Source organism: Hippocampus zosterae, chromosome 2, assembly GCF_025434085.1.
Source record: "Hippocampus zosterae strain Florida chromosome 2, ASM2543408v3, whole genome shotgun sequence".
NCBI classification, from domain to species: Eukaryota; Metazoa; Chordata; class Actinopteri; order Syngnathiformes; family Syngnathidae; genus Hippocampus; species Hippocampus zosterae.
Genome location: NC_067452.1, coordinates 33,757,789 through 33,829,877, shown reverse-complemented (window position 1 = coordinate 33,829,877; position 72,089 = coordinate 33,757,789). Strand labels below are relative to the sequence as shown.

The 72,089-nt window shown below is 42.4% G+C and overlaps 1 protein-coding gene across 2 annotated transcripts; it reads right to left on the bottom strand.

Moving 5' to 3' along the window:
* Nucleotides 1-25,060: 25,060 nt before the first annotated feature.
* On the bottom strand, nt 25,061-68,390 carry ajap1 (adherens junctions associated protein 1). Of its 2 annotated transcripts, none has more exons than XM_052057386.1 (6): nt 67,557-68,390; nt 47,700-48,457; nt 37,888-37,975; nt 37,506-37,748; nt 35,491-35,623; nt 25,061-33,153 (listed from the first exon to the last, which is right to left on the bottom strand). In XM_052057386.1, exons 1-5 carry the CDS (start codon nt 67,583-67,585, stop codon nt 35,551-35,553), a joined length of 1,191 nt encoding a protein of 396 aa, XP_051913346.1. In that variant the 5' UTR covers nt 67,586-68,390; the 3' UTR covers nt 25,061-33,153; nt 35,491-35,550. The 2 variants fall into 2 exon arrangements, with proteins under 2 accessions (XP_051913346.1, XP_051913345.1); XM_052057385.1 differs by having other exon boundaries at nt 47,700-48,460; nt 67,557-68,387.
* Between the last annotated feature and the right edge of the window lie 3,699 nt (nt 68,391-72,089).

Genomic DNA, 72,089 nt, shown 5'->3' with positions numbered 1-72,089 from the left:
TAATGTGGTACAATGGTACCTTGCAAGTTCCACCTGGCTGTCATCCGCGGCACTCATCATTTCAAAACCAAATTCCCCATATTTCGGCCGAGATTTGGAAAACCTTTGTCAACTGTGCATGTCAAATTTTAAAGGACACATATTAAATAAGTGGAAGAATTATATCACCGTATTCTTGTTTCGCCTATTTTAGGGACCAGCGCCATCTCAAAACACATGCAGAGTTCATCTTTGGTGTGGTCAAGTCAAGTCAACAGTATAGTATGGTCAGAAATTAGATCTTATGAGGTGCACTGTAAATCGTACAACTTTTGAGGTGATCCACATCAAGATATGAACTGTAAAGTACTGTCTTGCGATATTTCAAGAAAGTCTGTCTGCCATCCTTCTGGGAGGGATGCATATCATAACAGTCATGACAGTGAGTTTCCTTTGATGGCACAGTGAGGAACACGGGGCATATTCAAACGCAGACCATAAAGGCTTCATTGAGCCTCCTGGCAAACACTCTCCATTGCCTCCCAAAGTGCACCTGCCACGGCCAATTGGACCCGTGGAGAACCAGAGACGGAGCCATATAGAGGAAAAGGAGAATTGCTGAAAGGGTGAGTCATTGTGGATGGAGAGGAGCTTCATGTGTGACTGCCTTTGCCAGCTAATAGGCCCGTGCTATGACTTCCCGGGCAGCTGTTAAAGTGAGAGGGCAGTCATTCGGTCATTATGTTACTGAATGGAGGACTGCTTATACAAACATATGAGTAGAGAAAGAATACAAAAAAATGTTTCAAGGGATACAATGGGCTGCTTAGCAACAATCTCCAACTACGGACATGGATCGTTTGGTACCAGGCAACACAGACAGAACAGCACACAGCAGGGTATAAACCTCCATCTTGGCCAATACAATATTGCTATAAGAGTGAGAGGTGACTTGTTTTGTTTATTTTTTCTTTAATTAAAGTGTACCTCCGGCAGCCCATTTTGAGGTATTGATCAGTAATGCTGAATAAATATCCGGTGTTTCGTTTTTTTTTTTTTTTTTTTTCGTGACTAGTCCTCTGGTTAATTTTAATGCAAGACATCATCTTATGAACCACTGTTGACTGGGCCAGAACAATTTGCACGATGAGCGGTAAGAAATGTGTACAGTATACAGTATGTTAATATGAAGGTCAACCTAAAGAATCCTTCTCAAAATGACCAGATGATTAATAGGAAGGCACAGTTGAGTTGAGTCGAATCACACCACCCGGATTACTTTGTGTGGGCTCAAAGCCCCCCTGCTGTGGATGGATGAGTGCCCAGCTTCTGACACAAACACTAATGCCACTACACTTACTCACACACACACACAAACACAAAAACACACACGTTCTCATCCATCCCATTTGCATTACCTGGTGCTGGCTCCTAAAAGTATCTCGCTATTCTACGACTAAGGTAACAATCAACATGGCCGACATCGTTAGCCTCACTTTTCCCTGAGGGTCAGGCACAGAAAATAACGTTCCCTTTTCTCTGGCATCTGCAGATCCGGGGCTAAATGAAGACATACAGCCCACAGGTCCGGCGGTCTGCTCAAGGTAACCTCTGCTGTCAGTGAACATTTGCCAGTGCCGCCGCCTGTCGAGGGGAGTGGGCACGGAAGAGTGGAAAATAATATGCCAGGGAGATAATATCCCATGCCTGCTATATTATGAGTCATACTTCCTTCTTGATCCGGGTTCACCTACAGTACAAGTGTACAGGTACAATCCAAAAACGGAGGGCATGATATCGTGACATAAAAGATGACCGTACATTCACTTTTTGGCACTGACAAATGCCTGCATTTTATTTTACGACGGTTAAATTAAACTTCCTCAAACCCAAGTGTTGATAAGAAACTTTTGTGTGCGGGAGCTTCGGTTGGCGGGTATTGTGCCATTGCTACGGCGGCCCAATGGTGCCAAAATTAAATCGATATATCATTGATTCATGTACTTTGTCGTCATTTGTTGCAACATTTTTGTTTAATTTATTATGCAGAAAATTAAGTCGGTGTGGATTGGCTATCACTGCACTAGTTGAAACAGTACTGCTCTTGTTTTCATTTTGGCCTACTTATTTGCCTGTGGCCTCGTGAAATAATGTGATCAGTCATTCTCTCTCATCAAACTCAGTGGGCAGGCACAGGGTGCGTCTAGCCCTGTTCCAGCGCCAAACAAATTGCTTGTTCCTGCACAAGCTCCCTGTGAGTTAACCACGGATATTTGAGGAAAAGCCATGCCTGTATGTTACATTGCGCTTCATGCCCGAGTTCATGACCGGCATTTTAGACCTTGCAGAAAATGCGGTCGAAGGAATATTGGACTCTCAGCGTGTGGCTTGCAAAGCGGAAGTTCTTGTGAGTTATTTGTGCTTTTACCGACCGAAGAATTTATGAAAAAATATAGGAAGTTCCGCAACGTACTAGACCACAACACACACAGGATAGAACGCTCGCCACTTTTGACTTTCGCCACATCTATTGTCGGGCACGTGAAGATGCTGAGTGTTTTGGAAGATTTCAGTCAGAAAGAGCATAAAACATAATGGCTGAAGTATTCATTATCCAATCCATGGCGTTTACCTGAAATATCTGTGCTTCTGTGAGTACTCATGCAAGAAGAAGCAATTTAATTGAGGCTGGAAAAATGCTAGTCCCGCCCAGGGCTCGCCCACTGAGTTTGACTAGAGCGAGCGTACGATGGATAAAATTATTTTCTGACGCCACAAGGGAATAAGAGGACCTAAATGAAATAAATATCTGTACTGCATGAACGAGCGGAAGCTGATATGCAATGATACCCAGTGCGCACATACTAAATTTTCAGCATGCACTGAGACAAGCCTAAAAAAAAGCAGTGATCCTATCAAGCTGACTAGGTTTGGAATTAAACTAACGAACTTTAAAAAAAAAAAAAAAAAAATAGACAATATTGCACAATGTATTCCAAACATGCTAAAGTTAAAAGGCAGGCATTTAATGTGTATATTATTTCCCCACCGTTTTATTCATGACCCAGACCTTGTTTTTCACAGATTCTTATGTGCATGATTCTTAATATTTGATTAAAATTGAAAAACAATACAGAATGCAGGGTGGTATCAAGCGATCAATGAACGCATTTACACTGATTACAATTTTATTGCTTTTTCCAACTATAATTGTTCTGTGAAGCGGTCAGCCACCTGTTGAATACTTAATCAGTCGCTCAATAGCCTGATGTGAGAAGCGCTGATTCATTTACGTTTGCATAGTCAGGTAGCGTAGATGTTATTGACGTTTTTCTGATCAATGAACAGACAGTACATTAGGAGAATTGACTCAAGTGCATGTCTTCAGTTCGTGTGGACAGTCTGTACTATATCCATCAATTATCTGATCCACTGATTCCCAAGAGTGTTGTGGTCGCTGGAGCCTATCCCAGGTGTCTTCCGGCAGTAGGCGGGGTACCTCTGAACAGCTTGCCAGGCAATCACAGGGCACACATAGACGAACAAGCATTCACACACCCAGTGAAAACATGCGCACTCCACACAGGAAGGCCGGAGCCCGGAATCGAAACTTGCACTTCTGCTCTGTGAGGTGGACGGGCTCATGAGTCGACCATATACGACCGCGTATTGAATATAAGAAAAAAAAATGAAAGTAGATTGAAAGGAACAATAGATCTTGATCTTTTTTTTCCAATGATGCAAAATGGGGAAATATGAAATAATATCTATCTAAGCCAAACATTTTTTGATCGATGTGAGACTAGCATTTGAATTGACGGTCCTTGTGTAATTCTGCAAAATAAGTCATTCTAACTACTTTTAACACTTGGCATGAGCTGAAATAGCCATGTTTTTGAAGATATGTCCATCCCTATATGTGGCAATTTGTTCAAATTCAGTGAACACATCTAGGCACTTATATGCTGAACATAGACTCCATTAGAGAGTGTTTTTTTTTCTTTTTTCTTTTTGCTGGTGCCCACTTGAGATAGAGATGACAAGAACACGTCTACATATACTTTTTCCTTCTTTTGGATTCCGTTGGGACTCATCGAAAGGTAGCAAAGGTCGGTATATCGAATGCAATAAGCTTGGCAGGCAGGTGAAATACGGTATCTTAGGGCCAATACGGTCAAGTACTTTCGATCAATTAGAACACTTTTCCCTTCACAGTGTGACGGCTAACCATTGCACTCCCCACCCCCATCCCCCAAGAGGAAATAGTCCATCAATATCATTTGTTTTGTTTAAATCATTCTTTTTGTCATTTAACTATCAGCGGTGAAGTGGCCAATTCACATGCAGCTGTGTACAGAGACTATTGAGAGCAACATCTAAATTCCTATTGCGGGTCTCAGTCTATCATCTCGTGTGTCTTCTTTGTCAGCCTCATTTCAAATGACAGTGAGCTACATTCTTGACCTGCTTCCTCTAGTAACCTGGTTTTTGTTGAATGCATCAAAAAATAACTGGGTTACAATGAGGCTGACTTTCTGATGGTGAGCAAGATTGTTCCGCCGCTGTTCATTTTCCCCTAATTCCCAATTCTCAAAACAAATCACAATGCAATGATTAGCAAATTCTTTTCAATCTATTTTCAGTTGAATACATGACAAAGACAAGAAACGGTATTTAATGCTCAAATTGATGGTCTAGTTTTTGCAAATGTGAATTCATTTTGAATTCCTGCAACATGTTTTCAAAAAGCTGGGTCAGGGGTTACAAAAGACTGGGAAAACTAATGCTCAAAAACATTGTGCGTGCATGTGTTTGTGCGTGTGCATGTGTGTGTGTTTATATATACACACACATTTACATACATACCGTATTTTCCGCACGATAAGACGCACCTTAAAGCATTTAATTTTCTCAAAAGCTCACAGTGTGCCTTATAAATCTATGGATCAATACGGTATTCAGATTTCTTGGACATAGTATTTTAAATGTTCTGTCAAGCGCTTTGTTACAGCTGCAGTGGTTGTAAAAGCGCAGTTAAGCTGTAGTGTATGCATTGTGTTGTGTTCCCTTCAGCACAGCTCCATCTAGTGGATGCATGAGGCAACAGCAGCCATTATAGCTTCGATTCTATGCGCCTTATAATACGGTGCGCCCAACACATGAAAACAGTTTTAAAATAGGCCATTCATTGTAGGTGTGCCTTCTGAAGCACCTCGCGTGCATAAAATACAACATTTATACATTATGTACATATAAATGGGCAGGCATACTGGTGTAAGAAACAATTAAACAGGCCAGTCAGAGCTGCTTCTTCAATATAGGCTCTTGACTCTCAGCGCCTTTCTTACCAACAGTTCACTCAGAAGCGAGTCTACCTTATCTACACCCAACAAAATGAAATATTGACTGGAGTTATTTTCCTTCTCTGCTGGTTCCACACAATTGGACAACAATGGTGCCTTTTTAAACCCTCTGGATGGCGGATTTACGGATTAAGTGCACGTTAAGTCCGTCTTCATTTCGGAATACCGACATCTTCTTTAAAGTAACCAAAATTGTTGTTTTCCTTGGTTACTTTTGTGGGGTTTTTCATAGTACAGTTTTAGATGTATGTTTCTGGACGAGAAACAGAATATCTATCCCAAGCTGAGCGTATGCTGCACTCAACTAGGTCACACAACAATGGCTTGTTAAAAGCAGATTTAACTCAAGAGAATAATTGAAAGTGAAGAACAATTCAACGTGCTTGTGATACTCACAAAATGTGTTTTGTATGCGTGCTTGCTGTAAATCGCATATGAAAGGGCACCGTTCAAAAGAAGACAGAGCTCCTGAAGCACCATTTACCAGTTCACCTGCGTTAAATGTAGTACAACCAGAATTAGCCCAGTTCACAAGTGTCAAAATCTGGTCCTTGAGGGCCACTCTCCTGCATATTTTTGATGTTTCCTTCCTCAAACAGGCCTGACTCAAATAACTCATTGGCTCATCAACAAGCTCTGCAGGAGCCTGATCATTTGTCTCAGGTGTGTTGGCAGCCCTCGAGGACCCGAGTTTGACACCTGTGGCCCTCGTTGACGGTATCATTTTTGACTTGCATCACACCACCGTCGCCTGCAAACTATGCCAAGATAACGATTACTCCGCGTTTATGTTGAAAACCATTAGCTCAGGTGTTTGGGCCCAGGATGGCGGTGGCTTCATGCATTTTTAAAAGCTTCGTTGGAGCCAGGCACGCTGCCTGTTTTCCCGAGTTGAAGTGACAGTCGACATTGTGGAGCGAGCCTAAATGGAAAATTACACGCCGAGACTCTGCTTTCTGACGATACTTGCTTTCCTCTCTTTCGCTCTATAGCAGCATTCCTATCACGAGCCTACATTTTATCTGTTTCCCCCTGTATACCATTGCCTAAATGATTTCCCCTACTTCCACCTCACCCCCTCGAAGCATCTTCTTTTCGTATGACAGCAGTATACGTAGCTCCTTTGGGAGGTAATTAGGGTGAAAAAAACTCAACACATACACACCTGCCTGCTGAGAACAAGGCATTCAATACTCTTGCTTGGTGTCTTACAATCTCAACAATGCTAGCAGTCGGGGATGAGGAGAGGTGGCATGCACAGAAAGCACTCAGGGCATCCTTGGGGATTATTGGGCAGAAGAAATGTTGCTTTGGTAAGCCCAAACATAAATGCAGAAAAGGTCCCAGGTGCCAGTTTAAAATGAACTTGGCTTTTGTCTCTCAGAGGCCATGTGGCTTGTCTGCTCTCTCGTCTCGCAAATGGCACACTCAGTGCAAAAGTAGCCGGCGAAATAAAGACAACATAAAACCGAAGAATGAGGCTACTCAAAGGAGACATATTTCAGCAATCTGGCGAGAACTTGAAGTTAGTTTCCATTCCTTAAACCAAAGGTGTCAAACTCAAGGCCCGGGGGGTGGATCTGGCCCGTCCTATCATTTTATCTGGCCCGCATAAGCAAATCACGTGTGTTAACCTCAATGACCCTTGCTAAAATCTCTACCGAAATGTCAAATTGTCATGTGCAATAATGTTGAGATTTTGCAAGAAATGTGTTGCCTTGTTTACACTCACATGAACAATAATTGAACAAACTAGTACACAGCATCAATTTGTTGTGTACAAGTAATCATACGATTTGATGATTGATCGATGATATTTGTGATTTGATTGTTGATTGATATTTGGTTTCACTGTTGTAACGGCCTTCCGAGGTAAGACGTACTCCAAAGTGGCCTGCGACAAAAATGAGTTTGACACCCCTGCATTAAACACTTGAAAGACCTGCATATATTTGCACTTTCTGCAAGTTATTCTGCAGGCTCGTGAATCCTCAGCAAATGCTCCCAGTGGTTATTTTTGTTAGGAAGAACTCATCAGACTGTTTATCTCATTGTGTTCTTAATCAAGCTGACTGGCCATTCTGCATGCACTCTGCACACAACGAGTGACCCTGTGAAACTAAAGCTAATTTATTTCAGGCCTTTTTTTTTTTTAAACTTAACACTTCTGTCCTCAGTGCTGTTGACCCTAAATCAAATTTTAATTGCACTTGCACTCCCACACTGAATTAGTACCAACTCGATTCACCTTAGTTTGGGGAAGTCAGTTTTCCACTTATAAACAAATATTGCCACGGGAAAGAGCAAAACAAAACTACAACAAACCTAAAGTTTGGACTTACTTGGTCATACTTGGTACTTTGATTTCGCAAATATAGACTGTGAGCAGATTGTGCTATTTGTTATTTTATATTGGAAAGGCTTTCGGATTGAATGTCCGAATTAACTTAAATTGCTGAATGGCAAAATTTACAAAAGGTCTTTGATCCATGGTTGCCTTTCTGTGACTCTTCCAGTTCCTCTGTAGCACTATTTCAGTCTGCTGATGACAACCTGACGCTTACATGCTCAGTGGCCATTTACCTGTGAGGACATCCGGTTTGAAGCCTCGAGATGGTGAGATACTGTTGATCAATTGAGGTGAAGTCCTGTTCTAATGATGTCAAAATGCAAACAGTGCGATTAAAGGATAGTTTGTAAACCAATTTAATTGGAGCCAGGGAATGTATTGGTGGGTTAAATACCTGTGGTGAACACCCGGGGTGATTTTTGCTGCTCGCTCCTTGTTGGGGAACTTAAAGTTGTGCAAAAACTACTGAACAGTCTACACACATTTAAAGGTTAACAGAAAGTTGCTTTAAGTCAATCTTTAAAGGTTATAGTGCATTTTAAGTTCAGACTGAAATTTAAACCAAAAAGTCAAATATACAAAATAACCTTTCATGAGTAGGGCACACTGAGAACTTTCCGACTCACCATTAAGGTTAAGCCAGTATGCCTTCATTGTTTAATTGATTCAGCTTTCCATTGTTTGTGTTTTGAAATCCAACCAGAAAGAATGGAAAGAACCTCCCGCCGCCATCATCGGACATTTGTAATGGCTCAAAATTGTATTGCGATACATCTCATGAACCCGTGACCATGTTCTTGGGCATTATTTTTGAAACGATAGCAACTCCCATTGATCTTGTGACTGCATGTCCGCCCTACAGTTCATAATAATCTGGATATGCAGTGACTTAATCGGCCGGGCCCTTTGTTGCTGTGCACATGCAAATGATGTTATTAGGGAAGGAGAGGGTGAGATGACACAGCTGCAAGTTTGCATTTGTCAACCCAACGCATATATACGTGCCGACAGCCTCTGTGAGGATGTAAACCAACTCCAATTCTCTGAACCTCCACCCAGCTTCGGTTTACTCTATGTTTCAACGTCATGATACTCAGAGATGAGCGGAAGCAGTCACATGAATTCTGGTTTTATGTCAATCTTGTTCACAAGAAATACACTAAATTAAAAAAAAAACTAATTCTAAAATAAATTATTTTATTTTATTTAATTATTCTGGTAAAAACTGAGACATCTGCTCCATAAAATAATTAAAACCAACATTTTTTTTTTTAAAAGAGAAAAAAAGAAAAACTAACTACAGTATAGAGAATAATTGAAAACTATTTTACCTGATCCTTTGACTTGGTCTTGTATATGAAGCTTGTTGTTCATCCAAATTTTGAACCACAACAAAAAAAACACAATTTGAATGGCTAGTAACTTGAAAAATTCAAAAGTTGGGCCACTGATAAGTCAAGTCGCCACAGTATTTTCATTATTACTACGGTATATGCAAATATAAAGTGACATGGTAGGTGAAATGCATCGTGCCTTCTTCAGAAACCTCTGAAAGCATTGTCTTCCTCCTTTTCCAAACGCAAGACGAATAGCCCAATGATGCTAATGTGTTGTTGAAAACCACTAAAGATGGATGGACGGTCACACCGAGGCAGGGTGAGGAAAAAATGCGATAGCTCCTCTCGCAGTTCTGAGCGAAGGGACGGATGATCAAACTGTGCCAGAGCATCAAGGAGGCGGCTGAGGATAGATGACTCACATTTGTCTTTGTGGACTTAAAAAACAGCGAGGACAAACATATTTGGATGGGTTCCAAAGGACAGTGCCTTTGCGAGCAAAGTCAAATGACGGCAACAAAGTTAAACCAAGCTTAGGAAACAGCAGAATTTATACTTTTATAAATCCCCCCTAAGGGTAAATTAAACTCGATCCTGCTGGTTTTTAGTGGCGCATACAATATCTTAATCCAGAACATAAATACAAACATGATCCACACAGTACAAGACAAGTCGATGTGACTTTAGTGCCTTGCTCAAAGGTACACCGATGGTGCACTGGAGGACAGCCGGCTCCATTGTTTGCCATGCAGCACACCTGAAAATCTGACTTTTTCCACCCTAGTAATATCACGTGAAAACAATTTTAAAAATCGTCCGTTCTTCGACGGTGTGTCTTATACTCCAAAGCACCTTATAGTACAGAAAATACGGTATTCCTTTTTCCCTTATGTACAAATGGCCGAGCCGAGCTATCCATAAAACAAATAAATTAAGACGATGCTGGGCGGCTCGGTGATTGAGTAGTTGGCGTGTTGACCTCACAGTGCAGGTTCGATCTCTGGCATTCATGTGTGGAGTTTGCATATTCTCCTTGTGCCTGCGCGGGTTTTCTCCGGGTACTCCGGTTTCCTCCCACATTCCAAAAACATGCATGGCAGGCTGATTGAACACTCTCAATTGTCCCTAGGTTTGAGTGTGAGCGTGGATGGTTGTTCATCTCTGAGGGCCCTGCGATTGGCTGACAACTGGTTCAGGGTGTCCCCTGCCTAATGCCTGAAGACAGCTGGGATGGCTCCGGCATGCTCCATGACCCTTGTGAGCATAAAGCGGATCATAAAATGGATGGATGGATGAATACTATGCTGCCCTTGAGCAGAACATGTTTGGTTATCCCCAGTCTAATTAAATACAGTAAGTACACAGGAGAGCTTCAATACAGTAAGTACACAGGAGAGCTTCTAAAACGGAGTTGAATGTCCATTTGCACAAACTCTACAAAGACCAAACCACCTTCTGTTCCCAGTCCATGCAGACAAATTTTGAGTTCAAACTTGACAGAACGAGCATGATCAGAGAACATGCAGCTTTATTTGACTCAACAGAATAAAATGTGTAAACATATAACGTCTATCTACGTGCTTCTGGAAATAACTTACTGAAATATGAGAACGTTTAATAGGAAATCCACATATTGAGTCCTGTATATGTGATTGATTCAACGAACATTAAAATCTAACATTCAGTTTGTCTTATTTGAGCAACTTTGCAAAGCATGCCCCCTGTCACCTCCCTCCCAAAAACGGGTTGAATTCGGACTGTAGACCTTCAGAGGCGTTAATCTCCAGAGATTCCAATTTATATGTAAATCACCCACAAAAAAAATCGGAATTATGTTGAAAAATGTTCAGAATCAATGTCATTAATCATAATTTGTTGATTAATAGGTTAAAGCAAATGAAAAAGAGCCGGGGTGGCTCTTCAATACTTCCGCGCGTTCTCACTTCTGTTTCACTGCTGGCAAAGATCAAAGGGATATTTTAATGATTTATGATAAGATGTCCATGAATTTGCATTCTGGGAAAGGAGAGATGTGTCGGGCAGGTCTGATGGTCGACTCCGCAGCACTGTGAGCTCTCCGAGTTCTAAGCTGATTAAGAAGTTAAAAAAAAAAAAGATGAAAGCTGGTCGAGCTTCTGAGATGAAAGCTGATGGCCACCGGGTGGATCGTGTGGACACCTCTCTTCCAGCATCAATTTATGACAATTGTCTTCGGTAATCCGCAACTTTTTTTTCACGCGAATCGGCTGACAGAGCCGGTGACGTCTGGTCATCTGACCTCCCTCTTCGATTGTGCGACACAGCCCGTTCTGAGAGGCGACCGGCCTGCTTTATGATTGTGTGTTCGGTCTCGCAGTTTGGGCGTATTGCACATGATCGACGAAGCAATCCAAGATTGCAGTCTTTTACGAAGATCACATACAGTTGGCTCACTTACTCACTCGTTCGTGTTGAGGGCAACAAAGTTGCGGAGACCACCATGTTAGCAAAGGGTTCGCGTTGTAGATAGCTGTGGTAGGTTTCACAACGGAACATTTGAAAAGAGCACCGAAAGCTCAAATTCATTTTGGAGATGGTGGAATTTGGAAGTGCTAGTCGAAGAGCCGAACATACTGGTTTACTTATTGATTTACAGAAACGATATTCATTGCTCAGATAACTTCAAGGAAGCCAGGAGCGGTGTGAAAGTCATATTTTATTATGCTAAATGTTATTCAACTCATTCCAGGCGGCCCGGTGGTCGACTGCTTCACAAGTTGGCCTCACAGTGCAAAGGTGCAGGGTTCGATTCCGGCGCCAGCCTGCCTGTGTGGAGTTTGCACAATGTCTGGGTTCCTGCATGGGTTTTCTGCGGGTGATCCAGTTTCCTCCCACATTCCAAAAAAATGTGTGTCAGGTTAAGACTCTAAATTGTCCCTAGGTGTGATTGTGAGCACGAATGGTTGTTCGTCTCTGTGTGCCCTGCGATTGACTGGCAACCAGTTCTAGGTAGCCCCCGCCTACTTCTAGATGACGGCTGGGATATGGTCCAGCACGTCCTAACCCTCGTGAGGGTAAGCAGATTGGAAAATGAAGTGAAGAATGGAACTCATTCCTAGTGTGTGTATTCCAACTGGATGTATGTGCCCATCTCGCTTAACATTGCATTTAAAACTTGGAATAGCACACCCCGAAAACTACTCTAGTAGAGAAGCCAGCACCAAACAATAGTCGTAACACAATGAAAGTCAAGAGCAATTTTGTCTTTAATGATTTGGCTCGTTCTTGTGACTGACTTCAAATCATACAGAAGGTTAAAAATCGGATTGCTGAATAGACAAGATGTCGCAATCACGTTTCTGGCATTCCATAAGATGTTTACTGGAGCAGAAAGGTTCTCCGTGCCACCTTTCAAGTTGCCTACTCTACGTTGGCACTGCAAAGAAGAAAAGTCAAACGTTGTGGTTGGTCTCAAGTGTTGATAAAATCACATTGGCCGCACTCAGCTATTCTACTTGGAGATATTCCTGCAGAATACGGAAAATGAATTGTGGCAATTTTGACGTTTAAGGCTAGTACACCCCAGCAGTGTCATTTGTGAACGGGAGACTCCCTCCCACCGAAGCTTCAATGGCTCCAAGCAATCTGGTGCTGAAAGTACCAAAACACTCTATTATTTAAAAGTTCATTGAGTCTCTACAGTTGAGTGTCCATTAAACAACAGTCCATCAATGGAAGGCGGGAAAGGCAATGGACGGCATTAAGTGTATGATTGGTAATTAACGTTCTCACCAACTGCCGCTGGAGGAGTGACTTTGCAGAGGAATTGAGCCGCTAAGTCCCAAAGGGTTCGTTGTAAGAAAACAGCCTACATCCGGAACACTTCATCAAGAAAATAAGGTCGAAATTAAAGTGACATGGGCAACTTAGTTCAGGTATTTACTTCTAGTGCTCTTCCCCAAAGTTAGTTGTCTTATATAATCAAACTAATTGTCTCAAATTTAGGGCATGAGGTAATGTTTTATTTTTGTGGCCAACGGAATTATTAACCATGTATCCATTTTCTGATCCGCTTGATCCTCACAACGGTCACGGGGCGTGCTGGAGCCTATCCCGGCTGTCTTCGGGCAGTAGGCGGTGGACACCCTGAACTGGTTGCCTGCCAATCGCACGGCACACACAGACAAACAATCCTTAACTCTCACAATCACACCCAGGGACAATTATTTAGTCATTTTATGTTAACGTTTCTTTTGATGGCGGCGCGGACACCGTGAGGAAAGAAATTTCATCTGTACTCCATGTTGCACATACAGCACATTTGACAATAAAGTTGTACTTGAACTTGAACTTGAATTTGGAGTGTTACATTTACCTACCATGCAGGTTTTTGGAATGTGGGAGGAAATCAAAGTACCCAAAGAAAAACCACACTGGCACGGGGAGAACATGCAAACTCCACACAGGAAGGCCGGAGTCGGAATCGAATCACCTCTGACCTCTGAGGCGGACGTGCTGACCAGTCGTACGCCACAGAATTAAAAAAACAAACAAACAATGAAACGGATACTGTTGAGGAAATCAGAGCTTCGGAGTGCAGGGCTCACACCTCAGCAGAACAGATGCTGCATTGATCACAAACACAATGGTGCCATGAAAACAGCCGAAAGGTCAAGGCGGCGGGAACACCGTCTGCAAAATATGAAAATCGCAAACTTCTGTGATCATAACGACCGCGTGCCACCTCCTCCGTTGCCTGCCGGCAATTAGCATCTGGAGGGGAATATGTCAAGACAGCTAAAATTAATTTCGCACCGTGACATGCAGTCGACTTCAAGGGGGAAATGGTGCAAGCATTATGCTCTATTAACAGCATACACAATACAGCCGTAGGTTTTCCAGTTTGATATAACAGGAGGCTACTTTAGAGCTCAGCGGGCACTGAGATGGAATGCTTTATTTTATTTGCTGACACGATGGCATGAACATTTGCACGTTTTCTTGCACAAGTTCAGTTTGTGTCGTTTTAGCATTGCCACTTGCTGTGTTTCTTGTCTGAAGCAAATACTCGCACAGGATTAAATCCGAGTGCTTAGCTCAAAGCACAAGTGCAGTTTCTCATCCCTCGCTTTCGTCTGGTTCGGCACCCTCAAGTTGAAAGTGGGGTCATCTGTGTTTGCGTCCACATGGAGAAATGCACAAATTTCCTTTTCAAACCATGGATTTAAAGAAAATACAACATGAGGAAAACGCTGGGCGATAGAAATAAAAATGTTTCAATCACTCTTGCTTGATGTTTAACTGAACGTTCCTTAAGTAGTTATGACATCTCAAGTGCCGAGAGGTCATCACACAGATTTCATTAATTTCCTCACCTGTTCTCATGGGCCGATGATTGTATACAAAATCAAATATACAATCCAAAAAGGAAATTCTCCCAGCTTGTTTAAAAAAAAAGAAAAAAAAAAAACACTAGTTGGAGAGAAAAGTATAAAAGCCCGAGATGGCAAAGGGAATCTCGCAGCAGCTCACCCTTATTTAACTCGGTTCTTTTATCACTGGACTTTTGATCCCCTCGACCGACCGACCATTCTGAGAGAAAGTAATCAAAGTTATGTGTGGACGAGAGAAGCGCATCATTGTGACAAAGAGAGTCGAGCGGGCCCCACAAGAGAGAGGTGGGGAGGCAAATCTAGCCTGTCATAAAGTCAATGCGTTCTCTTCAAAGTGGAGACAGGAGCAGGTGGAGGGCAGCGGGGGTTTTGGTGGGTGGACGTTTCCTTTGTGAGAGGAGACGGAAAAAACCTTCGGGCGGCAGCTCACGAAACAAATTTAACATTCAGAGGGTGGAAATCGATAGCTGCAACAGGTGAATTCTCTGCGTGTCCATTGTGTTGCTGCTCAGTGAGATCAGGTCGAGGTTTCGACGGAATTTTCACTGCGCTAGATGGAAAAAAAAAACCTTTTCATTCATCATCCTTATGTAGCCGGGTCTTTGGAAAGACTGGACTGGACACAAAATAATTTTTAGGGGGGCTTTATTCCCGACTGCACAATGAAAAATTGTTCAGCATTAAGATGAAAGACTGAGATGTTAACTGAATTTTAAAAGAGGTCGAAAAGGGATCTAAGAGATCAAAGAAAATCATTTAACAGATTACAGACAATTACGCCACAATAGACAACAGCAGTGGCTTGCTTAATAGGAAAACAGAAATAAAAATACATTATTTACAAGCCGCAATACTTCTTAGTGCAGAACAAATAATCATTACAACCCAATGTTTTGAGATGCAGCCACACTTCCTCGATATGTTCCGGTGTGTTGGGTGTGTACAAAGCACGTGGTCAAACATAAATGATCTCCCCTCTAAAGAACAGATAACACAGTTCATATAATTTACAGTAAAAAAACATATTTACATCTTATAACATTGCGAACACTTACGCTGTACAGCTGTTCACACGACTCACTAGTGGTAGATGTCAAACTCCAACCCAAACCACTCCAGATATTGTGCTCTACAAATACCATTCAACTAATTAATCATCTGTCCAAAATTAACACCTAACATGCGTCATGGTAAACTAGTTACCAATTACCTGAATATCGCCAGGGTTACGAGGATGATCATGGGTGTATCCAGTTGGGACAAGCAGTGGGCACAGTTCAGCGACTACCCTCCTTTACGTGCATGTCACCCTTTCTGGTCTGATTCTCACACGCTGCATATGTTCCGCGTGTTTTGATCTAATGTGGCTCTTAAAGTGACAGTGCTACATTTGTTAAACAAGGAAGCCTTCACTACAAGCATCTAAGTAAGGTTCACCTGGTTACACTTAAAAAACTTTATTTTCTGTTTTTACGTAACTATACATTGACCTTAAAGAATGCATTTCAATCCAGTTGATTCTTGTGTGCAGTCACTTATACATCTTTTTTTTTCCACGTTCGTGTGATTTACCATGGCTTTGTTCATCAATACGGAATGTCGTTACGTTCCGTATTGATGAACAAAGCTTAAATTCTTGGGCAGCCTGCTACCAAAACAACATCTGCTATCTCGACCTTCCCCTGCTGAAAGTATGCACGGAAGCTAGTCCCCCCACCATCACCCCCTCCTTCGTACATTCCCTTGTTTTACCGTCTTCATTGCTTATGTCTTGTGACCTGTTGTAACTGGTACACGCTTGTGCAGGAGTTTTTTTGCCTCACTCAAATTATCCTCAAAATGAGGGTAGTTCGAGCGTGGGTTTTTTTCTCCCCCTCTCCCTCCCTTGTGGTTTCTTTCTGACTTCCGGGTTGAGTGAACGCTGGCGCGTTTTGGCTGCCGCTTCTCAACCCGTATTGTTTTGTGTTTTTTGTTATTGTAAAGTGTCCTTGGGTGTCTTGAAAAGCGCTTATAAATAAAACTTATTATTATTCATTCATTCATTCATCTTCCGAGCCGCTTGATCCTCACTAGGGTCGCGGGGGGTGCTGGAGCCTATCCCAGCTGTCTTCGGGCAGTAGGCGGAGGACACCCTGAATCGGTTGCCAGCCAATCGCGGTAGCACACAGAAACGAACAACCATTCGCACTCACACCTAGGGACAATTTAGAGTGTTCAATCAGCCTGCCACGCAATGTTTTGGGAATGTGGGAGGAAACCGGAGCACCCGGAGAAAACCCACGCAGGCCCGGGGAGAACATGCAAACTCCACACAGCGAAGCCGGAGCTGGAATCGAACCCGGTACCTCTGCACTGTGAAGCCAACGTGCTAACCACTGGACTACCGGGCCGCCCGTATTATTATTATTATTATTATTATTATTTATTACTCTTAATGACACAAAGAAACCGGTTTAAAAAAAACAATGACACTGCATAAGCTAAAGGAAATGATGCCACAAGACAAACGTGTTGCAATCCACATGAAAGGACTGAACATTAAAACATAGTTTTCCTTTGCGATAAAGCCATCACCGCTATAATCATCACGCGCAAGGCTTTTTTATTATTTTTTTTTGTCATGTCGTGCATTTTTATATATCTCCTTGTACACCACACAACAGCCTGACCAAAAAATAAAATAAAAAATACCCGAGCGCCACTGTGCAAGTAAGTGGTCTGTGATAAAGCTATTCTATCAGCTAGTGAGTTGGAGGTTATTGCATCCGTTCCGCATCTGTGAACTGGCTGCTTAAAAACCCAGCAAAGCGACTCTTGGGGAGGCCTGTTTTCAACTGCTCGAATCTCTTTATGGAACGCAGAGTGGCCTGGCCTCAAAAGGAAAAGAATATATTAAAAGTTGTCGCATTCCTGTCTGGTTGTATCACGCGCAGGTAATGTCGGAGAGAACGCTGCGAGAGACAGCTCGGAGATCATGAGCGTTTCAGCAAAGTTTTCGACCCGCAGTTAAAACGAGCATCTCTATTCCTTGAGTCAATATCCGTTGTGGATGTGTGGAGGCTGATCTATGTTTAGCCATGCAAATGTGGGGATTAAAACTTCAGGCAATGCTGGAGAGAGGGCTGGTGCGCGCTGCTAAATTAGTCATTCTCCGAGAAACGCATTCACAGGCAAACGCGCGCATGCAGTCTCACATTAAGCGAGACCCAGTTCTTTTTTTTTTTGTTTGTTTGGTTGCGCTTTTCTGTCAAATTGTAATGTAAAACCTCTTTACCAAAGTGTTTGATGTCAAGAATAAACCGTAAATCTACTGGCATGCCATTTTCTATTTTATTTTTTGGGATGATACTTTACACAGCAAGGGTGAGTGATGTCCTCCTAATGTGACAAACATCCGCTGTCCTGGGGACATCACCAATCTTCTCCGGCATCAATCAGCCCGAGGCGCGATACTTGTCCCCAAAGCCCATTCGGCTCCTCTCATTGATGTGCTTCCCTCAAAAAGGTGAATCATTTGTTCCACCCCCAGACATTCTCTAATTGGATTGTAAATCTTCAGTGATGATTAATCATACGGCCTGCTTCAGAGGTGCTAATGAGGAGCTATTTTAGCTGAATGACATCACCACCAATCACCTCTGGCCAACTCCAGGCGATACGACCGAATGTATTTTCAAATGTGTCTGTCAAAGATGAGATGAATTCGATTGTGGCTCCTTCAGCTGTAAGCACTATCGAGTTCCTCTCCCAGCCACCTTCTGCGATTTACGGACTTATTTCTATGTGACGGGGTGGTAATTCAGATACATGTTTTATTATAATGCGCCCTTTATGTTGGACAGCCTCGTGCAATGTTAGCACATTAAGACTAAATTATGGTCTCATGGGATAAAATCAGAGTCACTATAGCGACTGATTTTGTGTCAAACATTAGTGATTCAAGTCATGCCGAACCTGTCAATATTTAATCATTCACATGTCTTAATGCTTAGTCTATAGTGTACATTAATGCGGTCTTGTACATATGTGATCCTCAAGCTTTCTTATTTTATTTTATTTTATTTCTTTCTTTCTTTATTTTTTTGCCACGGACCGGCCTCACATCAAGCAGTCTTTTTCATTTATTTTCTGTTATGCCAGTCTTGGAAGAAGACCATTTTTTGCGCACCCCTGCATTGTCTTCCACGACTATCAATCTAATTGCTTTGAGCACACTCCTGCGTAATATTCTGAGAAAGAAATGTAGATGAACTGACAACAAAGAATTAAATTGTTCTTTGTGTTTTGTTTGTTTTCATCTCTTGCCACACCTTTCTTTTTCATTCTGGTTAAATATTTTGCCATAGAGTCTCTTAAGGGCTACTTTGTTCACTGCACTTCATATTTCCTGCTCCGTGCTGTGTGCGCATGCTAGAAGCACAAAACAAAACAAACAAACAAACAAAAAAAAAACCTTATACCATACTCTCTGCACCCGCTCAGAGAATGAGAGTGCCACTGCCACCCACTGGAGCAGATGTGCAATTACACTTTATTCTAGCTCGGAAAAAGAAAAAGCATGTTCGAAGCACTTCCGTTAAAAGAGCACATCTTAGCTTAATTAGAGAAAATATCACCTAAGTGCTTTACTTAAATTCTGTATATGTCGTAATTACACACGGAATACGTTTGAAATTGAGATACACTGCCGTACGAGCAAGGCTGTCACCTCATATTCTGTAGAGCAGGCTTCCTTGTGTGACAATTAACTGCAATTAACTGCTACAACACGCATATTAAGTAGGACTGCTAATATTGTAACTTTGAGGCACCATTATTTTTTTTTTTTTTTGGTGGTGATGATGATTTTTGTCGGCTCTTCTTTAATCTCATCAGATGACGTTTCCCCTATTTAGTATTTTAGCTTTTTTTTCTACAAATGTTTGCTATTTATTTTTTTACATTATATTCTAAGACAGAGATCGGCAGTTTGACACGCAGGCACCCCTGAATTTCAAAATTAAACTTTTTTTCCAGACTAATGATCAATAAGGTACTTGCCGTCCAGTCGCTCTGTGTGATGGGATGACAAATGCCTGTCGCAAGGTTTGGGGACACCTGTTCTACGTAGATGAAAGAAAGCCACATTATACAAAGTGAAATGGGTAGTTAATTAAATTTACTGAATAATCACAATAATGATGCTCAGAGCAGAGCTTATTCCAGTTTCAGTCTCTGACAGAAATGTTGTGCTTGCCACAGACACTTTCTGCTCCATCTCGTTTTTTCTTTATTTGGCACTGAAGATGGCTGTTTCTGTGCAGGCATTGTGATATTCATGTCATTTAATGATTCCTTCGTATCGATTGATTCACTGACAGCGGTGGCTAGCAGCGGTAAGAGTTCGACTTTGTTGCAGTCACCTTTTGGTTCGAGAAAATACACCTTTGCTCTCTACTCACTGCCAGATGTTCCCCTATTTTTAACATCGATGGCTCATTCTTCCCACGATGCTGCAGCTTTCCTCTGAGACAGACACAAGTGTACAGCACACCGTACTTAGACTGAATGTCTGAATGTGAATGTAACACTCTCCCCCGGTAGACCCTTTTTATGTAATTGCTAAAACTGAGAGCATATAGCAACTGCATACGAGTCTTGCCTTGCCTTATTTGAGAAAATAAAAACAAATACTTTGTACCTTTGAGTTAAGACGATGTTGCATTACCTTTTGAGACATTTACTACCATGGCATCTCAGAAACCTCAGCAGACTAGTTTCTGGATGTAGCACTAGTCAACAGTGTTCTGCTTTGTGCTCAGTGGCACAAAAACGGATGTCCATCTTGTGATGGGCGACCAGAAACCATAGATGAAAAGCCTGATCAAGTCACTAGCCAGAGTCTGAAAATAGTTGTAAAGTTCTGTCACAAATGCACTGAAAAGAAGAATCTGGAAAGCAAAATCAGACCACAAAAACTCCTAGCACGTGTAGCTGGCAGTCCATCCGAACACTTTCTCTACACACTCGTAAGTCTTCACTCAACCAAACCTGCAGCCACATACCCCTCATCATCCTTGCAAGCTCTCAGCCACCAAACCACTGACGGTGTAACAGTTCAGGAGGTAACATACGGCAAGGTCAAACCCGGGAATCACCGGGTTCTGATGGACTCCTGGGAGGGTACTCAGGGCCTTTGGTGACCAAGTGTCCGGTTATCCCTATCCCTATCTGCAATAAAACCACCACTGTTGGTGGACCACCTCATGGACGACTGCCCAGTTACACTAGCCTCAATTAACAGCAAATGCACGTAGCAGCTGGTCTTACATCACATCAAAGCCTGCTCTCCTTCATCCTTGACCCGACCAATTTGCAAACAAAGCAAATAGATTGGCTGAAGGCGCAATAGCCACGACACTCCGCACAGTCTGGATCCACCTCAAACATCGGGAGGGGTAAAGTCAGGATGCTCTTTATTGACTGATCCCAAAGTGATATGACCTGGGAATCCCTCCTACTTACCTGCTGATAGATTCAGAACTTTCTTTTAAGGACTTCCTTTCCAACAAAACCCCAACAGTCAAACTTAATCCCTTCTTTGCCTTCTCTCAAACACCAAGCATCGGCTCCCTACAAGGCAGTGTGTTGAGCCGTTACACTCCGCACTCTATACCATCGATTGAAGACCTGCCAACTCCAGCAAACATGACAGAGAAATATGGATATGACATCGAAGTGCGGCTTATCACAGCAATATTTCAGGATGCCTGCTGTTATTTCATCAGTATCATTTTTTGTGTGCGTGTGTGTTGGTATGTGATGGCGAGTGTTCATGTTACTTAGGGCTGCAGATTTGTTAAATAGTTTTTTGTCGACACAACCTTTGCACCCAAATGTCATCACATCTGTACCATCCAATGACAGGACAGGTGTTCAATTTACGAACCAAAGTTGTCCACATTTTTGTGACTGACAGACTGACCATCAAACATGGCTTTGTTAAAACCTGATTCACTCTCGGTCTGAACACATAGGGGAGGGATGAAAATCTTCTGCTTTCAAAGAAGACAGGATGGAGTGTCGGTGTATTCTGTAATGCTGGAAAAAGTTACAGAATTATTTTTGAGGGGAAAAATGTCAGGGTGATCTGAACGGACACTCAGTTGGCAACATGGTCACGAGAAACTCAGTCATCCGGGAGGGGCTCAGAGTTGAGCCGCTTGTCCTCCACGTCGAGAGGAGCCAGATGAGGTGGCTCGGGCATCTCATTATGATGCCTCCTGGACGCCTGCCTGGTGAGGTGTTCCCGGCATGTCCCACCGACAGGAGACCCCGGGGACAACCCAGGACATGCTGGAAAGACTGTCTCCAAGCTGGCCTGGGAACACCTCGGAATTCCTCGGGAAAAGCTGGAAGAAGTGGCTGGGGAGAGGGAAGTCTGGGCTTCCCTGTTAAAGCTGCTGCTCCCGTGGCCCAACCCCAGATAAGCGGTAGAAAATGGATAGATGGGACAATGAATGTTTTTTTACCCTGCTCAAACAGGTCAATTTCGGGGGGAGGGGGGGGGGGCCCTCACAAGCAGAGTGAAACTTGTGCTGCAAGTAATTTCTGAGTGTGTGTGTGTGTGTCTGTGTGTGTGTGTGTGTGCGCGTGCCAGGGGGCTGGGGGAATAAAGTGTCCCAACCTTTAAAGAATAATATACTGCCAGCCTCCGCTGGCACCCACCCACGTGGCCAAGCCACCAGTTAGAAGTGGCCTGGGCACTCTCTTCTATACTGGGAAACATCGAACAAGTCAACTGTACCGTCCAAGCTCTTGGGGGAAGTGTCAGTGTGTTTGGCAGGTGCAGGGTTGCAGGCAGGATTGATCACAGCACAGGAAAGTATTTCCCTGGCAGCTGTTGGCATGTGCTGCCCACCCCATTGATCTGGCCCGTCTGTGTAGGCAGGGCTGCATGATTCTACTTAATGTATGAGGAACAAGGGAGTGCTGTAGGCTTGTCAAAGTCAGTGTGGACGTATCCATCTGGCTTTATTCTAATGCAGCCAAGCAACCGCTCTACAAGGACAGACCCCAGCTTCAGGCAGTACTCAGTCTGCCCGTGCAAATCCATCAAACAGGAGAGCACTCTTTCTGAAAACACCTTGACAGCTTGAATGAAAAAAGGGGAATGAAGATATTGCACATTAGTTACTCAAGTTGTCAGCCCCGCACACCCGAGTATATTTTCTTTGATCACAAGGAGGATGCTTGATCAGGCTAATGCGAGTGACTGAATACCTCCAGCAAAGGGAAACATATTTTAATCATTGTTTGTGTGAAGGTGTACAGAAAAAAAATCCATAGTGCTGTCGATCTGTCAAAGCAAGAAGTTAATATTAACTCATGTCAATTCAACTGTATTTATAGAGCACTTTGAAACAACCACCGCTGTAAAAAAAGTGCTGAACATCGAACAAAGATCATACACGTAACAATAAACAATTAAATTAAAAACAAAGACAGAAGGAAGTACAAAAAACTAAAAATCAAATCTGAGTCAAAAGCCAAAGAATACAAATGAGTTCTGAGATGAGTTTTAAGATTGGGCAGCGAGGGGGCCTGCCGAATTTTCAGTGGAAAGTCATTCCAAAGAGGAGGGACCAGCAACGGAAAAGGCTCGGTCCCCTTTGAGCCTCTGCTTGGTTCTTGGTTCCTCTAACAAGGTCTGGTCCACAGACCTGAGGCACTGGGCAGGTGTGAAGGGGCGGAGGAGCTCAGAGAGGTTAGGTGGAGTGACACACAACACCAAACAAAACCCCAATAGCGCCAGAAAGAAAAATAAAACACCTCCCAACGGTACGGAACACCAAATGACGCTTCCGCAAGACATGAAAACAAATGGAGGAATTAAGACTCGGGTTAATCAGCCAGATGAGACACAGCTGGCTGAGCACAAGGGCAGGCAAAAAGCTGATTAAATGAAATGGTGGAAGGGGTGCCGAGCTAATGACAGCTGCAGAAAACCAATGACCAAAAGTAAACAGACACCAGAAAAGCATCTCGCAAACCGAGGAGGAAAATAAACCTTAATGAAAACCAATGGAATTCCAACCGAAAACTGTCAGTTGAGACAGCTCAGCGCCTGAAGTCAATTACAAACCCAATTCCAATGAAATGGGGATGTTGTGTTAAACAAAAACAAAACAAAAACAAAACAATAATTTGCAAATCAGGTTCAACTAACATTTGATGGAATACACTGCCAAGACAAAATACCATACTTCATATTCAAAGTGACCCAAACTTTATTGTTTTTAGGAAATAATCATATACTTAGAATATCAAGGATAGCAACATGTTCCCCAAAAGGCAGGGCAGGTGGCAAAAAAAAATTATATATATATATATATATATATATATATATAGTAATCCCTTGTTTATCGCATTTAATGGGGACCAAAACCACCCGCGATAAACGAAAATCCGCGAAGTAGCGTCCAATTACCATGAACAGGTAAAAAAAAATAAATTAAAGTCCGCAAACGTGTATATACAGTATTTCTATATATATATATATATATTTATTTATTTTTAATATGTTTGAAAAAAATTCACGATGCACTGAACCCACGATAAACGAACCGCGAAGTAGCGAGGGATCACTGTATACACAAACACACACACATGCAGGCACGAACACATAAGCGGCCGAAATGAGTTTTTTCTGCAGGGTGTCCCTTAGAGATAAGGTGAGAAACTCAGTCATCTGGGAGGGGCTTAGAGTCGAAGCCAGAGGAGGTGGCTCGGGCATTTGATTAGGATGCGTCCTGGACGCCTCCCTGGTGAGGTGTTTCGGGCAATTACCACCGGCTGGAGAACGCAGGGACGCCCAGGACACGCTGGAGAGACTTTGTCTCCCAGCTGGCCTGGGAATGCCTCGGGAGCCCCTGCGAAGAGCTGGAACAAGTGGCTGGGGAGAGGGAAGTCTCGGCGTCCCTGCTCAAGCTGTTGCCGAAGCAGTAGAAAATAGCTGGATGGATAAAAAATCTATCTATCTATCTATCTATTTCTTCTTCTTATACTTATTCCGTACCGCTTGATCCTCACTAGGGTCGCGGGGGGTGCTGGAGCCCATCCCAGCCGTCTCCGAGCAGTAGGCGGGGGACACCCTGAATCGGTTGCCAGCCAATCGCAGGGCACACATAGACGAACAACCATCCACGCTCACACTCACACCTAGGGACAATTTAGAGTGTTCAATCAGCCTGCCACGCATGTTTTTGGAATGTGGGAGGAAACCGGAGCACCCGGAGAAAACCCACGCAGGCCCGGGGAGAACATGCAAACTCCACACAGGGAGGCCGGAGCTGGAATCGAACCCGGTACCTCTGCACTGTGAAGCCGACATGCTAACCACTGGACTACCGGGCCGCCTCTATCTATCTATCTATCTATCTATCTATCTATCTATCTATCTATCTATCTATCTATCTATCTGCATGCTCGCACTGTATGCTTGTGTTTTGTCAAAGCAAAGCAACAGTAAAATCTACTGCTGGTTCAATTTGTTGACAGCACAGCTGGAATACAGAAGGCTATATCATCTTGAACAAGGTGTGCCTTAATTAAAATGTTAATGTAGCACAGCTGCCCTAACAAAAGAAATCGTCAAATATAGAAAGAGTCAAGCTTCAGTTCATATTGAATTATTTTATTTTGTGCAGTTTATCCTGAACACTTCTCACTGGGATTCATCTCAACAAAGTGATTATAGAACAGGCTCGTGTTGTTTTACATTTTATTAAGAGCAACATCAGAGTACTAAATGTACAGAAGGAAGAGTCCAATGAGAATCGCATTTACAGTGCTTGCAAATACAGAGCTTTGTCGTACAAGAGTAACCAAATCAAAGTCACTTGGAAATTGGTGATGTGTACCGATGCCTACAAAACGAAGAGGTGCGGTTTGTCAAGACAAACACCGCCCCCCCACCTCCCTCCCCGGAACAAATCAAAGTGTACATTTAGCCTTCGCAACGACAAACTTCTTTGTGAGTTGCGTTGTTTGTAAGTGTTTGTAAATACAGATCATAAAGTCAGAGAGGTCTTGTACAAAAGTTCACAGAGGTACTCATGTATATATTCAACACAAATATCAAAAAACTGTTAGATACAAAGTACAAACCTTTCATTTTTAATGGCAACAACACAACTGGAGTCAAGTTTCTCATGAGAGCGATGAATTGTGATTGTACTTTTAGAACAGCGTGTCACCTTCTTTCTCAACCAGTTCAAATCAGCCTATTCGACGTCGCTCTCGAAAATATGTCATGTTTATTTCGCACCCCTCTTCCGATCTGTTGTCGGGATCCTTCTGGGAATATGAACATCGGTCAATGTATTCCTGATTTGATCCCAGCATTTTTGAAACCGAGCAGATAATTGGATTGATTGACAGAGAATAGCCGGATTCGCAGATGGTATCCATGTGCCCTTCCGTCTATTCTTGGTTCCTATTAATCACGTTGTGTATTTTAAAGCAGAATCTCTGTGAACAATGTGGCACAATCAGAGGCTGCAAGGCAATTAGACAAAACTAATGTTTATTTTGTCTCACGTTTTTTTTATTTTTTTTATTTCTGCAGAAACCCAACCCAGGGTTGGCTTGCCCAATCAACAGAGGCCTGATTTTTGAAGCAGCTCTCTAATTTTCTGTGCTACTTTGGGATGCTACACAGTGGGAAGAAAATATAACACCTCATAATTGTTTTGTTTTGTTTTTTTTTGTTGATGTAATCGACTTTTGCGTTCTGTCCTGCTGCCCCACCTGCGTACCTGCGGTGGAACCGCTAATTAAATCATGGTATGGTGTATCGCACTTCCTGGAAATTTTGCGACATGAAAAAATAATCATACTAGCAGCACCACAAGGTTTTTTTTGGGGGGGGGGGTGTGAGTAGGAAAAAAGAGGAGTGTATTTTTTCATGTGTAGGACGCCTGCGAACAACTGAGTTGAGAAGACATTGAGTGTTTGCGATCAACTCCTTCCAAGTCATATTTGTGTCACAGACTCGCGTTTACCGATGCCATCCCATCAAATTGCCGGATCATCACAACTTTTTTCACCTGAAATTGCGAGACCGATTTGGTCAAAGCGATATCTCGCGTTCACACCACTGGTGCAACTTGGGCTAATTTGATGCATGACAAAGCCAGTGTCTGTGACAGCGACAATTGCTTGCGACACAAAGGGCCACGAGCGGTTGGGTGATTTCTCCGTGAGATGTGACGCTTCACATTCTGGCTGCAGGGAAGCAGGGAAATTCACAGGTCAAAAGTGAAGCCTTTAAGAAGCATGGTACTTTGACGTTTTGAGATTGTAGAGTATCGATTGATAGCATTGATAAGAGCTGACCTTAGATTTTGTGCGGAGAAACGATAACGGAGCAAAACAAAGCATGACGGCGGTGAAATGGAGAAAAAAAAATGCTCTTTTTGTTTTGTAAAAACCAAGATATGAATTTCTCCTTTTTCGCCCGTGATTTGAACATTTTAGTCGTCAAATTTGAACCGTTTCGTTGTTGCGTCATGTGTCCTTCCGTCTCTATGCTTGCAAGTGAGGACACAACAATGCTAATTATTATTTGCCCTTGTGAACGCAAACTACGCCCTTGGACACGAAAGGCCCGTTTCTCTCAAATATTGTTTCCACGTCTGTCTGAATCGCACTTCTCCTTTGCCGAAGTAATCAATCAACCTCGCAGTGGTGGGAAATCAAGCTTCATGATGTTTGCACAGGTGTGCCTTAGGCTGGCCTCAATAAAAAGCCAATTTCTAAAATGTACGGTTTTACTCACAGCAAAAATGCTACGGATGTCTCAAGTTTGCGGGAGAATGCAAAATGCATGCCGACTACAGGCACGTGCATCAGACTTTCAACACCGTATATCATTTCATCATCATAAGCTGTCTCCAAAGGCGTCTCAGAGAACTCGGCGGGGCTTCCAACCAGCCTCATAACAGCAGAACACAGTAGCCCAGGATCTACACATCCACAATCGTCTCTTCTAAGATCATCAGAGACCACGTTTCTGCACCAACTGTCAGAGAGCGTCCCTGGAGGAACTAATCTGCGTATTGAGTGGGCAAATGTTCACATTCATTGTCGTTCGGACTTTAGAAAGAGGTGTTCTCATCGCACTTGAATTTCTGTTTTCACGGGGAAAAGGCAGATGACAGACCGTGTGTATTGCCGTAGTGGATCGAGTGGCCTACATTGGCGATGGAGGTGGTGGGGGATGGGGTCACGGTATGTGCAGTCCTCTATTACGGTGTACTAACACAATTGCGTTTTATGGGCGGCCTTCACTGAGGTATCACCGAGGACGTGACCCTGAGGCTCCTTTTTTTTTTTTTTTTTGAGTCGTTCATGTCTGACCGCGTCGCCTCATGTTGCAACATGTTCCTGCACGATTGCATCCTCGTCTTTGCATGGCCAACTTCCTCATCCACGGATATTTGGCGTGTACAATATTTGTTGTTTATTTGTTTACGATGACACTAGTGCAGTGTGTTATACGGGAGACAAATTCCTTGTGTGTTCTACATACTTGGCCAATAAAGATGATTCTGATTCTGACAACAGTGTGTTTCTAGTTCCTGCCGATAAGCAGCAACTCCGCGCAGCCGTCGAGGAGGGAGTGGAAGAACGTGCAATTATTTCGGGGAAGGAGAAGCACTCACTGTCACGGATTTCGATAGATATGCGGAAAATGTTGAAGAGAAGTAGGTCTTTTTTTTTTTAATTCGGAGAAAGTCTCAGATCTATCAATTCAGCTCATGAAAAATGCAGAGCAAAAACCAAAGTGCCGTGTTAAAAATTTTTGTTGAAGGTATTAATACTTGCTAACATCTAATTAACACAACTGGCACGTCAATACGTTACACTTGGCGTCATATGGCCGTGCCGCGTCTCCAGCTAAACTGGAATTCATGATGACTGATTGTTTGTTTGCGCAGAGTGGAGCACAGGCTTTAATCGGTGGGCGGAGGGGGGACGATAGTGTGAAAATATTTGTTGTCTGAAAAAAGCATGTCAAGTCTTTGGTGCCTCGTTAAGACTTTTTAGCTACTGGCATGTCTGCACTATTTTTTTTGTTTTTTTTTTGTGAACACTACATTACTGTAATACTTTTGTAATAGGCAACATCTACAGTAGATACAAATGAAAAGGCATCAAAGCACGAGTCATTCTCTTACATATGAGAGGTAAAAGAGATTTTTTTTTTTTCGTTTCCCAAGCTAACTGTAATTCTGGAATCATTTCTGAACATCACACCCTGTATCGAGTCACAGAAATTTGGATTGTAATAAAAATCCCTTCTTGTTCAAGTTTCAAACATAAAATTTGATCAAATTTGATCAACTCAATGTCGAGCAAAAATCTGAGCCTTTCGAGTTGCCAGATACATTGAAAGTCATTCAGAAACAATCGAAATATGGTCACAGTCTTTAAGGGCGCCAAAACGGTCACAGTGGTCAACATTTGTCCGTGTGGCTTTGATATGTTTAAGTATAAATTTTTACCTCATGAGTTTTGGACGTGATTTGCGATAAGCGCAACTTATGTTTGTGATTTATCATTTCCCAGTGTAACAATCAACAGTAATCTTAGAATTAGTCACCATCCACCATAAGGAATTGTCAACAAGTCATTTGTGTCTCCACCGGGAACCTAATCATCATTTAATGGGCTTTGTTTTCCGCAGCAGGAGTTCAGCATCATAAGCGTGCAAACAGGTACCGGATGTATCTTCAATGTCATTTAAGATTCTCATGTGACAGTTGCCATGACTTGAGTTAAGTTGTTGATACGTTTAGGGGAAAACGTTTGATTGCTCATAAACATCGAACATGCTCCAGTTAACACTTGCCGATGGATTGACCGGATGACTCCATGCAATGCAAACAAATTTGGTACAAACCACTGCCATGCAAATGTGAAATTTGAAAAATTGCTGATTTCAGGGAGGTAACACGCTTTTTTAAAAATAAACAAATAATAAAGCTTTAACGTTCTCTCGAGATGATGAACATGCTAATGTTGAGCGGGTGGTATTTTACATTTTCACCACATTAAGAGGGACGGGGAACAAATAAATTCCGCGAAAAAAAGTAAGCAAGCAATCCATGCAAAAAACTAGGGGCCTTCCATGACAAACCAAAAGGCTCGCGGTGGCACGAGAAGACTCATCGGGAGATCAAAAGTTGATGGGAGTGAGTTTCATCAAAGGAACTGCGACCGTCTCCGCAGAAGCTTTTTGACAGGCCATCCAATATTGAACTATTTTAGTTATTTTATCAATTATGTAACGCGCGGACCAACCACCGTATCACCATGACTTGCATCTCGAGAGACACGCGCAGAGTTTAGGAGAAGGCCCGAGTTGGAATAAAATAAAGAGTATCCTTTAAAAAAAGTTTTCCCGATCGCATCAGGGACACCTCAAATCTTGGCATGTGGATTAATGTCGTACACACATCAATCCAATCATCATTTTTTTTTCCCTTTTAGATGTCTTACCCGATTCCCTGTCGCCATAGTTGTCGTAAATGAGTGTGACAAATCATACACGATGTGGCAAAATATGAAACAACATAACAAGTGTGACAAATGAACGGAACACCATCTCGTTCGAATGCAATCGGGCGGCTTCTTGGCAGCTACTGTAAGATGAATCCCGTTTATTGTTCACGTGACGAAACACGGTCTATCATCATAAACACGTGGATGACAGCAAGTCATTGGATTCCCAGCCGACCGTGAGCACAGAACAACCAAAGAGATCGCTGCTTCCCCCCCCCTGAAGCGTCTTTTGCAGCGTCTACAGAAATATTATACTGGTTGTCTAAAGATATAATACACGTACTGCTTGAAAGTGCAGGTAAGAAGCTTGGCACAAGGTTAGTTTTGTGTTTGAAAAGAAATTACCGTCATTACACATGTAAACAAAGACACTATCTCAGACCTAGCTTAAACCGTTCCCGGAAAACGGGCGAGTTGTTGAAAAAAGAAAAAAAAATGTCACACACCTGTACACAAATAGAAGCAAATATATAGAAAATACATTTACACGTGTATAATATACATTGTTTTTTTTTTTCTTCATAACCCTCTGTTGATTAAGGTGAACACTCTTCATTCCAAAAATATATAGGTTATGTCAAAGAAGCAACGAGGCAGCCTGACACAAGTGAGCCTGAACTGGTGTATGTCATTCATGAAAGTGGTTTTCATGTGGGAAAAGGGCAAAAAAAAAAAAGAAAAAAAAGCTGTTTTGTGCCACAGTGTTTGCATCCCAAGCCATCTGGGGACCTCCTTCATAAAATGTACGCAGGATGATGATCTCATCGAGGGGGGAATGTGATGCATGGTAAAGGAAATGACTGTAAACCCAAAATCACTTTGGTGACATACGGTGACCAATGAAGTTCAGTCCACATCTGTCAAGTGCTATCTACAACCCCAAAAAATAAAAAAACATGGAGATTTGAAGAAATGGATTTGTGCTTTTTACAAACCAATAGCACGTACAAAAGTATCTTCCTGAAAAGCACAAACATAATCCATCCGCTCGAAGCTTTGTGTTTCGCCGTTCAATGATTGGAGCTCGGCGCATCTCAAGAGAACCTAAGGGTGCTTTCACACGAGCACCTTTTGGTCCGTTTTGATCTATCGCGTGTTTGTATTTCCCCCTTGGTGTGATTTGTTTGGTCAAGTAAGAACTCGGGCGTGGACCAGATCAACTGCCGCTTGCTAAACAAACCCGGCGTGGTTATGTTGGTGTTTTCATTACCGCTTCCATCCATCCATTTTCTGATCCACTTATCCTCACATGTGTCGCGGGCCGTGCTGGAGGCGGGGTCACCCTGAACTGGTTGACAGCCAATCGCAGGGCACTCACAGACGAACATCACAATCACACCTAGGGACAATTTAGAGTGCTCCATTAACCTGCCACGCATGTTTTTGGAATGTGGGAGGAACCTGGAGTACCCGGAGAAAACCCAGGCAGGCATGGAGAGACATGCAAATTCCACACAGGAAGGCCGGGCCTAGAATCGAACCCTGCAACTCTGCACTGTGAGACGGATGCGTTAACCAGTGGGCCACCAGGCCCCCTTTCAGTACACTTTCTAGGAAAATAAAACCTTATTATTGTTTGCATTATTATGCTCGTCACGGACCAATCAGATAAGTGAGCAATATAATGTGGGTTTTTTGTTGTTGGGGTTTTTTTTTTTGGGACATGTTTTGATTAACTTAAGATTTTTTATTTTTTATTTAATGCGAAAAGAAAACAAAACAGGTCTTCAAAGCCATCAACTGTCATGGACCAGAAAATGTTAAGTATGGAAGCACACCCTCCTACATTTCCTGCCTATGAACTTGGATAAAAAGTTTAAAACACTCTCAGCTTAATCCCCAGAAATGTTGGGTGGGCGAGACTAACTTGTTGGGTGAAACTTTTGGTTCTTTGCAGATTACCTTGATCCTGAGAACCCCTTTTTTTATATGAATGTGTCTTCACGCACCGCTGATTATTTTATTTGTGTTCATAATATTGTGTGACGTCACGTTTTAGTCAAAGCAAAATGATTTTCTTTTCTCCAGATTTTATGAATATTAACTCCGTTCACAGGTTATGAAACTACGTTCTCATCGATTGAATAAACTCGGGCAAGTGTCACCCAAAAGGGTTTCCTCTTGCAATTCTTCTTCTTATTCATGTGAATAACCACATACCGATACATAAAAATACGTATTTGCTTGTGAGGGTCGTTGATCGATTGCTGAATGATGAACAAATGTAGTATTGATCCCAAAACAGCTATTGAGTGTAATATAACAAATTGTTCGAGCGAGTTGGACAGACCTGAGCCAGTTAAATGTCCTGTCCAGTTGTAAGCAGTTTGTTGTGTACAGTAGTTGCCCCCTACTGAATCCGTACATACATGGGATACTGTGAGATATGTTGCAGCATGCTGTTTAAAATAAAAAAAAAGACCCTATGAGAATTTCCAGTCATTCAAATCAGGAAAGAAAATCTCCAATGAGAGTCTCATAAGAGTGGCAAATCCAAGGGGCTTTGGATCTCCGTTGTCAGGGGTGTGGCAGGGTGTTCTGTATAAAAAATAGCACTGTTCTGTTTTTAAAATGGGAATTTATATTAGATTTTTCCTTCCATTTTTTTCCCCCCAGTCTATTAGAGTTTTACATAAATAAACGACCATTTTTCAAAATATCTCTTAAAACTATCCAAATACAATTGTATCATTTTCACAGTTCTTAAAAACAAAACAAAAAAAAAAACAACAACAACAAAAAAACAAAACAAACAATGTCGATACAAGGTTAATATAGCTCTCTTTGTTTTGTCCATCTCTTGTCGTTACAACTTTCTTCTATCCAGGTTGTGGCACATAGTGGCATTATTGGCACATTGTTCAAAAATTGAGTTCATCTTCCACCTACAGAAGCCCCTTTGGGTGCCGTTGTCAAATGTCAAACGCGTATCGATGATTAGAGATACTGGTGATGATGATCCACACGTCCCGTGAATGTCCGTCTCAATGCGCTATCTGGTCTACATCTTCATGGTGAAATATGGAGAGGGTGTGCACTGTGACTGCTCTGTTTGTCATCTCTAGAAAAATAAATATCTTCACCAATGTCCAAAGAGAGATCACACTACTTTACAAAAGAAGCCGCTTGTGTCCATTTGGATCCTGTAGAATGCAAAGAACAAAAACAATTACAGTGGTATCTCTACTTACAAACGTCTCTTCATGTGACATTTTCAAGTTACCAAACGTCTCAACAGGAAATTATGGCCTTTTGTTACGAAATAAATTTCAAGATACGAAAGTCTCGGCCGCTATTCGCAGCTCCGAGTTTCCTGAACGCAACATGCTTCTAGCTGCTCTGCCATTGGCTATTAGCTGGCATCTTCCTGGCATCCCATTGGCTAAGAGGAACCTCTACCGTATATGTCTATGTGTGTAGATAGATACGCGTCTATGCAGCGTCCTAGTTATTCGGCGCTCGGGCCAAGAGGCGTTCCGATAGTTTTACGTAAATGTCAATCACCCAGAAAAAGTGATCACCAGTCCGGCGATTGCTCACTATGCTGATGTCTGCCTTGGACATTTTCGAAGGATTGTTAAAAGCCGACAAAAGCAGCCGTCGTCGGATCAGTGCTTTACAAAAAGCCAGGCAAAAAAAAACTCTTCTGAGAGAGAACATGAACTAAAGAGGGCAAAAAACGATGAAGACGCAGTTAATGGTTCAATAAGAATAAGAAACCCTTTAATTGTGTCACAATGGCAAAATTCCCAATTTACAGCAGCGAATGACCATAATTTTTATTCTTTATTTTTTGTTTTCTACACAACTCTCATTTATTGTGCAATAATCTAATTGAACATGTACTTGTTTCATATTTTGATGCGTTTTTATGCTTTAGGAAACATTTATATCTGAATTTGGGGGGGGGGGGTTGGCTTGGAACGAATCAGGGCATTTTACATGAAAGTCTCTACTGACATTTTCGAGTGAGGAAATTTCTTCGAAAATCAATTAATTTCTCAAGTAGAGGTACCGCCGTACACCTGAATATGAGCTTAGTTAAAAACAAAGAGTCACTGTAACACTGCCCATTTATTCATTTAATAAAATCTTATTTTAGTTGGAGTGACTTTCTGTCCCTCAGCCCAGGGCCTCAAAAATATACATGACCATACGGTACCCATGACCGTTCCATTATATTTAAGGTAATGTCTCTGATATTGATGAGATAATCAAGAATTTTGTGCAACTGGAGCGCTGCTGTAGAACCCTGAATTGACTGCGACAAAGGTATGTCCGGGATCAGGAAGATGCTTTTCTCTTACGACCCCACCTGCAGGTAATCTGTTAATTTTCAAATCTGGGTCAGTGGCAGACAGAATATTTTGTCGGAGTACGTTTTCTTTTTCATGGGAGAAATGAAATCATTTGTTGGTTAATTTCACTTCGGTACGTAAAATGATTGATATCCAGCTGGATTGGGCATTTGATGAAATTTCTTTGACGACGGAGAAAAATCGATATCAATTTAGGGCTTATTTGATTTGTTCTTTTTGTTGAAATGTTTTTTTTTTCATCTCTTGATGAATGTTCTGAATTCCCATTTTGGTTTCTTGCGCTGTTTTGTGGCACAAAAAAAATGCTGTTTGCTGATGGTGGATGCTGTTTGCTGTTTATTTTTTTTGTACTCTCATTCACCTGGGTAGTTCAGATGGGCGGAGCCTGCTTCACACAGCTGATCTCCATGACAATTAACTCAGGCACAAAACAGGAGATACATATCAGGCTGTTGCCTACTTGCCAAATTTGCCATTGTCTGTGCGTGTTAGTTGTGGCTTGTTTTGCATTGCCGTTCTGTTGTTGTACATTCATGGTTGTAACTCTTAAAACACAAGTACTTTTTTGTTTATTTGCTCTTTTCTTGGTGGAACGCTTGAGTAGTTGAAGGTCTGTTTCTTCTGTCGTACGTTTACTTCTTGTGCAGTCACAATTCTGTTCGTTGTGCTTGCTGATGTTTTTGTGTCGTAAACATGCCATTTCACTTGAGTATCTTCCATCTCTTAATCAGGCTCTGTCTATTTACTGGAATTTTTGGTTGTTTATTTTGCACGTCAACACTTTTGTCATTTTCATTTTGCAGGTTGTGGTTGCGATGTTCTCGCTCTCCCTTTTGTACAATACAGTTCTGTTGTTCTTCTTCTGTTCTGTTCTTATTTTGGTCAAAGATTGAGCATATTCCAACCATAACAAGAGTTGACGTCATGCAAACGACACCCATGCTCGACTAGTTCTCTATCTTTTGCCTCAACGGCATCCAGACATATAATCAACAATAAGTTCATGTCCAAACTGTACCATACTATTGACTAATTTTGCCAACCTTTATTTGTTATTGAGTAACCTAATCCTTTGACAGGAGAGAGGAATGAAACAAAGCCCACAATAGGAAAATATCAAACGTACCGTACATACTTGGACAGTGACAATGCAGTACCTACCAAAGCATGGATTCGGGAACTCTCTTCCTCCAAAGGGAAGTGAACAAGGCCTTCAGCTTGTCAACAAGAGATCTCAAACCATTTCTCTGACACAAAGGCGACAGGAATCAGTTGTCTTTCGGAGGGCGAGGGCCTGCGAGTTAAGTTGAAATATGTTACAAGCTCATCATAGGATATTTCAATACGATGTTTAAGTGGACCGTTTGTATTGTATCACAAACATGACTGCATAGGTGGGAAATGATAATCATAGTCAAACAATTGGGTCACAACAACCAATTATAAAAATAAATAAATAAAATAATGTGCCCATATTCGCCAGCAGCGCACTTTGGAGGCAGCGCGCTTAATTATTGAAGACACTTTGGACTGTTTGTACCAGATGAATTACTCTTCCCTCAGTGCCAGCATAATAAATCTGTTGCAGGGATACAATAAGTAAGTGTGACCATCTTTGCATGCCCAGCAGCTCAGATGACAGAAACTGTTATCCACTCTGACAGCGAATGCTGTTAAAATGAAGAAGCTTCTCGTCACACGACACATACAATGTTCAAGGTATTAAAATCCAAAAAGGCAATATTTTAATGTTGCCCATGCCTGCCATATTCATCCCCAAAGTGAAATACTTTCTAAATTGGCGTGAACTCCCTCTTCACCGATGCTTTACCGGCATTTGTGTTCTGGGATCTCCCCGTGGTAAACAAGTTAATGTGGATTTAAAGTCTTAAGTTGCAGTGGTGACCCTTTGTTATTATAGTGACTCCGATGCATGCGCTTGTCAAATATTACATTGGAGTTGAGTTTTCAAAATCGTATACCTGTCTGTAATTTCTATCAGGCAGAAAATATCCCCGGAGAGACTTCATAGCCCTTCTCATCGCGGGCCGAGTCATTTTACACAACAACAGCAGCAGCAGCAGCCCCTGGTAGATTTCAATCATACAGTTGAGTGCGATTTAATGTACGGGGCATGTTGCTCATCCAGCTTTCTTGGGTCCTGGATTTGTGGCTAAGCAAGGTTGCTTCAGGTTGATATAAGCTCATTTAAAGATTAAAGTGCAGCATGTAACCTACGACAGACCAGTCATGTACCCTCAAGCTCGGATTCACCAAACATTAAGACTTGAAATTTAAGCCTTATATCATGCAAATATAGTAACTGGCTGATTGATTTTAAGTTGAGGGAATGTCTTGTAATGTTGCAGCTTGACTCCGCGCAAAAAAGGTTTCACTAATAGCTGACGAGAAAACAATGGCATTATCTTCAACTTGGAAGAACTTGTACACAATTGTGATTTGGTATTGTTTGTAAAGTCAGACAGCTAAATAAAAATCGAGATAGCCACAGGAACCGTGAACGCACAGGTGTCAAACCTGAGGCATGGGGTGCGAGATCTGGCCCGCCACATCATTTGATGCGGTCCGCGAAAGTCAATAATAATAATACATTTCATTTATAAGCGCCTTTCAAAACACTCAAGGACACTACAATCAAAACAAGAACAATAAATCAAACATGTTGACTTCTATGATGCTTACTAACATTTTTGCCAAAATTTCAAATTCTCGTATGTGATATATAGGAGAGCTATTATAAGTTTTCTTGTTACCAAAACCTTCATCACAGTAACTTAAACTATTGTTGAATAAACCATTATTCTTGACTTCCTTATATGGTTTCACAGTCACAACGGCCCTCCAAGGGAACCGCTAACTCTAATGTGGCCCGTGACAAAAATGAGTTGAACATGATCTGCGTTGGGTCAAAAGTGATTTTCCTCAAAGGAAATGAAAATCATCCATTCTATGTTCCCAGCATAGAAACCTGTTGACTTCTATCTGCGATATAGAACGCGATGCATGGCGGCTTGGAGGATCACACTTGAGATTTTGAGACCAAAATCTCTGGCCAAATTGCAACTAGTACGACCTCAAGTATTCTACTGTGAGAGTACACACATGATTGAATAATAAACATGTGTTTATTATAGACATATCCTTGTCTATTGTACCTGTTTCCATTGTAAGATGTCTTGTAGACGGGCGTCTGCTGGATCATCTCGTCAGTGTAGATGGGGACGGCAGTCCGAACACACTCATGAGAGCACTGCAGGTTGTCATTGTAGGCAGTGAAGATATCCACCTTGCTGGGAACCCTGGCCGGGGTGAAATCTGTCAGGTTTTGGCAGCTTTCTTCCTGCTGGTGGATCTTGCGCTGATGGCTACTGTGGCGGCCATTTCCTGACTGTGCACAGCTACAAAAACACGCACCAAAGACAAAAAAACAAAAATAAAATCATACCTTGTGCTTGAGGTGTCTATAGGCCAATCTGAAGAAAGCAAGTGTTCTCTACATTGTCTTGTCATGAGTAAAAAGAAGGGAGACTTTCCTACCAGTTTTTAAGGACAAGTGTTGTGATCAAGGCTGCGATAACCATAATGAGAGACACAGTGATAGTGATTATCTGATGAACTGCCAAACCTAAAATACAGTCAAGAAACAAGAACACAACAATTTTAATTAATAGTTGAGGAAATTCCCCTGAAATAAAATCAAAACACAAAAGCATCAGTACTGTTCATAGGGCCCTGCAGTTTTTCATTTTTTTAACGAAACAAAACGAACAAAATACACATTCAAATCGATTTTTCTCTTGCGGGATTTGGCTTGCTTCTGGAAGCAAAAACATTTTTACTCGGCATCTACCTGTAGTAACTTACCGTATTTTCCGCACTATAAGGCGTTTCGGAGTATAAGGTGCACCTTCAATGAATGGTCTGTACACACATAGGTCACACCGCGTTACAAGGCACATAGAATAGAAACTACACTTATGGCTGTGGTTGCGTTATGGATCCACGAGATGGAGTTATGCTTTAGGGAATACAAAAAAATGTAGCTTTATTTCTATAGAGCTTTCGCAACTCCTGCAGCTGTAACAGAGCACTTTACAGAACATTAAAAATACTACATCCAAGAAATCTGAATATTGATTCATATATAAGGCGCGTCTGACTGTACTGTCATCTATGGAGAAAATTGAATGATTTTAAGTGTGCCTCAAAGTGTGGAAAATACGGTATACTCTTTTGGTTTTTTTTTGTTTTCTTTGTTTCTCTTGCTCTCGCTCACTCACACACACACGCACACACACACCCACACACACAGCTGACAATATTAACCGAGTTGTCGCCTTGCACAAACAGTGAGTCTAATTTGTGTTTTCACAATGACAGGCACGACATACTCGGCATGCACGTCATAGGCCAATCACAATAACATTTTAGGTCCTGACCCAAACTCAATGAATCCTTTTGTATCAAGTAGTCACACAGCCGTACCTATTGTTTCTGGCAAATTCAATATGCAAAACATTTTCATTGTGGCCTTAAATTGGTGAACTTGACCGATGACAATCTTTTAGTTCCAAATGTGTGTGAAGTACGAGTTGGCTGTATTTCTCCCCCCACACTAATGTAGACGATAACCCAGACCCACAACCTTTTTGTTGTGGGTTTGTGGTTTTATTTTTTTATTTTTTGGTGACATTTGTGTTTGAGTGGATCATTTGTGCATAAGTTTATTGTTTCATATCTTAGATTTAGTATGCTGTGTGAGTGAGTGATAGTGCATGAAAGCTTACTGGACACAATGACACATTGCAGCAGGTGACACGCTTCAAGAGGAAAAGAGAAAGAAAAGAGCGGTCATGATGAAAAGGCCTCTGTGGGCCCTCATACGTCTCACCTCTCCATCAAACAGCTGTCTAGTGAGACTGATCCAAGCCAATTTGTCTTTGGGAAAATCAAAAGGAAGTGCAGCTCAGTCATTTTGGAAAAGCTGCCTGCTGCCCGGCTGGACAGCCCCCTCGTATTATAAACTTCTCTGGTCCAAGTCAACCTTGGATAAATGATATGTATACTTGGCAGCTATAACTTCCAGCTGCAATCGTGAGTCCTTTGCCACAGAAAAGACAGATTAACTTCTGACAAGTCATTTGCATTTCCTTCAAACCCTCTCTGGCCGTGACTGACGTCAAGGCTGTGGCCATTTATAAAGTAACATCTGTCCAATCTTAGCCATAATAGAGCAAGGCCCTGACCTTGATCAATAGCCAAGGTCCCTTCAGACCAAAATAGCTTCATTTCATAAATGGCAGTGGGAGTAGGAGCTACTGTACTCTGAGGCATAGAGTAATTGTAAAACAGTGTCTTGTAAAACAACCAATGATTTATTCTGGTAGGTTGGGCTAAACGATGTACAGTGGTAGCCCTACTTACTAAAATTAATTGGTTGTGGAAGAAATTTCTTTACTACAAAATTTTGTAAGAAGAGACACGTTTTTTCATGTAAATGCCCTATTCCGTTCCAAGCCCACCGCCCCCAAATTCAGACATAAATGTTTTCTAAAGCATAAAAATTCATCAACATATGTAACAAATACATGTTACAATTAGATTATTGCCCAATAAATGAGAGTTGTGCATGATGTAAAAAAGAAAGAAGAGAGTAAAGAATCAAAATGATGGTCATTTAACTTTTAACTGCGTCCTCATCGGAGGTTTTTGCCCTCTTTAGTTCATGTTCTCTCACAGAAGTGGTTTTTGAATTATGTTATGTAAAGAACTGAGGCAAGGATGTTTGTTTTTGTCGGCTTTTAACAATCCTTCACAAATATCCAAGGCAAACGTCGGCATAATGAGCGATCGCCCAACATGTGAATCCTTTTTCTGGGTGATTCACATTTACGTAAAACTATCGGAATGCCTCATGACACAAGGGATGAATGACGAGGACACTGCATAGAAGACACATATCTATCCACACACATAGACACGTACAGTAGTCCCTCTTAGCCAATGGGATGCCAGGATGATGTTCGGTAATAGCCAATGGCAGAGCAGCTATATAAGTATGTTACATTCAGGAAACTCGGAGCTGTGAGCAGCAGCCCATCCTGTATTTTTACCTTTCATATCTTGAAATTGATTTCGTTAAAAAGAGGCAATGTTTTCCTGGTGAGGCGTTTTGCAACTTGAAAATTTCGTATGAGGAGACGTTCGTAAGTAGCGGTACCACTGTAATTGTTTTTGTTCTTTGAATCTTTGAAGATCAGAAGGCTTTAAAATGGCTGACATTATGGAAAACACTGCATTGAAAACAGCTAGAAATCCATCCATCCTTTATGGGCATACGTAGTGAAACAACAATCCACACTCACAATCACCTGTAGACAATATAGATTGTCCAACCAAGCCATGTCTTTGGAATGTGGGAGGAACCCGGAGAAAACACAGGGAGAACATGCAAACCCCCATAGCTGGACTCAAACCCTGCACCTCTGCACTGCCGACGTGCTAACCTGTTCCGCAGCTAGCAGTGAATGAGCTAATAATTCTTTAATTAAATACTATTGTGGAGATACACAGAGAAACGGTGGAAACAAAAGGACCACTTGTCCCTTGGTCTGGGTATGTATTATATATCCTTTGTGCAGGCTATCTGGTTGAAAAATCATTTTTGGCAAGCACCTTTCTTCAAAGATACTCAGTTTGGTAAAATTGCTGCCAAGTAAAAGAGGCAGAGAAGATGATATGGTAGATAAAGATGGAGGGGACTGAAGATACCTCTGGGCAGTGAGCATTGGAGTCTCCTCTAAAGCCTTCATGGTGCTTTGATGTACGTGACAAAGGATGGTGGTGAAATGGATTATGTCCCCTTGCTACTTAATTTAATAAGGTATCTAGAGCAGAATATAAAGATTCAGAGCAGTGTTAATGCATGGGCACGTAAAGGTAATCTGAAAATACACCAGTGCAGTTTGTATGACACACATGATCTGTTCAACGAAATGAAAAAGAGGATACACCACAAAATATCCAAATACATAAAGAAAAAATTAATTCAAACGGCCAAAAGAGTAAAGGGCAGACTGCAGAGTACAGCAAACCCACATATTTCACTACTGGCAAACTCACAGTTTATATATTTTTTTAAGTCTACATTGTCCCTGGGTGTGATTGTGAGAGCGAATGGTTGTTTGTCTGTGTGTCCGCTGGCAAACCAGTACGGGGTGTACTCCTCTGACTGCCCGAAGATGACTGGGATAGGCTGCAGCATGTCCGCAGCCATCGGGGAGATTAAGCATTTAAGCACATTAAGCATATGCGGTGGATGGATGGACTATACATCTAGCTATTAATATCTGGATCCAGATGAGTATAATTTGTGCACCTACTTGACAAAATAAAATGGAATAAATTGGACAAAAACCTTTTTTTTCAGTGTAGTTGCCAAGCAAATGAGTTCTAAGTGTCAAACAGCTTTCATTTTGTGCAACTGGCTGGCTATCAGTGTGTAATTGCAGGCAATTGTTGTAAGAGACATTTGGAGCTAATGGAGACAACACCCACGCGGCATCGCTCATAAAGCCGATGTACAATGTGGGGAACGCCTTATCTTTGAAATGTCGATGGAACTGAAAGAAACACAGTCACCTTGTTACCAGCCGAGATTCCCAGAGACATATTTAATACAGCCAACACTGTGTCACAACCAGAAACCTTGACAGGACAGGTGAGGAGAAGACTTCCGTCAAAGGCGGACTGCTGATAGTTAGGAATTGGCAATTAACGTTGGTGTCAAAGTGTCAATCTATACTGATTTCCACTGAGCCACCGGGCAATCTAAAACACTTACTGAAGGACAGAGTGCTGAGAGAGGCGGAGTGGAGAGCGGGGGCAGAGTGAGATGAGGGAAAGGTTGAAGGGGGTATCAGAAACAATTGCTCGACAATGCATCGCTCTCATTGTCAAAGGCATCACTGAATAATTCAGTCAGTCTGGATGGAAACATGGCCAAAAAGAGGAAACTGGGGTGTTTTGCTACGATGGTGGTGTCTTTTAGAAGAGAATAATATCTGTCGGCATTGATCGAATATATTTATGTTTGATATCACTTTTTTTTTCAGAACCAGTATTCACTCTTTTAGTATTCACAAATACATAATGACAAAAATGTGAAAAGAGACCTTTCTTTCTGAAGCAGTAATAGCATCACAGCATAATCGCATCAACTGCAGCCGAGCTGTACTTAGAATGTCAGATTTTGTTTCCCTCAAGTATCGGTGGCCGGTATTGGCAGTCACCACGAGTACTGATACCTTAAATATACAGTGTGTAGAATTTTGTGCCATCTAGTGGTGAACTTGTAGAATTCAAGACGTAAGCTCAAAGTGCGTGCATTTTGAAGCATGCGTACTACGGTGCCTCACAGGGAGGACACTTAGCATGCCTACCAACAATTTCTTCAGCAGACGTGCAAGCAAAATGTCGCCCCAAACGACTTTAAGTATGACCTCAAGCGACTGAGTAAGTGCATGGCTATTTTTACAGATGCTGTAGTCATCATAATGAGGAAAAACGTTCACTAAGTTTGTCTTCTGCGGGTATCCATCGCAAAAAGATGGCGGTGAAACATGCCCACCTCCTGTCGGGAGGTGTGTCCAATCTATATATATATTGCGCGTCGTCCCGCACGCGGTCTGTCCTTCCGTCTGTCCCTTTTCAAAACGTACCTACTTCACCGCGCCGCTGCGCGCCGCCACTGCGCGCCGCCACTGCGCGCCGCCACTGCGCGCCGCCACTGCGCGCCGCCACTGCGCCGCTCAGGCAGTGGCTCACTACGATCGCGTGGGCATCTTAGCGAAAAAATGTTGTCTACCCACAAGCATTGCAATAAAATTGTTAGTTATTTAGTAGAGCTAAACATCTCTTTATTTTCGCGATAAGCAATGAAGATGAACAAAAAGTTGAATCAAGCAACAACACTTTTGTGGGCCGAAGGCCCACCTTACCAGCCTTCCGCAGGAACTAGCTGATGAGCCGCCCGGAGGGCGGCGAACCACCACCTTACCAGCCTTCCGCAGGAACTAGCTGATGAGCCGCTCAGAGGGCGGCGAACCAGCTAGTGTAATATAATTAGTGACTACTTCACCGACAATCATGTTTAAAAAAATATATGAATGTAATAAAAACATGTTTTCACATATTATTGTAATTAAATGCATGCTTTTGAAATACAGTTGTACCTTTACTCACGAAATCAATGTGTTCGGCAAGAAATTTCTTCAATAGAAAATTTTGGAAGGAGAGACGCATTTTCCATGGAAATGCCCTAATCTGTTCCAAGCCCCCCCCACCCCCCCAAAAAAAAGAAAATCACACAGAAATGTTTCCTAAAGTATAAAATGCATCAAAATATGTAACAACTACAGTGGTACCTCTACTTATGAAATTAATTTGTTCTGGTAGAAAAAGTAGCATTTTCCATGTAAATGCCCTAATTGGTTCCAAGCCCCGCCCCCAGCTCCCCTATGTGCATCCACAATCCATGTCACATTTCTGACATTTAAAATTAGCTAGTCCCTGTTTCCGTCAGGAGAAGCTTATTTTCTTGACTTAGATTATCTTAACTGGTTAGCAGACGGGCAATGGAATACCATTCATCTCAAATATTCCAAACGGCTCTCTTTCCTGTCTAATCGTGGTATAAAAAAAAAAAAAAAAAGACAGCATCTGGACCTCTCTTGCTCGAGGCGGATATGTCAAGCCATGAAAAAGTTGCTGAGCAAAGGACAGACAGTGAAAGCATCTGCACGCTCTGGTCTCTTCATGTCCTCTTGGCTGGGTGTAAATTGTGGAAAAGGGGGTGTGACTCGCCTAGCCTGTCAACCGCCATCAGCATTTCAGTCTACATGAAATACCCGGGAGAAGATTGATTTTTCATCCATTTTCAATCATCAATACTGATCATGGGGAAATAAATTTGACAGGCCAGGGTAACTGCAGTGAAAGTGGTTTGTGTGTTTTCATGTCCTTTTTTTTTTTTTTAAGAGGCTTAGTGATAGGTCTTCGCAGGTCTTAACACAGGTTTGAATGATACATTTCAATGATCAGTGAATGTTTTTCTTTAAGCTTGTAACTCCTACTCCACTTGATATTAATTTGAAACGTCCTCACATTGCTCCACTCTCAAAATTGCATTCATTTTCTGACTCTTTTCATTTCACACTCTTCCTCAACCCTCCAGTCACCTCTACACTTCACGGTTACAAAACAAAGGTGGAAGACCGCAATACATTACAAACGGCACTTTTATTTGCATTTATATTACCATTTCACGAGCATTTAGTAAGGGGCAAATTATCGGAAGTGCTTTTTCCGACTGCATTTTCAATCATCGCTTTATCTACAACGGTGCCAACAGCCCCGTCGGTTCGGCATTCAGTGAGTTGGCAGTTTGAACAGCACAGCCATTCAGAATTACCAGGAACCATACGAGGACATAGAAACGCATGCTTTGGGGTCCCTCCTGAGGTCATGTATAAATTGAGGTTCCACTCAATTTATTTTAATAAATGTTTCATGATAACTCTTATTTTTTAAAGTGGTCTTTTTGTTTGTTTGCTTTAGTGTGTTTGTGTGTTATTCCTACTTCCTTGGCTATTATTCAGTTTGCTGGCTGCTCTGAGCTGTTTAAGTGCATTTCGGTCCACCTGCCTTCAAGCAGCATTTCGTGACAGACCTTGATCGGAATGCATTTGCAAAAGAATAAGATTATTAGCTTTTTAAAAAAAATTTCAGCCAAGAGTAGCCTGTCATGTTCTGTTTGTCAAACTCTACAACCCGACTACACGTACAAATGGCAATATTGAAGTGATAGCTGAGCTATCTATGGATGGCGTTCATCTGCACGTTGGCAAAATGGGCCGGAGCGAATGTGGTGTTGCGGCTATTGGACACTCTGTTATGCTCCCACTATTATGTCAAGATCGTGCTCAAAAGTCTGAATTATAGCCGTGCAAATAAAATGAAATAAAATGGAGAGTTATTATATCGAAAAGAAAGGGAAGACAAAAATTCCACAGCAAATTCCTTCTATGAGGTCGGGCATGTAGGTTTGAACAGTGTGTTTCCTGAAGAGCAAAAAAATCTTGAAAGTGTGTTTAGCATGCTCAGAAGCATCTGCTTTATCCTCACAAGAGTCACGGAGGATGCTAGAGCCTATCCAGCCTATCCCAGCTGTCTTCTGGCAGTAGGCGGGGGACACCCTGAACCGGTTGCCATCCAATCGCAGGGCACACAAAGACAAACAACCATACCTCACTCACTCAAACTAAGGGACAATTTCAAGTGTATAATCAGCCTGCCATGCATGTTTTTGGAATGTTGGAGGAAACCGGAGTACCCGGAGAAAACCCACACCAGCACGTGGAGAACATGCAAACTCCACACTGGGAGGCCAAAGCTGGAATTGAACCCTCGACCTCTGCACGCGCTAACCAGTTGTCCATCGAGCCGCCGTGTTTCAAACTTCATTGTGAAAATACTTAGAATAAGAAAATTGAATTGAACTCAACTGAAGTCTGGGTAATACATCCACTGCTCACCAACGAATTTCCTGTCAGAGGGGCGTTTTTCTGAATGAATTTGGGGGATTGTGCACTCAACACCCGCCCACCCAATACATCCCAGACAACTATAAACACACAAATTAGATATGTGCTTATTCACTGAGACAAAGCATATTAATGACTTTCATTTGTGCTGACTGCTGACGTTATTCATGAGTCAGTTTGACTCATGCAGATTATTTAGCGCAAGGGTGAGTGCACATACTGTAATCTCACAGTTACTGAGAGCCTGACTAATTATGATAAGTACTTTTTTTCCTAATCTGTAGTGACAGGAGCCTTATGTAAAGTTAAAAGGAGTATTTAAAAACTGCAGTTTCTTCAAATGTTTTGAATTAAACAAATCAAATTGAATCTGGGGCAAAATGTCTTTGGATGATTTTATACACCAATAATGTTACATTCAGCTGGGGGTGCAATTGATGCCAAATGTGTTAAACAACAAACAAAACAAAAACAAAAAGCAGGGCGACTGAAGTCTTAATTGTGGATGCATAGTTCAACAGAGAAAACATGATGAACCTGGTTTAGGTGAATAGGAGTGTGTTATGTAGCCCATATGAGAGAAAAACGCCTGCTGGAGAAAAGGAATGTTTAGGCTTGCCTTCGCTTAAATAGGACACGTCAAACTGGAATGTACGGTGCATTTTTAATCAATAGCTTGAAATATTTAGCATGGTTAAGTAAGTTGGCACCGTGGGGGCAAGTCTAAAAGACAACATGATGATGAACATATCGTCGCTGTCCTGTGAAAAACACGTACACCCATTTTTCTCATAAAAAAGAAAAAAAATGAATGGTTGTCCGCGTTCCACAGGATAGCGAGGATATATTCTATCCACATACACCCAAAACAGCTGGGTTCCAACTGCACACAAATACATGTCTGATGCAAGACAGCAAACATACATCACAAAACAACAAACAACACAAAAAACCTTTTGCCAGAAACGCACAATGAATGAGACAGTACTACTTGCACTTTGGACTATGCGTGGTGTTGATGGTACTACTGAGGCCGAACAGTGATATGAAAATATAAATTCCTCGATCAAAATTTTTATTCCACTCTGCACTGAAATGTAATCTAACTACTATCCACAAAGTTAATGGAAATTGTTTGTGTACCATATTTTCCGCACTATAAGGCGCACCTAAAAACATTTGCTCAAAAGCTATCAATGCGCCTTATAATCAAATGGCCTTATATATGGATCAATATTCTGGTTCCTTGGCAGTAGTATTTTAAATGTTAAAATGTCAAGTGCTTTGTTACAACTGCAGCGGTTGTGAAAGCTCTGTGTAAATAAAGCTGCAATTGCATTGTATTGTATTCCCTTTAGCGTAGCACCATCTAGTGGATGCATAACACCACAGCAGCACCTATTGTAGCTTCTATTCAATGTGCTTTATAATGCGGTGTGCCCTATACATGAAAACAGTTTTAAAATAGGCCATTCGTTGAAGGTGCGCCTTATAATCCGATGCACCTTATAGTGCAGAAAATACGGTAACCTATCCACAAGGTTTGTGGAAATCCTTTGTGTCAGATTTGTCCAATGCAAACAAAGTAACCCAATAACATGCAAACAGCCAAGAGGGAGGAAAACAACTGACTCATCTTGTTTGGTGGGGGGTTATGGCAGTCTAAATAAAACTTGTTTTCTCCACACAATGAATCTCTGTGGCAGTGCAGACAGACTGATAAGCAAATGGCTGGAGACATCTTACCTGATGTATCTCCATATGGCTTTGGTGGCTTGACAGTCTCCCCAAAGCTGTTTGCAGCCTTTGTGGTGCTGAGCCTCTTGGGTTCCGGTGTAGTCACCATAATAAACGTCCTTTGGGAGAGCCTAGTAGTACTGCTAGTGGTTGTTGCCACTGTGGTAGTTAAGGCCCGGGTGGGCAGGTTAACTTTGGGCTGATGTTTACCGTCCTCATCTGTACTATCTGTGCCTGTAGGTCCCCAGTCAATAAATCCGGCCACCGTAGTAGTCCGGCCCTCCTGAGACTTGTCGAAGCTCTCCCATTTGAGCTGCCTTCTGGCTCTGAGTAGCAACCTTGCTGCGTCTCCCCTGTTTGCTCTGGAAAAAGCCGCTGGAGATTCCGCTATGACTGGCTCACCCATCTCCATTTCAGAGTACGGCAACCTGCATTCCTTACATGGTGCCGGTCGTTTGTGCAGGGTCTTCCGAGACTTTTGCGCTGCGACCTTTGGCCCTATCCTTAATTTATTGTCTTGGGGTGGAGGGATAGGGGTCAAAAGCTTGCGCGCCAGAGGGCTGACCGTTCTCCAGTGGATGGTGTTCGGCGTGTCCCAAACGGGCTGCAGGCGAGGTCTTGAGCGAGGCACCGGCTTAGGCATGAGTTTGAGCGCCAAACCTTGACTGAGGGGGCTGCAGACAGAGAAGTCCAAGGTCATGTGGGTCATTGCCAGCAGAATCCATACCCGGTGCCCCACACAGCTGCCTGGCTTCAAAGCAGATGGACTGCTGATAAAAGAAGACATGAAAAGAGGAAAGTCATTTGAGAATCAGGCTGCGCACTACGTATTCAAACCATACAAATTTGATAAGTAAGGGTCTATCATAAAGATTACGGTCTGTATTTACCCTCCATTTAAACTCTTGGCCAAGTTTTACTCCATAACTTTGACTCAATTAAGCCGCGTTATTAATTTGTTTCACTGAAACCCACTTGAATTAAAGTGTAAAGGTCAGAGAAAGTGAATGTACAACACAGACGATGATGGTTTTTATCCTTTGACGTTTTGCATTTGGAAGGCCTTGAATTTCCAGATGCATATGAACCCCGGGATAATTAAAGCAACACACAAGGACGTTCACCCTTTACCTAATCCTCATTTCATGCCTTAGTTACCGCAGACACAAAAAGCATATGTTTCCCAGAGGCTAATTATGATAGCGAATGCATTGCTATGTTCAGTAAGGTAACTCTCCCGTGATACACCCGGAACAGAGAAAAGAACAGCATGCACATTGCAGAAATCTTGATCCAAATTCTTCCCTTTTTATGTTTCAACGGTAGACAACCACGAATGCCGCCCGGTGACAAAGCCGCATTTCTTCCTTGATTCATTCAAGTATATCTTGCGTCTATCCTTGAACATGTTCAGCTCAAGCATGTGAAGGATTTGATTTGGAATCACCACATCGATTTGAAGTAACAAGCCATAGCATTGCAAAACTATGACATGGTCGAGGCAAATAACACTTGGGTTTTATTTGACACTTTAAAAGGAGTTAATACTTTTCTTTTAGGTTTCTCCGTAAGCCTCACTGGCACTGAGACACTATGCAACTTACTCCCAAATATAAACACCGGAGAGGAAAGCACAAGTACACTGCCTGATAAATAATTTAGAATGACATTTTAATTGAGCCATAAAAGGTAACTGATGTGGTCACGACACCGTAGTGACAAGGTCGACATATTGTTGACAAGTATAATTAGTATTTCAAGAGCTTCAGCCCTGACCTCGACTCAGATCCTGGCAATCATCACAATGGAGGCGACAGTGTTTGGAGAAGAAAGCTGAATTAAGAAGCATACGGTGGACAAATGACCGCAAAATGACACCGGGTGCGCAATTTTACAAAACATTATTGTTTCAAGGAGTGCGCCAATCAGTGTTACATACACTAAACTAGGGCTAAAATTATTAATTTGATAACCAGTCAAATGGGATAAAGTCAAACTTTTTTTTTTTTAATTTCCACCCCTCTATTCAAAAACACATTCTTTCAAATTGGCAGTGCACAAAGGTACACAGACAGGTTGCTGCATTAGCTCTTATAGTCATACAATTATGAAGAAAAAAAAAATTATATATATATATATATATATATATATATATAGGGCGGCCCGGTAGTCCAGTGGTTAGCACGTCGGCTTCACAGTGCGGAGGTACCGGGTTCGATTCCAGCTCCGGCCTCCCTGTGTGGAGTTTGCATGTTCTCCCCGGGCCTGCGTGGGTTTTCTCCGGGTGCTCCGGTTTCCTCCCACATTCCACAAAACATGCGTGGCAGGCTGATTGAACACTCTAAATTGTCCCTAGGTGTGAGTGTGAATGGTTGTTCGTTTGTGTGTGCCCTGCGATTGGCTGGCAACCGATTCAGGGTGTCCCCGCCTACTGCCCGAAGACGGCTGGGATAGGCTCCAGCCCCCCCGCGACCCTAGTGAGGATCAAGCGGCTCGGAAGATGAATGAATATATATATATATATATATATATATATATATATATATATATATATATATATATATATATATATATATATACATATTTATATATAGGCCCGGTGGTCCATAGGTCGACCTCACAATGCAGAGGTACCGGGTTCAATTCCTGCTCCGGCCTCCCTGTGTGGAGTTTGCATGTTCTCCCCGGGCATGCGTGGGGTTTCTCCGGGTACTCCGGTTTCCTCCCACATTCCAAAAACATGCGTGGCAGGCTGATTGAACCCTCTAAATTGTCCCGAGGTGGGAGTGTGAGCGCGAATGGTTGTTCGTCTCTGTGTGCCCTGCAATTGGCTGGCAACCGGTTCAGGGTGTCCCCCGCCTACCGCCCGAAGACGGCTGGGATAGGCTCCACCACCCCCTGCGACCCTTGTGAGGATAAGATGATCGGAAAATGGATGGATGGATATATGTGTACAAATACAGTGTTCACTATCTGAGTGATTGGTTGGTCGGTCGGTCGTTTCCATGTCTGTCAACAGCAACCCCCTTTTGATGAGCGCCCCCAGGTAACACCCCCTTCTGGGGCATAAATCGAGGGAATCCACATAGAAAATTGAGAAATGAAGAAGCCTTTTGGGTTTTTAAACTACTGTACAGCCATTAGCACAATCCCAACACAGTCTCTCTCTCTCTCTCTCTCTCCCCCTCTCTCTCTCTCTCTATTTTTAATGTGAGCAAATCTTGTCAATCATTTTACGGCTCTCTTAAAATAGTCCAACTTTGCTTGTTTTGGAGTTGTTTATTGACCCTTACGTTGATTAACACGTATAACGGGTTTATGTGAACTCGACACGTTATGCGTTTTACAAACATCGCGAGCAAAGCAAACAGATTCACTGCAAAACCCTGTCAACAGAGCCAGCGGCTAAGAAAAGGTTCTTCTCTGGCTCCAAAAGAACATTCATTCATTCATCTTCCGAGCCGCTTGATCCTCACTAGGGTCGCGGGGGTGTGCTAGAGCCTATCCCAGCTGTCTTCAGGCAGTAGGCGGGGGACACCCTGAATCGGGCAAATCGCAGGGCACACAGAAACGAACAACCATTCACACTCACACCTAGGGACAATTTAGAGTGTTCAATCAGCCTCCCACGCATGTTTTTGGAATGTGGGAGGAAACCGGAGCACCTGGAGAAAAACCACGCAGGCCCGGGGAGAACATGCAAACTCCACACAGGGAGGCCGGAGCTGGAATCGAACCCGGTACCTCTGCACTGTGAAGCCGACGTGCTAACCAGTGGACTACCGGGCCGCTATCCAAAAGAACAATTTTTCAAAACACTGCATCAACATAAAGCTCATGTAACCCGACGGACAAGTATGTATTCTTCCTATGATTACAAACAAGTTATATTCAATGCGGTTCAGTCTTCAATTGCTTCTTCTGGTCTTTCATCTGACGTGATTTGCATGCGCATTTCCCCCAAAGAGGCCAAGGCGCACACACAACAGGAACAGCACACTTCAATACAAGGTACACAGCAGGGACAGAACAGGGTGACTGATGTAATAATCACGCAACACAGCAAATTGATCATGAAATTCATTTTGAACTTTTAGCGATTTTTTTGTTGCCACCCTATACAACAAGCGACGCCCCTCCCGCGCCAAAAAGTAAAAATAAAGAAACTGATTCAACAGACATCAGGGATTCGTAATTTAATATCAAGACTAATATTTTGAGACCATACCAAAAAATAAAAATGTAAAAATTGCATGTGTACATCACAGATGAAAGCTAAAGATGAGTATTAGCGATGAGAGCATACCAGATTGCTTTCTGATGCAAATGGGTGTCTGGTGTCCTACTTTTTGAGCACATGCTCCATCATGCCGTCATTACCAACCTAAGTAAAAAAAAGTTAAGCCTAAACAATACGGTTGGAAATCCTTTTAGTGCAGATTGTGATGTTCCCTGATTCAGAGGACAGGGTCACAAAACATAATGGCGGTGAATGCTCTCTCTGCGGGGAAAAAGACAGATGGGTTTTGGTTGGAAAGCCACATTTGGAGCTCAACACTGAGCAATTGAAACCTCTGGTGAACCGGGGACAATTCCTATTCACGATTGGGAAGGTTTAAATTGACCAAAGGTATGTAGAACATGAGCATTATTAGCAACCTCCTAACTCTTTCATTCCACAAGACGTATTTGTGCGTCTTTTTAAAATTAGGCCCTGCCTACCAAGGACGTACTTGTACGTCTAAGTCTTTTTTTGCATCACAGAGAGGAGGAGGGTCTGATGCAATCTGTGAATGAGAATAAGCCGTTTGCATTGTAAATCATTTTTTTAAAAAGCGACCAGTAGGTGGCAGTGGTACCTCACGTGATTGAAAAGCATAATTTGACAAAAAAGTCTTTTTCTCACTTTTTTGCCCAGGAATCACCATTTCCATGAAACTTGTAATTTTGTAATGCCGATTGCTGAAGAAAGGAAAAAGATTTTTTTCTGCTGAAAGAAGAGAGTCCATACTTTATTTTGGTCGGCTCCATGTTCATATGCAAGATCGGTCAAAATCCAGTAAAACGCTGGGATTGAGGGGGTTGCTCCAGTGAAAATGACTGTGATTGAATGAGCTAATCAAGAATCTCAAAGCACACAGTAGAACCGAATAGTTTGTTGTAAAATAAAATATGAAGTAGCAGTCGGGTGGCAGTGTTGGGAGGGGCGGTTACACACGGCTCGACTTTGATCTTCATGTTTAATCTCGAATCTTTGGCAAAGAAAGTTGATTTGATGTTGTGCCAAACAGACATTTGCGATTGAACCATTCCTCGTTTTCATGGCCACACTATTATACACCATAGCGGTGGATTTAATTGCAAATATTTTCAGCACTACCGATAACCAAAATTTTATGACAGCCTAAAATCTTTTTCTTTTGTACTAGGTCAAAAATATAATTTGTTGGGTTCAGTGCTTTGCAAACACGAAAAGTGAGGACAGACTAATTAGCTGAAAGGCTCAAGTTCCTCACATCATGAAGGATGAAATGAGCCTCATATTGCCTTTCCAGTTAGCTTCACAACAAAATGCTGAATAAAAGGCAGGGTAAAGGATGACGATGATTGTTTTCATTCTTCGATTACGGGGGGTATTAAGATAAAGATTGTTTTGCATGAGAGGATATTGGCCTCGTAACCTTTTTTTCTCAAAATGTTTGAAATGAGCCACAATGGAAGTTGAGTGCTTCTGAAATCTGGGGACTTACTATCCAGCCCTTCTTTTTGCTTCATGTCAGCGTTACCTCGTGGATTTCATGTAGATATGATCAACTGGTGCTTGTATTTTAGCAAAGGGATGTAAGAGAGAGAATTGTGGCCTGGAACTGTCACAACAGTGCAGCCTAGATTAATTGCACAACTGCCTTGACGCCACTACGATCAAGCTTTTACATGTCCGGGTCTTCGCACTTTTTCGTCGCTGCTCCTCCGTCAACTCTGCACAAGTAAACCTACTCGCCCATCTATCTACTTAACCCTATTATTTTAAAGGTGGGTTGTTGTAATAAAGCGGACATTATCCCAGCTGACTTTGAGGCAAAAGATGGGGTATATCATGAGCTGGTGACCAATCACAGATGAATAACAGACAAAATAAAAAACAGACTCTCACACCAAGAGTCTTCAGTTAAATAAATGCCAAAACACAGTGGATCTCATGGATTTCAGTGAGTTAACTCCAAAGCACTCACCATGGTAGTCGGTGGCCTCTGAAGTAGCGGATTTTCATAGGCCGCCCCAAGGTGAGTTGGCACAAAACACCATGGGGGTTTACTCTTGCACATTGCTGCGCAATGAAATGGTCATTGTTTTACAGCGCACTGTGCTGCTCCAGTAATTCATCATCATCATCATTTTTTATGTACTCGTGCTGTACATTGTGCATATGTGTGTGTGCTTAACTGTAAGCAAGTTACTGTAGTGTATTTTTAGAGGTGCCTCAGTGTAGCTGGTGCCAGTATTGCTTTCGATTGGTTGCCGTGACAACCAGGATCAAATTTATTTCAAGTTGTTGTTTTGTGAAAGACCGGGCGAGCCCCTTGAACATATTTGATGATAAGCAAATAAAATTGATTCCATATTTTCATCACAATTGTGTTATTACGATGACTGGAGTTGCAGTTGTAAGAATGCTACCAAAAAAAAAATTAATAATAAAATAAATCCACCAGCAGCATGTCTGAAGTAGAAAAGCTCCAGGTGAAAAAAAGGCTGCTGGCGTAGCTTGTTTTTGGAGTAGGAGGTTGGGGGGCAGTTAATAGGGTATAATATGTTAATGCAATGTGATAGGCACACATTACGAGTGTTGGTGTAGTCGGTAAGTGCCAAGTGCCAGGTGTGTCCCACGCCATCAGCACAGGTCGGACCTCGCCTGGCAGGCGGTTAACTGAATCTTAACGTGCAATATCGCATTTCACCTTCACGGGGCGCTAGACTTACAAAAGCATCTGGAAGAAGAAAAGTGTCGACGGAAGAAGGCAAGCGAGCAGCATGGACCCCATTCTCCCGGGTGGATTCAGAAAAACTTATGTTGGAAGTGTTAAGTTACTTTTGGCATCATTTGTTTCTATTTGACATATTGCTGGTCGTGAAATTCGTAGGAATGCTCTTCTCGGGTGCGGCGGGACTCGTCGCTGGACACTGCTTAATCGTCGGCCATCTTACTTGCTTTTTCAATGAATGGAAAGGCTCCAAATGATAGATTTCTGTTGATGGGAGAATGCACGCGGCCAGAAATTTTCAATTAACGGCAAATGGTACAATATAACCCGAAATCATCAGGCGATATTTTCTTTCTGTCACATCAGATCCCATAAACAATCATCTCTGCAGCTAATTAGAAATGGCACCCAATTATTGTCTATTGTACTGTATCCTTGGCCCACTTCTAGTGTCGGCATCACACTGTGATCACTTGTGTGGAGTCGTGCAGGTCTTTAATTAGAACTTGTCTTGAGTTTGCAGAAGTGATGCTTCAATAGGTGGTCTTCCCATTTTGGTGGGCGGAGGCGGTGAAAGAGGCATGTCTTTCATTCTTTCATCGCCTTGCAGCTCGGGGCTGTCAACGCTATCAGCGTGGTCTTGACAGCCTCACTGCTGAGTCCACATCATTTTCTAACCCACACTGTCATTGAAAGGTCCCTCGGTGAAGGTGACTCCAATTCTATAAAAGGCAAATGCGGAAGCGGATTCTCTTTGGCAGACAGGATTTAGACTGAATCAATGATTCAATGGCTGCTTTGTTTTATCTCTCAGTGGGACGTTTTCGTGTCGGGGTTTAGCGAGTATAGTCAGGCCCTCGCTAAGATTTCAGGGAACCAAAAGTAACTAATGCTGTGACTCGTGGTAGCATTAGCAATTGATAATGTGTTTATGTGCTTAACTGTGTTTCCTTGTTCTCTCTCACTGTCTCTCTCGCTCTCTCTCTCTCTCTCTCTCTCTCTCTCTCTCTCTCTCTCTCTCTAACACACACATCCATTAATGTCACTTTGAGAAAAAAAAACCTACTGTGAAAAAACTGTTACAGCTTCAGTTGAGGAAGTTTCAAACTACAGTGGGTGGTTTTCCCTGGCGGATCCAAACAGAGAAAGGGAACTTTCCAAACATATTGCAAGAGTAATACATAGCTGTTATTACAAACGTTTTTTTGGGGGGGGGTTTGTCGGACATTTGACAGCAATTGGGTCACAGTTTTGAGCAAAATATTAGTCTGTGTAAGGCTCTGACTGGGATCGTGTGCTCAAAATTTCAGTTTAATCCTCTGACCATACATTTTGTTGTTCAATTAGATGTTTCCCAAAAATGCATCTCAAAGGTGCACTAAATGAAAAATTCAAACCGCCATATTTCATAAAGTTACGTGAGATCGCGATCCACTACGGCCTGATTGATCAGTCAGACAAGATAATCGGTCCCATTACCTCTTTTCCAAATACCGGTAATCACATTCGAATGGAGTTTTGCTGATCACTGACATATTCTCACTATCTCATGAAACAGGGCATGTTGTTCAGAGTTGCAATCATTCAGAATTATGTACTTGTGTCATTTGTCCACGAGCTGAATCTTTGACTCCATTCAACCCAGTAAGCATCTCGAGAGACAATGACGTGGTGTCCCAGTTATGTGGCTATGCGTGAACATGGTCATTATCTACAACAACAATGACGGATTACCGGGTAACATCTGAATCTCCTGAAAATGATTTTGCTTTTACAGAAAAATAAAAATAAAAAAGTTGAAGTGGCATTCTTTAATATTACTTTTCAAATGTTAACGTGTGTCAGTGTTGTTACAATATAGCACAATATATATGAACGTTACAAAATAGCACAACTTTGTTTATATGGTGCATTTCACCACCATGACCGGATTGCGGTCAGCCCTTGAAGTTTCTCTGAATAATATATATTTTTTATTACAGCCAATTTACGGTGCATTTTCTCCGAGTGAAGTGAGGATGTATAACAGGGGTGTCAAACTCATTTTTTTCGCACGCCAGATTTTAGTTACAAATTCCCTTGTCGGCCCATTATGACTGAAACCATATAAAGAAGTCTAGAATAACGGTTTATGCACCTATTGTTTCAGGTACTGTAATGAGGGGTTTGGTAACAAGAAAATGCTGACTGTATCACTCTTATTTATTTCAAATGAGAATTTGAAATTTTGGTTGAGATTTTCGCACGCAACATGAAAGTTGACAACTTTGATTTGCTTTCGAGGGCCACATAAAATGATGTGGCGGGCCAGATCTGGCCCCCAGGCCTTGAATTTGAGACCTTTGATCTATAAGAATGTAACAATCATTGTTTTCCTTGGCGTGTCAGATATTTTTCCTATTGAAAATGAGCGTGGTGTTTTTTTTATTTATAGCCATCCCCCCACCCCCCTCTGCAAAACCTTGATACACTCACACTTCTCTTGAAATGCCTCAGGGGGAATGAGTGTGTGGATTATGACTCCTTTTAAGTCTTGCACTCCGAGACATATTCCTAAGTATCTCCGATTGTTGTGTTGCTTGATTGAGCAAACTCAAAAGTTTCATGAAGAAAGAGTGAGGATGCCGGAAGAATAAACGTGATGCTGGTGAGCGCTCATACATTGTGGTTCCATCCATTCCACTTCCCCTAATTCTGCCAGCCTCGAGGACAACCAGTTCACACTGGGGAGAAGACTTAAAATAGAGGGATGGCGACCATGCGTTTATACTGCCCGAAGAGAGCCAAAGAGATTGAAAAAAAGAAAAGAAAAGAGAGACCAGGGAAGGAGTGAGGCAGCAATCTTTGCCCTCTGGGGGGGTGTGGGAGGATGTGGGGGGTGAAAATTCCCCGATAACATCCAGGCCAGAGAACAAGGGCACTTCTCCTTTCACGGCTCACAGTGAGGGCAGATAGGACCCAGTCGCCGAAGAAAACTGCATTTGACTGCTTCATCAAATTATAACAATGGCACCATGAGTGTGAATACAGAAAATGGCATCGGGGCACTGCAACAGAAACATGCAGGATAGACCGTTGAGATTGGTGTTTGAATTAACTGTGATGACGACTTACAACTTTTAAAAGTGGACTTGTAATGACCTGTAATGCATTTCACTGAGCAGAATAAAATGAGACATTTACTTCCATTTTTTTGTCAACATTTCCCTGTGAATTTTTTTTCAATTGTGCGCATTCAACTATCCATGCATCCATTTTCAGTCCTCGCTTTATCCTCACAACGGTCGCGGAGAGGGGGAGGGGTGGGGGGGTTGTGCTGGAGCCTATCCCAGCCGTCTTCGGGCAGTTGGCGGTGGACACCTTGAACCGGTTGCCAGCCAATCGCAGGGCACACAAAGACGAACAACCATCCATGCTCACATTCACACCTCGGGACGATTTAGAGTGTTCAGTCAGCCTGCCATGCATGTTTTTGGAATGTGGGAGGAAACCGGAGAAAACCCACGCAGGCCCAGGGAGAACATGCAAACTCCACGCAGGGAGGCCGCAGCTGGAATTGAACCTAATACCTTTGCACTGTGAGGACGACGCGCTAACCACTGGATCACCGGGCCTCCTAGTAAATAATTATTGAAAAGTATTCAGCGATTATGAATCATTTTGTCCCGCCTTGACAAGATCGTGTAAGAACTGCACTCGTTTGATCCTAATTGCTTCAAGAAGCGAGTCATCAATAACAACAACAAAATGACACACAATCAATACAACCCTTAATGATTGATTAGTTCATTATTACGGCCATCCCAAACGGTCAGCATAAATCATAACGCATTTGATTTCAGGTCAAATTACGAATGACTTCCATCCCTCTGCCTTTCACGATGGCTTTCTTTTCCGACTCAAAAATTACAGCTCATTTCCCGTAAATACGACACGGCTCTGATAGTTGCCATTGTTTGGTCCATCAGCAGGGTAGACACGATGACAACCTGACATTTACTGCTGAGCCATGACAATAAAGTGGAATTTTGTGACTGAAGTTCGCGCATATCTGGACTTGCAGCTGCTAGGTCATGCGAAGCAATCAATGTATGCTCAACGAATGAGATAATATGCTCTCAGACTATTATTACAGCCCTATCAATTACGTTAAATATTATTATTCATTCGGTTCACGCTATCATAGCAACATAGTCAAATGACAAACCCATTAGGCAGTAAAATGCTGCCTAATCTTCCAACTGATGTCTTGGAAAAAAACATCCAACCCAAACAACGGCCAACAACAACAAAGAACAAACCTAAGGATTAATAACGTGTTTTTTTTTCCCGATCACTCTGCATTTCTGTCTTCCTTAATTGTCTGCAAAGAAAACATACCCTGATATGAAGCGGAAACTATTCTGACCTTTATCAAATCGCCGTGGGAATTTGTTTTCACGCTCGAGCCCAGTCTGTTAACAAAATGAGGGCAAATCAGTGCCTCTCTGCCCTTGCCAATTCTATTAATTTGGGAAAGCAGCTTGGAGGGAACGTGACCCAGAATAATCACCTTTGCCAAGAGGTGCACTCTGGCTTACTCAGGCTTGATTAATACAAGAGAACTCTATCAGTGATGGGATTTCTTGGATTTCACTAAATACAAGGTCTAATTTGGGCTTTCTTATGGGTTGGGAGAAATAATCGATTTTTAGATGCAATCGGGGGCTTAGCACAAGAAGTCTCGGCCCTCATACATAATCCTCATGAGGGGCCCCCCACCATGCTTTAGTCAACAGTGGTGGGATAGAGGTTTGGGGGGGGGGGGGGGGGGTGAGGGGAGGGCAGCCCTGGCATGTATTTTCCCAATCAAAAACTAAAGTGAATTATTGCGTGGTCGGGCATTGGTGTGTGTGTGTGTAAGGGGCGGGGCTTCCGAGAAACCGAGAAGTCCGATAAGTTTTAATTGCACAGCACTTTGAGTTGCATTTGTATGTGCTCTATAAATACATTTTGATTGATTGATATTTTCCTTGCCTTTTGCAAGCACCTTTATGTTTTTCTTGTCATATGGCAGAGTGGCTGCCTTTCCAGCAGCTCCTATATTTTGTTCTTCTACTTCTTCCTTTCATAACTTTGCTGCTGTGAATTGGGAATTTCTCCGTTGTGAGACTAATAAAAGTTTTCTTATCTTATCTTATATCCAGTTTCATTATTTGTACTATGTTGTGATTGTGTTTTGTCCATAAACCTTGTTGTACCATCATCTTATCCGTGTCTACGTTTGTGGTATCCACCTTATGCCTAATTTCAAAATGTTACAGATTGAGAGTGAAAGATATCACTCAGACTGTGCAATAGGGGAACTGGGCATGGATGAATGCACAGACTCCTAAAGGCACACAAATGTCTCCGCAGTTGTGAGCTCGAATGTTGATGCAAATGAGCAAAACCGTGGTGTCGTGATGACATTTATTGTCCACTTGCTAGCACAATAGAGCAAAATGAAGTAAGATGCCACCTTGGTGAATGTCGGAAACGTCCGCTGTCGTATCTGACCCTGTGATCCCAGGTGCTCCTTCGGATTTCCCGCCGCCCACAGCCATTCTCTGCTAGGTAACTCCGCTAAGGCGAGTGGAGCGTGGCCCGGTCAGGTTGCTCAAAGATGCAGTGTCCAGATACACGTGTGGACAACCTCATTGGCGCCACTCACGGGGGCGGTCTTCAACTCTCACCCGCCCTCAACACCACCATTTTGGATGATGGCTTCAGGAATCTCCCCCTCCGTGTCTTTGTTGCCACAAACTACCGTTATTGTCTGGGACGCACTCATTATTACGCTACTATCACACGCTATTAACCCCACAGCCAAAATTATGGACATAGTAATCATTCCGCCTGGTCTTCTTGACTCTCTTCCACCATCTATGTCCCGGCTCATTGTCCACAAGGGGATGAACGAGACAGCGCGTTGACAGCCGGAGCAGACAAAAAGAGACTTTCATGCCCTCTTTGCCTTGCTGAGAACTTGCTGGCTGTCGGTCTGGATAAGCGGCATTATACCGACGCTATCCCGCAGCATCAAGCGCTTCAGTCGTCCTTTAATGCCCGAATACATGGCTCCTACGCACTTGTGGTCATCTCGATTTTGATTTTATTTACAATTTTAACCAGTTTTGGAATCGTCCTTCTTTTTACCAATCGGATGGTGTTCATCCAAACTTTGCTTGATGCTAGCTGCCAACATGCAGTCATCAATTCCACTCCCTGCTAACTCTTGTTAGCAAATGAATCAACCTGTGTCCCTGCTTCTACTTCTCCCCTTAACCACTGCAATAATCTCACAACACCCAACTACAGGCCATTACCAGATGCTCTCAGGACTATCCACCCTCACTAGCTTTGCATACAGGCCCCCGCTATCAATACCACCCCCGTCAGACAGTTTCCCCATTCAAACTGTCAGAGGCTGACACTGCCCCCCTCCCCCCCACAAGCAAACAACAGGGTTTCAGCAGTGACAATCTTGTACATGTTAGCACTTCCCATTCCCACAACCTGATGGTAATTTACGGCCTGTCCACATAGGTGTGTTCTCTGTTGTTGACCTGGCTGTGTCAGACCACTACGGTGTATATTTTAACATCACCAGTTTTAATCATCATGAGACACCCCCCCCCCCCCCTCCTTTCAAATTTCCTTGAGCTCAATCAGGACAAAAATGAGTTTTTGGGCCCTGAAGATCAGAGAGAGAAACTTTTACCCAAAGGACAATATCTTAAACCCTCACAATGCGAGAAGAACTTGGGCGTCATTTTTTACTCTGAGCTTAGTTTAATTCCTCATATTAAAAATATAACTAAGATTGGTTTTTATCATCTCAAGAATATAGCCAGAGTCCGCCCGTTTCTCCCTCAGGCCAACACGGAAGTGCTGATGCATGCTTTTATTTCCTGTCACTTGGATTACAGTAATGCCCTGCTCTCCGGTCTTCCTAAAAAGAGCGTTTTAAGTTTGCAATTCCTCCAAAACTCAGCCGCACGAGCCATGACAAGGACCAGATGGTGGGAACACATTCCACCAGTTTTAAAATCGCTGCATCGGCTCTCTGTTTGTTTTGGCGTTGATTTTAAAGTGCTTTTATGAGTTTTTAAGGGTCTTAATGGTCTTGGGCCATTTTATTTATCTGACCTGTTTTTATCACATCAACCATCGCAGATACTGAGGTCCTTTGGCACTGGACTTTTAATTATTCCCAGGGTGAGGACAAAAACACATCGTGAGGCTGCATTCAGCCATTTTGGTCCCCAGCTATGGACGAGCCTGCCAGAGAACATCAGGTCTGCAGAGACTGTTGATGTTTTTAAGAGAAGGCTTAAGGCACATCTTTTTAGCTTGGCTTTTGAATAACTTATTTACTTTTTAAAATTCTTCAAATTTAAGCCTCTTTAATTATTTTATTTACCGTTTTTCTTACGCTTCCTCTTGGGCGACCTCCACGCTGGGAGGTGTGGTTGCGCTCCACTCAGTGTGGATCAGTTCCCCATGGGTGCTTTTTTTCCCCACTTATGGTTTCTGTGTGCCTCAACGTGTTTTTTTTTTAATATCATGGTCATCAGAGTATGTGTGCATGTTATGTGTTTGTGGGTGCGTGTGCGTAAGCATAAGCATGCATGTGGGAATATATATCCTATGTTGGGAGAGGAGGAGTCTTCTTTTAATGTTGTTGTTTTTTTATTGCACAGCACTTTGAGTTGCATTTTTATCTATGAAAAGTGTATAAATATAGTTTGATTGATCGATTGATTGATTGACATGATGTTGCCACCTATGAGGGAACCAAATAGATGGAGCCTCAATGCATCATCACCATAATACAAAATGGAGAGCTGTGACACATGTCCTGTTGACTAGGCAAAATGTTTGTTGTTGGAAAGTGGAGGTGGAGAGGCCAGCAAGCTCAAGCTCTTTGACTGCGCAATCCGGGAAAACAAAACCCAGCATGGAGAAATTTACACTCTCATACAAGCACACAAATGTCTTTGCAATTGTCAGCGAGAATGTCAAGTCGCAAATGAACAAAATTGCTTTTTACTTGTGGCAACAGAGGAGCCATTTCAGCCTGTACATTAGCAATGAATCATTTACATGAAACATTTTGGACAAACCCCATCGCTGTAATATTCACATTGACTGATTGACTTATTTTGTTCCAGGTTCTCTGACTATAAAAATGTATTTCTCTCATGATTATTTGATTTATTTTCCCTCCCTCTAACAGTGGCTTTGTTGCTTTGAAAAACAGGATCAGTGGTGTCAAATTAAGCCCCCCACAGTAGATATCTTGGATTTAGGAGAAATATATTACAGAGTCGACTCTGCAAATAGTTGCTTGCCTCCGCGTAGAAGGCCTTTGGGGAACGAAGGGTGAATTCAGTGTAAATAAATAAATAGATTGTGGTAAGGCTGAGCAGCTGCTGGTATAGCTGTGTAACAGGAGACTTGCTGCACTTGTGAACTTCGCCTTTGACACAGCCCTGTCCCTCAAGGCTCAGTGCTTGGCCCCCTCCTCATTCTCTCTTACATGCTTCCCCTTGGTCACATCATACGCCACCATGGTCTCGATTTCGACTGCTATGACGATGACAGCCAACTCGACATCTCCACCAAAATCCATCACTGCTGACGTTCATTCAACTCACTTATCGACATTAAAAAACAATGGATGCAGACCAACTTCCTCAATCCCAATTGCAAGAAATTAGAAATCCACATCATCTGCCCGATAGCACTTTAAAATTCTTGCCCTGATTTCTCACTTTCTATTGACGGCTCTACCCTTCCCACTTCTACCCATTACCTTGGTGTCATCTTTGATCAGTCACTCTCATTTGAAACCCACATCAACCACATCACCAAAACTGCTTTCTTTCACCACAAACATTTCACCCCTCTCTCTCCTTCATCTGCTGAAATACTGATTCACGCCTTTATCACTTCATGCCTCGACTACTCCAATAGCACTCTTGAGGGTTTACCCACCAAAACCCTCAACAAACTTCAATACATCCAAAATTCTGCTGCCCGTCTGCTCACCCACTCCCGCACCAACGATATCCCCCCAGTTAATATTGATATTGTCTTATTTTTCCTATTCTTTTTTGGGTTTTTTTGTCTTTTGCTTTGTAAAGTGCCATCATTTTTTGGAAGCACTATAAAAATGAAAGAATAAAAAATGAGCTTGCTGCATTACAAAGAGCTTCAAGAGCGAGTGTGCAGAATTCGGCATCCTATTGCTAATGCCACTCTGTGCACAAGGTTCTCACTATGGTGAAAATGACCCTCGTGCGCAAAAACATAAGCAAGGGCGCAAAGAAAAAGAGCTTAAAAGGCTCCAATAACCTCAGAGCAGCACAGTCAAATATGTTTTTATTGCATCCGACGTCACAATCCACATCAGTTACCACTAATGCGTGCAAGAGATGCTTTTTCTCATTTTCAAAGTACTTTAGTCAAAAGTGCCTTCCTGACAAATGCCAAGTTTGTGGCAAGGTCCATGACAAATAGTAAATCTGATCTACTGGAGAGTCAGTATTGATCCGAAAAAAAATTAAAAGTGCACTACATGAATCCAGATGGGGCTCTGTTTTGTGAGGTTCATCCCTCTGTGCTTTAAGGACGTGTTCAGAGGGAGGGACGCACACAATGTGTAAAGTAGACCAAACTGAAATGATGCTCAGGAACGCAATCGGTTTGCTTGCACCGTGGTGAGACCCTGGACATTGAGATTTGAACGTGTGCGTATGTATGCAGTAACATGAATGCCAGTTTGTCACAGCCCCGCGCCTGAGGCTCTGCATATGTGCTTGCTGGGTAGAAACTATGCCTCTGATGTCCTGCACATTTGCATCACCCGCACCACACGCCGCCGCTCTTAAATGGACATGCTGTAGGTTCTTCCCAAGGCACGCAAATCAGAGAGAGCTATTCTGATTTTGAAATCGGAATTGTGCTTTAATGAGGGCATGTTTGATAAGGTTTAAGTCAGCGGAAAGGCAACATTTAGTTTTCACTCAGTGACGGTGGGAATATGAGTCTGAATGGTCATCCGTTTCTATATGTGCCCTGTGACTGTCTGGCGACCAATTCAGGGTGTAGTCCGCCTTTCGTCGACTGGGACAGGCTATGGCAACCCATGAATCTGAGCAGCTTAAGTACCGTAGAGAATGAAAAGTTCTTTTCCACCACGAGAAACTCAAACTTAACAAAAGTATCGATTCAAAACAGATTGCAGTCATCCTTTGGTCAAGGTTCCATCACTTCATGTGTCTGTTCACCGTAGTTTCGTGAACTGCCCCTACCTGGATGGGAAGGGGTGTTGAAATCAAATTGCAATTTTTTTTCTGCCTGTGACCTGGTGTCAGAAGTGGGTTAATATTATCAACTTAAACCTAACAGAGTTGCATCTGTGACGTTGCAACAGCTCCGTAAACGAGCACTCCGGCCAGCACAATGTCCTGCTTTTGAGAGAAGGGCACAAATGAATCCATGCTAGTTTGTTTTTGATGCACCAATTCTAAAAGCGAGGAACCTCTCTTGCCATTTTGCACACCTTTCAGATGGCTATTGTTTATTCATGAGGTTGTTGAAAATGCATTTAAGTACAAAACTTCATGTTCCAACACCCATGAGTGGCGTTGTCATTTCTGTACAAGTAAACAAGTTGTGTTTTTTTTTCCCCTCCACTCTTGTGCTTGGCAACAGTACGGATTCCAGCAGGAAATAGCATACGCGTCTTCCGTCGTACGCTTTTCAAAGGGAGTGCCAGTTGTGGTCCTTCTAGATTCAACAGACTGTGATGCACTGGGTATTTATGACGTTGGAGCTTACAGACGCGCAGGCATCTCCAGAGGATAGAATCTCAGAGAAGCAGCACAACCTATTTCACTGCAAATTAGGTTAATCATGCTCCAGAGAGGCCCAATTGCTAATAGCCCTCATAGACGCTATTAGGGTGGCACCTAAATTACATGAATACTGGAAGATCAGCGATGCCAGCTTTACTCCTCGACATCTGTGAAGACTTCTAACTGGCCGTATCAAAAGCATTCATCTCTGACCACAGAAATCACCTTGATGAGAAATGTCATTTGTTTCGTAAGGGAAGACCCTTAAAAATTGGTTGAGAGGCAGACTGGACCTTGGACAGACCATCTGTCAATCAGAAGACGGACTCAGAGACAGACGACCATTCGCATACTCACATATGGGCAGTTTCAAAGTTCTTGGACCAAACATGTTTTTGGATATCTAGAAGGGAGCCGGAATAAAAACTTGCTTTTTTGGGGGGAAAAGTATAGACCGATCTTCATCAGTTTGCTTGGAAACCCATCGTGCTCTTGTGGAAGCTGAGCATCTATTCAAAGTAGCATGCAAACCATTCATCTCGTTCTCCCAACTTTCTTTTGTTCTTTCCTGCAACTAAATGGCTTCCTATATTTAACTATCCTTTTGATGTGAAGAGCTGCTTACAGCGCCCACTTGAAAGGCAACTGGTGTCTGCCAGCGATATTTTTGCAGTTGCATTGCGCTGTATATTCTTTCCAGTGGTGGGAGGAGAGATTGGTGTGGGGAATCTTGACCATGGAATGAGCATGAAATGTGCCTAAGAAAGCTAATAATGATTAATGGAGGATTCATCTCTGCTGGTAAAAATCTAAATACATGACAGGTTCTGGATCTTTTCCTGAAAAAATGAATATTTTTGATATATTAAACAAATATACATATTTTTTTAAACAAACAAAACGATTCCCAACTGACCCCATTTATAGCTTGCGGTTTACTTTTTAAATGCACAATCTTGTGTCTTTGATACAATCGTGATCTTGTGTTTATCCTGAGGAGAATGACTTCAGTAATGAGGAGCTCGTAGTTTGTTTGCTTCAGTTTTTGTGTTCAATTGGATACAATGTGATTGACAGCTGTGTAAGAAATATTTGGAGACTGATGTCGGCAAAGACAATTGGGTTCATGTGACTAGCATCATTATGACAGGAGTACATTCTATCAAGTCAAAACATAATGACGGTATTTTCATTAACTGGAAACTGGTAAACTGCACCTCTGATTCATCTGTCCAAACCCATGGTCGTGAAGTACTTGCACGTTACCCATTAAATAAGCATCGTATGTGTGTCTCCAGAGAACATAATTTCCCTGCGAGGTTAGCCGTGAGATGTTCAGTATTGTCATGCATGCATACAAGTGACCTGCCATTCGATCTGAGAGTAAATATCGAATTGCTGGTAGGTCTTATGTATCACGAGTAAACCAAAAACATAACACTTCATTAAGTCAAAGTAGGTGGTCTGATCTTCATTTGCCTCCCTCCTATCTTTGCTCTTACTAGACAACAAAGAAGGCATCCATTAATGGTGTTGTTGTTTTCACCCGGTAATTAGCCAGATAATTGTGCGTACGTGGGAGTGCGTGTGCTCTCACAGGTGGGGAGCGGACCCAACCTCGTGTCAAAAGCGCTGCTTACGCCGTTACATTGGCGACCCCCAGCGTTCAGATGATGTATTGTTCGCTCAAACGAGACACATAATAATAATAATACAGTAATACTAATAACTTAAAACACATGAAACCGATATACATATGATTAGAATATAGAATGAGAATATTTATTCCAAAGACTCTACCAGACTATACTGAAGTATTAATAGAGAGCTGCCATAAATCATCATATCTTCAATTGGAGCGACGTAGTTTGAAAATCAAGGGTTAGCGATCAGAAGAGTGAAACGCACATTTTCAAATCCACTCAAACATTTAATAGAGACATATACGGTGTTTTACATATATATGTGTTAAGATGTATATTTTTATCGAATCTTACCTGCGTGCGACACTCCGTTTTATCCGCATGTTCTCCTTCTCAAATGCCGAATTAGTCCATCGGGTATCTTCCCATTTAGATTAGCGTTCAACCAAAATCGAGAGCGGCTAACGACACTCAAGTGACGGACTTTTCTCCATCTAACGGTGACGCCAACATCATTTAAGCCATATCCACTGAGCTGCCGCACATATAATTCCTCCAGCGATGCCAGAAAACAACCTCTAACTTATTCTACTTGGTAATGATCTTCAGAGTAGACGGGATGGGGGGGTTTGGAGACATTTGGGGAGGCTAATGGGCGTGTGTAGGTGGGCAGGTGAATCGGAAGGCAAAAAGCGAACACTCAAACTTTGCATTCATTTCTTCACCCCCTCTCAAGGCGAAGAAGACTAAGAGAGAACAAAAAAACAAGAGACATAGTCGGCATCTTCGCCTGCTCTCTCTCTCTTTCCTACATCGTTGTCAGTCTGATATACGTCCAGAAATGTTGACAAACAGCTGGAGAGAAGTCGTCGCGAGTTAGGCGCTCCAAGCATCTCTAAGAAGGAGGTAACATCTCTGGTTGGGGTAACATCTCTGGTTGAGAGATAGAGGAAGAAAAAGAAAACCAAAGAAAAACAACCAAAATAAGAATAAGGAGGGGTGGCGAAGGAGGTGGTTGCGGTTGTTTCCGTGGAGTTGGAGCGAGAAAGAGGATGAGAGCGTGTCGGTGAGGGAAATGGAGCGAGAGAGGGGAGAGAAAGAGAGAGAGTCAGAAAGAAAGAGAGCTCCGTCTCCTGCCGCCGCTCGGCTTCGTCTCTGCCGTTGACAAACGAGCTGCCTGCTGAGGCTCGCGCCTCCGTGACGTCATTTTAAAGTCGAAGATGTCACGCGTCTGAGCCTGGCACGTCAAACGAGAGCGCACACACACACACGGCACATGAGGAGTGTTTCCTGAATCACTGGAGGCACCAAGCAAGACCGACCGTAGACCTTCTCCCCCCCCCCCCCCCCCTCTCCCTTCCCCCAAAAAGAAAGCCCAATGGAAAAGCAAATATAGTTTATTTAACTATTTACAGAACAGCCCGCTCAGTAAACATGCCTGCACCATTATGGAGGTTATCGCTGTGTGCGATTGAAATGGACCAATTTCAGATATCTCTCGCTGGCCCCGACTAGCCGCCAGCCATCAACAGCTAGTAGGGTCTTTATGCCAGGGGATTCCCAACACTTGGTCACGATCAGAACAAGTTGAATCTTGGACGACAAGAGTAATGTTTTGAAGTGGCACACCAGATGAAGTGAGAATAGTGTAACTTTTGATCACAAAGGAATTAGTCTGAGAGTCTTTGTTTGAAAAGACCTTGTCAATGTTGTAAATGCGCTCCTTTTCACTTTGTGGACAAATAACACCGCACAACAAATGTGTGTCATGATTCAGTTCGGGACCAACAGGTGGCACTGTAGGGCTCCCCCTGCAGCTGCACACCTGTTGGTCATTAGGTAATCAGTGCTTTAAAAGGACTCCCAGCCCGACCACTCATTGTCGGGTCGTTGTTTGCTCTTTGCGACTGTCATGTTCGTTTGTTGCTGTTTGCTTGCAACTGTCATGTTTGTTTCTGTCATGGTTCTGTTCCTGTTAGTTTTTTTGCCACAGTCATGGTTTTGTTTTGCTACTTTGGATTAGTTTTGGTTGTCAGCACCTTGTTTGTTTTGGATTCAGTTTTCTCAGTTTTATTCAATATAATTCGTCAAGTTCACCCTGCTCCTCCCTCCTGCCTGCTTTTTGGGGTCCACCACCACCACGCAACGTGACAATGTGGTGGCATGGTGACAAACCACCGGAGAAGATTTGTTGAGTGCCAAGTGTTACAAGAACATCAGGTATGGTTTTTGTGTGTGGTATACATGGCACATTTGTGTTAATCAACTTCTGAAATTGTTCAAAGGATCGTCGCAATAGTTTGGATTTGAAGGACGGTAAGCATTTTTCTCTGTAAGCTGGAGTGAAGGCCTATGAAAAGGAAGACGTTATGCTCATGAGATTTAAAATATTGGGCCGATCGTTCTTGTATTTACAGCGCTTGGAGTTGACACAAGTAGAGAGAGATGTTCACATAAACTTTGAAGATCTATGATAGTTTTTTGAGATTGAGTGATGAATCTTGTTTACATTCAGCATCCTAGCCATGTGGTTGCCATGCAGTGGGAAGTTGTAGGTTTGGCTGGGTCCTATATCTGCTTTAAGATCAATAAGACTGTGTCTAACCTCTTTTTACAAAACGCGACCAACTTTGTGACCGTGTAGGTACTGATACGCCTCAGAGCTTTTCAAGCAAAGGAGTTTGTAAAGTAGTAGTACTTGGGACATTTCCTTTCAAACCCCCGCCCCCCACCTCCAGTGACCGTGTGAGTGGTTGGAGTCGTCCACCAGCCAGGCTTCTGGTATTCAGGTGGACGGTTAGCAAGCCGATGGAAGGCCGCATGCATTGTTCGATGCTCGCCAGTGGGAAATGGTTTACATATTTTGAGTAAGTGTTCAAGTGAAGACATTTTGGATATATTTTTTTGACTTGGCGGACATTTGACAAGTTAGCCAGGACAAGGCTAGTATGCTCAGGGAGACATTTTACCAAAGGCATACCGAGGCAGATGAGCACAGGCAAGCTGGTTCGAGGTCGGCTGTTGTCGCCTGAGTGTCCTCCATTTAGCCACGCTTTTCCAGCAAGCACCGGAAGGATTAAGCCGGATAGTGATACCGTAAACAAAAGCCTTGTAATGGTCAGATTGACTGATTTAATCGCTCAATGCCGCATATTCACTGATCATGCTAATTTCCCCCCTTTCTCTCCATTGTAAATCATCTGATATTATTTTACCAGCATGGTGGCGTAAACAAATAAGTCACATGACGTCCAGTTCTCCAAAGGACAATATTAGCTGTCTTTCTGGCCCCCGTCACAAATTGAAAGTGTCCCTATGTACATATTTGAGACAAGAAAATACAGTTTGATGTGAAGCGCAATATGTGTTTACAAAAAAATTAAAAAGCGATTCTAATAAAAAAAAGGAAATAAACTGTTTTATTGTTATATTGTCATGTTTTTATTGCTTAATAAAACCCTTGCATCAGGTACCTGGGATTTACCAGAAAAAAATTGCTCATCTGAATTACAAAATTGCTCTTCAAATGAAGTAATTTAGCAAAACTACTCCGCAAAAAGCATAATTCTAATTCCGCAAGGGGAAATTCCACTCACGCGCTGGTGTTTATTTGTGTGGCACACCGCACATAGAACCGGACGAAACATGTGCAAGCATGCAAGGAGAGATGTCAGAGCAAGAGGGGCATGCAAATTGTGCAGTGCAGCTTGACTTTGGGTGAAAGGCCAGTGCCTTGCTCAAGGGAACCTCGACAGTAGTCAGGAAACAGACTACCATCTATCCAACAACTACTTGCCATTTTACATTTTTGTCCGGAGCGTGACGCAAACCGTTTTTTTTTTCTTTTTTTCACATCCTATCACATATGTACAACCACTCTCTGAAGTGGCAGAGGACTAAACCACACTGTCAAATTCTGGCTGAGTTAAAACACAATAACAGTAAAGCATAAGTAGCCAGATAATTGAATGCCCGGTGGCAACACTGGACGAACACAAAAAAAAAAAAAATCAGCCAAACTTCATTTTACCAGCTAGCTTATTGCACACAAAATGGAACATGTTTTGAACCATATTCTATTATAATTTCTAATTATCCAAATCCTCAAATGTAATCCTCAAACAAATTTCCTTTGTTTGCATCAAAAAGAAAATGAAAAAAAATCTGCAATGTTTCGAAGGTAGGATATCTGCTTTGACTCAAAAGTTGGGAAACACCGCACTAAACATTTACATTTACCTTGTTTTTGTTTTCCAATTCGTAAATACTGTATATTTATTTGTAGTCATTGAGTAGTTTGCACATTTGCCTCTAATTTATGAGGATTTAGATTGCCGGTATGTTAGGCCTGTCTCTCTCTCACACACAGACACACACATACTTTTATATATATGTTTTGTATTTGATCATATTAGATGTTGGGGTACTTATTTTGTACAGTATTATAGGTGAACAAAATATACATATATATACTGTATCTATGTGTATATATAAGTATCACAGCAGTTCAGTCTGTAAGATCTTCCTGCTGGGTTAGATGAAAGTAGATGTACAGTCTGATCCCAGACCTCATGTCAAACACAGCTGGACCCTTTTTGGGCTTTTGATAGTTAAAATAAATTTATAATGAGCATTATTCACAGTTTGTTTGCTGGCTGTTTGCTCACAGGAAAGCTGAGTCAGCGATAGAAGGTGGCTGCCGTTAATGTCAGTGTGGGATTCAAAAGTGCAAGAAATAATTTGTACGCAGGTTGAAGCCTCCGCTGCTTCAAAGGTCACCACTTTGTGCAGGTTTTATTTTTTATTTTTCCGGTGGGTCCATAGCTAAAAATAAAGGCCAGCCAAGAACAGTGAACACAAAATGCCTCAAGAAAAAGAGTAACATGG

What these genes read in the sequence shown, in the direction of transcription:
- ajap1 (XM_052057385.1), bottom strand. Translation starts at nt 67,585, where the DNA reads ATGCGGATAAAACGGAGTGTCGCACGCAG. An exon ending in AAACGGAGTGTCGCACGCAG is followed by an intron (nt 48,461 to 67,556) that starts GTAAGATTCGAT and finishes TTCTTTTATCAG; the next exon opens with CAGTCCATCTGCTTTGAAGC. An exon ending in ACATCTTACAATGGAAACAG is followed by an intron (nt 35,624 to 37,505) that starts GTACAATAGACA and finishes CTTAACTCGCAG; the next exon opens with GCCCTCGCCCTCCGAAAGAC.